General features: G+C 51.9%; 3 protein-coding genes across 3 annotated transcripts; 1 reads left to right on the top strand and 2 right to left on the bottom strand.

Moving 5' to 3' along the window:
• The first annotated feature begins 2,081 nt into the window (after positions 1 to 2,081).
• On the top strand, positions 2,082 to 12,046 carry PPIE (peptidylprolyl isomerase E). Its single transcript, XM_016218866.2, has 10 exons — positions 2,082 to 2,130; positions 3,134 to 3,232; positions 4,520 to 4,563; positions 5,032 to 5,058; positions 6,228 to 6,309; positions 6,816 to 6,913; positions 9,217 to 9,340; positions 10,352 to 10,537; positions 11,326 to 11,468; positions 11,665 to 12,046. The coding sequence occupies exons 1-10, from the start codon at positions 2,100 to 2,102 to the stop codon at positions 11,731 to 11,733; spliced, it is 903 nt and encodes a 300-aa protein (XP_016074352.1). The 5' UTR covers positions 2,082 to 2,099; the 3' UTR covers positions 11,734 to 12,046.
• A 6,000-nt stretch (positions 12,047 to 18,046) lies between these two features.
• LOC107541712 (bone morphogenetic protein 8B) lies at positions 18,047 to 43,523 on the bottom strand. Its single transcript, XM_087820839.1, has 7 exons — positions 43,190 to 43,523; positions 32,085 to 32,274; positions 31,579 to 31,727; positions 22,589 to 22,783; positions 21,698 to 21,777; positions 21,013 to 21,123; positions 18,047 to 18,213 (listed from the first exon to the last, which is right to left on the bottom strand). The coding sequence occupies exons 1-7, from the start codon at positions 43,521 to 43,523 to the stop codon at positions 18,064 to 18,066; spliced, it is 1,209 nt and encodes a 402-aa protein (XP_087676965.1). The 3' UTR covers positions 18,047 to 18,063.
• On the bottom strand, positions 27,375 to 29,312 carry OXCT2 (3-oxoacid CoA-transferase 2). Its single transcript, XM_087820172.1, is given in 9 exon segments — positions 27,375 to 27,433; positions 27,436 to 27,498; positions 27,501 to 27,734; positions 27,737 to 27,874; positions 27,877 to 28,053; positions 28,056 to 28,241; positions 28,244 to 28,362; positions 28,364 to 28,430; positions 28,868 to 29,312. Coding segments are annotated over 9 exon segments (1,488 nt in total).
• Positions 43,524 to 65,757: the final 22,234 nt, after the last annotated feature.

Raw genomic sequence — 65,757 nt, forward strand, 5'->3', positions numbered from 1 at the left:
CCTTCTCTAGTAGGAGAGAGGGGGATTTTTAAAAGTAAATATAGCCCAGCCGGACATGGCTCAGCGGTTGAGCGTCGACCTAGGATCCAGGCGATCAGAGTTCAATTCCCGGTCAGGGCACATGCCCGGGCTGCAGGCTCAATCCCTGGTTGGGGGCGTGCAGGAGGCAGCCGATCAATGACTCATTCATCACTGATGTTTCTCTCTCTCTTCCTCTCCTTTCCTCTCTCTGAAATCAATAAAGGTATTTAAAAAAAATAAAAGTAGATATAAAGTGTGGTCATGATGTCTAACTGCTCCCTTCAGAAGCCCATGTGTCCCACTCCCCCACTCATTTCACTTACCTAACAGTTTCTAAAGATGGGATTTCCAAAATTTAATGGATTTCCAAAAAAGATATGAATCCTTTCTATAGCTGTTAGGGATCTGCTTTTAGGCTTGAGATCATCACTGACCTCAAAGAAAGATCTAAACATTGACATCTAGGAACATCTAATGTTTCTAGAATATTTTCTGAGAGAGGTAGTGTGGTTATAATAATCATAACTGCTTTGATATGCATGCCCGTTGGCCCAATCACTTTGGGAATCCCTCCAAAAGTGGTAATGTAGTCTTTAGAAAAGAGCTGTGCCACTAAAGACAGTTATTGCAGGTTTGTATATTCAATAAACAAACTCAATACTCAGTTACCGTTTGCTAATGTGAGCTCATTGGGTGTGATAGGTCAAACGGGATGGTAAACTGTATCTGAAAAAGTTCATGAGAACTAAACGTCTATGAAATAGCGGCCTAGCACTAGGCCTGACACTGGGCAGTTGTGTTCTATATGTGTTCATTTCATCTCCTCTTTCTAATCATATTGCATTTTATTGTATATATGAATATATACATATGAGAATTTTTATGGCTTTTTATATTCCCACCATTCCCCTCTCAGTGTGGACTGAATTTGCTCACTGTTACCTCTCCTTCCCCTCTCCTGGCATTCTCAATGGTAGCCTTCAGGTATTGAATGGCTGAACTGTCCTAACCTCGACCAGGTTAGGATTGGAGGGAGAAAGCCACAATCAACTCTTCCCTAGTCTACTGCGTTAACCTCCTAGTCTCCACGGTTCCACCCAATCCATTCCAGGCAGTGGTCAGAGAGCACATTTTAGAACATAAATGTGACTGTGAACACTACCTGTTAGAACCTCTAGTAGCTTCTTAATGCTCCCAAATCCTCCGCATGGCTCACAGGGCCCTGCATGGTGTGGCTCCTGCCCACCTTTCCTGCCAGATGTCATGCCCCCCACCTCGGGCCTTTCAGTTCCTTGAGTGTGCAGCAGCTGCCTCCTCTCTGGTCCCCTTCCTTCAGGGTTCAGCTGAACTGTGACCTCAGGGAGGTCCTAACCCACTGCTCTATCTGAAACAGGTGGCCCCATAACTTTCTACCACATATGTCAATCTGTGATTTATGTATTCGCTGGTTTATTCCAAGAGTCCACAGGTTTTTTTTCCTAAAGAGCAAGTGGTAAATATTTTAGGCCCTGTGGGCCATAGGTTTTTGGGGTTTTCGGGTTTTTTTTCAGGAGGGGTATTTTGTAACTCATTTTGTTCAGAGATACAGGAATGAGCGTGACTGTGTTCCCATGAAACTTTATTATGGACACTGAAATTTGAACTTCATACATTTTCACGTGTCACGAGCTATTCTTGTTTTAGTATTTTTCTCAACTATTTAAAAATGTAAAACTCAGTCCTAGCTTGCAGAATATCCAAAGACAGCCGCCAGGGTTGGCCCGCGGGCCCTAGTTTATTATTTGCGGACCCCTACTCATTGGGCCCCGCAGTGTTTCCAGCAGCGCCGGGATCCGGCGCGCCCGCACCCTGCAGCTCCTCCCGCCCGGGCCGCAACTCACCTCCCGCGGCGCCGCACGCTTCCCAGCAGCTGGGGGCCCGCGAGCCGGCGCGTGAGTGGGCGGGGTCTACGGGCGCAGAGACGCGAGGGACGCAGGGCGGGGCGGGCCCGGCGGAGGGGCGGGGCCGTGGGAAGGGGGCGGGGCCGTGGGAAGGGGCGGGCCGGGCGCCGGCTTCCGGAGGGAGAGCGCGGGAGCAAGATGGCCACCACCAAGCGTGTGCTGTACGTGGGTGAGCAGGCGCGGCGCCGGGAGGGGACTGGGCGAACCCGATCGAGGGGGCCCGGGAGTGGGCCCGGAAGCGGAGGGCGGCGAGTAGCTGTCTAGGCGGGCTCCATGCGGTATAGCTTTGCTTCAGATGTTAGCCCGAGACGTAGAGGTCTTTCCGGCTTCCTTCCCAGCCCGCTGACCCCTTCACCTCCTGGGCCCTGGGAACCGGTAGAGAAATGCTGTGCGCCTCCGGATCCTCGCGCCCATTCATTTTACAAACATTCACTTGCAGCGGCGGCTCAGCCCTGGCCCCAGCCCCAAAGGAAGGGGTCCTCAGACCAGCCAGGTAGAAGTGAGAATAACTTCAGCAGCACAGTTTGATGAGCGCTTTGGTGGGGTTCGGGGAGAAAGGATCCCTCCATATGGAGAGGGTGAGAGCAAACTTTAAGGATGCGGTGACGCTGGAGCTGCTGATCCGGGTTTAGCCAGGTAGCCAAAATAGGGGCATGTGTGTTTACTGAAAGGGAGCAGCAAGAGCAAAAGCTCAAAGGTGTGAAGTAGCCTTACACTTGTGAGCAAGTGGGTCATTTTACGGGAACCCAGAGAATTGGGGAGGGCGGGGGACGGCTGAAGAGGTGGGCAGGGCTCCAGTTAGGAAGAGCCTGCTACGGAGTTTGGACTTTATCCTGAGGACAGTAGGAAACCTTTGAAGGAGTATAAGCAGGGAAGAGATGGGTTAAAATCTGCACGTTCTCAGGATCGTTCTAGTTGACACTGGAGAGAAGAGGGAGATCAGTTAAGAAGCTATTGCAGTAATTCTGGGGCTAGATGAGGGTCTGTGAGAAGGGCGAAGAGACCAGTATGTTTCATAAGTATGGGTGAGGGAGCAGATGAGAGGGGTGCTTCTGTACCCAAAGGACTGGATGGAACAACCGCTCCTCTTAGCTCTAGGATGCTAACTGGCTGCAGGGATTTCTCAAGAGAATAAAAGATTGTGGCTCAGAAGGCCCTTGGCTTCTTTGCAGGTGGCCTTGCAGAGGAGGTGGACGACAAAGTTCTTCATGCTGCTTTTATTCCTTTTGGAGACATCACAGATATTCAGATTCCTCTGGATTATGAAACAGGTGAATCCTTTTAGTGTCTCTTATGGTCAGAATCCTACTGGGAAAAGAACTATTAAAAAAATGTTTAAGTCCTATCATAGTGTATTATATGGTTGGGATGGAGGAAAGTTCTGGAGGGTGCTCAGTAGGGCAGCATGACAATGATCTTGATGCAGAAGCAGTGCTCTGGGCTTGTGGTTGTGAACTGTAACATAACTCGGCAGAGGCCCATCTATTGAATTTGAGATCAAACAATTTTCAGTAGTCTAGTAGGAAGATAGATTTTGAGCTACATGGGTCTCAAAATGGACCTGTTGTTTCAAACTATCTACTGGGTACCCCACTATACCTGCTCCCTTCTTGGCAGCTGTGCTATTATTAAACAGGGCAGCAGGAAAGCCTGGCCCTAACAATGGGGACTTGGCCACTGTGCACCTGGGCAAGTTTTCCTTTCATAGATACCACAGTTACAGTTCAGTTTTCTATTTTACCTTTGCTGTCATTTTTAAGATTGGAGTTTTGGGCCCAGCTCTATCATCGACCCTGCATGGATGTTAGCAAGGTCTTTTTTTTTTTTTTTTTAAATATATCTTTATTGATTCCAGAGAGAGGAAAGGAGAGGGAAAGAGAGAGATAGAAACATCAATGATGAGAGAGTCATTGATCGAGCCCACAACCCGGGCATGTGCCCTGACCGGGAATCGAACCCCGATCGCCTGGATCCCAGGTCGACGCTCAACCGCTGAGCCACGCCCGGCCGGGCAGCAAGGTCTTTAAATTCTCTGGGCCTGGGATCTTTACCTGTAAAAAACAAGAAGGCTGTAATTGGTTCTTTAAAGTTAGTTGGGTGATTAAATTAACCCTGTTGTGCTTGGCCTTTCTAGGTAGTTCAGCATTCTCCTGAGGATAAAAAATGAGTATCCTTATCCAGGATTCATCCTTCATGTACAGTTGATGCCCAAAATGTATATTTGGAATGAATAGGTTAAATGACTTCATTTTTCTATTCGTCTTACATGCAAAGGTTAAGGTTTTAATTTGGCTTTGGTAGAATTGAATGCTTATTTTAAAGATTAAAACTATAGTTCATTATTTAGCTATGTTCACTTAAAAATAAAGTTTAATATAGCTTGAAATGTTTAAACTAGGAAGAATTAAAGAATGAGATTTCTTCTTCTGAAATAGGGGTTGGGTAGAATTTCTAATGTCTGGCTATGGCTTGTGACGGGCTTCACTTTCCTTGTGACCATCTGTTTCTTCCCATTGCCCTAAGCGGTAATTACTTGTTTTTGTGTTCCCTTTTTTCAGAAAAGCATCGAGGATTTGCTTTTGTTGAATTTGAGTTGGCAGAGGTGAGAAAATTCTGTTTCCTATGTTTCATCTTTGGCTCATGTTAGTGTTATTACTTATTACAAAGGGAACTGTTCTCCATTTGGTTAGGTTTCTGGGTCTCATGCTGATGCTTCCAGAGGACACGAAGTGCTCTCTGAAGAAAAAGTTCCCTCACTTAATCAAATTGTAGACTATGGTTAACACCCCAGACCTGCCAGGTCCTGCCCCTCTTGCTCCTGCAGCCCTGCTCATGAACGTTTTTGCCTGGCAGCACTGGCAATTATTTCTTATGCCTTCCACTGGGTGGCAAATTGCTGTACCACCAGCTCTAAAGTCAGCCAGAAAGCACTCTTTGTTAGACATACACGCAACCTAGGCAGGAAATACAGAGGTGACTTTTTCCTGTTTTGATTTTTTTGGGGGGAGGGTTCTACCCTATGTTTAGATACCACAAGAAGCTAAATTTGTACGTTGTCTTTTCTTGGCAGGATGCTGCAGCAGCTATCGACAACATGGTATGAACAATAATCTTCCTTCTTGCCGAAGTTGGTTTTGGTGGTACAGAGGGGTCCTTGTTCATATATTGGTTTGCTGAACCTCCAAAGATACAAGGTTGCATGGGGAAGTTAAATTGTCATTGTGTGAATTAATCACTTTAATAAGATTACTCCTTACTCAAACATCCTTCCCCATTTAACAATAGTATAAATACTAATCATCCTCATTGGCCAGTCTGTCACTGACCACCCCACGTCTAGGATAATAAATTGCGAACACTATTCAAATTAATTGCACAGTGAAATTGCATATTTTGCAAAAGAGGGAGGATTTCATGAAGTGTTAGACCAGTTAACAATTGATAAGAGAAATTCAGTAAGGATCGTGATGGTGTGGTACTGATGCAAATGATTTTAATGTCCTGGAGAGGTCCTTGGGGGAAATGATGAAGCTCTTCAGTATTTGTACCCTCTTTGAGATCCCTGTGCTTTTAATATCAGATATAAAGTGCGAAGATGTCATATACTGTTGATAGAATTTTGTTGGAAAAAATACTGCAAATTAATCAGCACCCAGTACATATTTGTTCTACAAATTCGTGCATAGTTAAACCTGTATTTGAACTATAAGAAATTTATTTTCATTATTCTTAGTTTCATCACAGTAAAGTCCCAGTCAAACCTTTCTTCCTTTACTTTTTACCATGAAAATTTTCTTCACTGCTCTAAATTGATTCATGTTAAGTGACCTTTCCTAGTACCAATTGCCTTTGGATAGCAAGGTTCTCCTTTATTCCTGGTCTCTCTTACCCATTCACCGAACATATTCCTCAGCTCTTGGAGAGAGTTCGTTTCTCACCATTTCAGAGCTGATCTTGACTTCCGCAGGTGAACTCGGGTACTTGGAAACTATTTTTACCCTGAATCTCTGACCCCGGAGTTACTATTGGTAGCACAGTTCTTTGCTGGCATTGAAAAACAGGAGGTGTGTGATGGCTCCAGGGAGGCAACTCCCTGCAGCCCACGGGCTGCTTTGTGGTGGGTGCAGAGCTTGCTGTTAGGGGCTCAGGGATTAAGGGAGAACAAATCAGGAGCATGTCTCAGGTATATCAGTAGCAAATGGAAAAACTGCCTGACTCTCTTTTGCCCTAACAGAGTTTAAGCAGCTGAATTTTCAATCTTTTCAGAATGAATCTGAGCTCTTTGGACGGACAATTCGTGTTAATTTGGCCAAACCAATGAGGATTAAGGAAGGCTCTTCCAGACCAGGTGAGAGGGGCCACCACAGATCCCCCATCGTGTCCTCCAGTGTGGCCATAGTTGCGTTTTTATTCCTATTACATGGAAGTAAGTGCTGACTGCCACTCCTGGTGAATAGGAGTAGAGGATGGTTCACGTTGCTGAAGGGCATGCACCACCTTCATGGGGAATAAAAAGAGTCTGAGCTTCTCAGGGTAGTTGTTTCCATTACAGAGAAACTCTGCGTGATCCCTGATCTTTCCCAGTTTTCTCATTCCTGGGGTGTTCCACCAAGGGCTAGAACTGGCAAGACCTCGCCTTGCCCTTTGACATCGCTTTTTCACGTGGCCCTGTTGAGAACTGGCCTTCGGGGCTGCCCTTCCCAGTGGAACTTGCCTTGCCCTTGGGAGTTCCCCAGCGGAACCCTGAGGCCAAGAGGGCTGCAGAGTATGTTCCGCTTTGCTGACCAAAGCAGCCGATGAGCAGTGGGCTGAGAGCGTGAGTCCCTTAACATCCATTTGCTTCTTTCCCTTCAGTTTGGTCAGATGATGACTGGTTGAAGAGGTTCTCTGGGAAGACTCTGGAAGAGAACAAAGAGGAGGGGTCAGAGCCTCCCAGAGCGGAAACGCAGGAGGTGAGATCGAAGGCGCGCTTCTGCAGGGGCGGCTGGCGCTTCCATAGGAGACTTCTTTTAGTTTTATGAAAATTTGAAAATACATGTCTCCAAGCAGAGAGAATGAAAAATGAATTCTTAGTACTTTGGTGAAGGCGGTGTTGAGTGAACTAAAGAGAGAAGCTTTAAGCCTCTCGTCCTTGCGCTCTGCGTAATGAGCTTGCCAGCTTCTCAGCTCGGTTTGGGTACTGACTTGTGACTGGCAGCTGACGGGGAGGGAGCCCGCCAGGAGGAAGGGTGGTGAGTGTGCCTCTTCACCCCTCCTGATAGCCCCCCTCCTTCACTGAAGCCTTTGATGACAGGCTCATGGTATTCCTGGTCTTGCCCAACACAGGAGAGTCAGGACAGGGCAGTGGTACCATCCCTGCGGTCTCTACACAGTTTTGACGCTCTCGCTTCCTCAGAGAACCCTACCTTGGCACTTTCTCCTGGTTCTCAGCATGCCTCTCTCTCTGATCATTGCTTCTCAGGCTTTTTCCCTCCCCATGTGAATGTTGCTTCTTGCTTGGCTCATGGCATCACTCACTTCTTTCAGCCAAAATGGTGGCTGATTTTTCACATCCTCTCCTGTGCTGTTAACTTTCGTGGTCTCTATTTCTAGTGTTGAGGTTTGGACATTGTGTGCAAGCCTCACGGGCAGCTTCAGGCTGCCTGAAATGGGCACTCCCCCTTCTCTAATCCTTTTCTTCCAGTATTCTCAAGCTTGTTAATTTGCCACCATCCATCCACACATTGACCCAAGCCAGAAATTTGGATACAAAGCAGAGCACATGAATGGCCCTCACAGTCAGTGGAATAACCCTAGATCATCTAGACCCCTCTTTAAAACAGAGACACTATATCATCACATTCTGCTGGTTTTTCTCTTAAGTCTTCCTTGAGTCCCTCCTCCCTGATTGTCCCATCATCCTAAATAGCCTCTCGTCTCTAATTACCTCTTTGGGTAATTACAATAGCTCCTTAACTAGTCCTCTGGCTGGAATCTTGCTCTCCTCCAGTCTTTCATAAAGACAGCTACAATAATCTTTTTAAAGCACAGGACCAATCATCTGACCCTGCTGGGAACTTTTCTGTGGCTCCCCATCACCTGTCCCATGGGATAAAGACCAAAGGGACTCTCCAAGTCTTGACCCTGCCCACCTCACCTCTCCACATTGCAGTCCTCACTTTACACTCTGGTAAAACGAGGCCTTTGTATTTCTCTCTTTGCTTTTGTACAGGCTACTCAAGTGCTTATTGCCTTTCCCTTTCTAGGCAGCAAACTCTGTGAGGATAGGGGCCTTGTATCATGCATCTTGTTAATAAGGATGTCAGGTGGGGTAATACAGTTAAGAGCATGGACTGCCAGGGTGGTATGAGTGGTTTAGGTTTGAATGCCAACTTTATCACCATCTCTGTGATTGTGAGCAAGTTACTAAACTTCATTATGCCTCGGTTTCCCCATCTATAAAACGGGATAGCAGTGGTCCTGACCTCCAGGGTGGTTATGAGGATTAAATGAGCTAATATACCTAAAACATTTAGAATAGTATTCTGTACATGGTAAGTGCTATGTGAGTATTTGCTGCTACTACTATGCTACTGCTACTGTTAGTAATAAATGATAGTAATAATATCCCCAGTACATTTGTTAAACTAAACCACAGACAAGTTACCTTTGACTTTTCTTTTTGGAACAAATGTGATGGATGCATTAAATGTCTCTTATCCTCTGCTTAGCTTTGTCCACTTGGGGATAAGGCAAGGCCCCCCTCAACTCCCTTCCTTGTCTTCTGAGCACTTAGGCCCAAGCCAGAGGGCTGCCCTCCTTGATTCCATTGTAGCCAGCCTTTGGATACACAGAGCTAAGCACAGAAGGAAGGGATGGTGTTACATGAAAGGGTCCATTTAACTGGAGTGAGGTGGGTGAGCTTGAGCTGGGTTTGGAGGCGCTGAGAGTTGCATTGGGCCAGAACAGTGTTACTCCGTGACTGCAGGGAGGGTGGAGCAAGCCGAAGGGTCTGAGGGGAGTGTGATAAGAGAACGTGCCTGCAGGGTGGGGCTCACATTAGCGCTGAGGTCTCCTGTTACTGATGTCCAGCTCGGTGCTATGGCCACAGCCTCTGCCTCCCGCAGGCCTGTCGGGGCCAAGACCTCCCCTGTCGGCACTTGCTCCAGCCTGCTCCCTGCATTTGGGTTCTGGGTGTGTATTCAGAAGAACACTCGCTGTCCTATTCGGGGAGCGAGGCTTTTCTCTCTGACATAGCGATTTCTTTTGCACCTAGGGAGAGCCCACTGCCAAAAAGGCCCGGTCAAATCCTCAGGTGTACATGGACATCAAGATTGGGAACAAGCCAGCTGGCCGCATCCAGATACTCCTGCGCTCAGATGTCGTTCCCATGACGGCAGGTGAGCAGGCTCCGGGCAGGACTGCAGGAAGTGCTGGCTGAGCAGTGAGCCTTCCCAGGGTTCTCCGATGCCTTGGTTCTGGTGCCCTTGACATTGTTTCTGAGCTGAGTAGATTCAACCCTGAAATCACCTCCTCACCAACACTTATTTTTTGCTTATCATAGCTATCCCAGTGGATGTGGTGTGTCATTATGGTTTTGATTTATTTCTCTGATGACTAATGTTGAGCATCTTTTCATGTGCTTTATTGGCCATTTGTATATCTTCTTTGGGGAAATGTCTATTCCAGTCTTTTGCCCATTTGTTAACTGGGATGTTTGGTTTTTTGTTGTTGAGATGTAGGAGTTCTTTATATATTCTGGATATTAAACCCTTATCAGATATGATTTGCAAATATTTTCTCCTGTTCTGAGTGGCCTTTTCACTCTAAGAATGTCCTTTGATGCATAAAAGTTTTTAATTTTGATGAAGTCTTATTTATATATTTTTTCTTTTATCAATGCTTTTTGGGGCCATATTTAAGAAACAGTTGCCAAATCCAAAGTCACAAAGATTTGCCCCTGTATTTTCTTCTAAGATCCTGTTTGATTTTTCTTTTAGAAAATTACCACCAGTTTAGTGTGGAGTGGAGCTAGAATGCATATCCTCAAACTCCCCTGTAGCCCTTTAAGATACCAGGATCACAAAAACTTAAAATGAAAAATTTTTTAAATAATAGTTTTCAGAATCTAGTTACAGGGAGGTTTTGTTTGTTTGTTTAATATATTGATTTCAGAGAGAGGAAAGGAGAGAGAAAGAGAGATAAAAGCATCAGTGATGAGAGAGTCATTGATTGGCTGCCTCCTGCACGCCCCCTACTGAGGATCAAGCCTGCAACCCAGGCATGTGCCCTGACTGAGAATCGAACCTTGATCTCCTGGATCATAGGTTGATGCTCAGCCGCTGAGCCATGGCCGGCCGGGCTGTTAGTTTGTATTTTAACCTGAGCGCCTTTTCCTTTCTCCACCCCAGAGAATTTCCGTTGCCTGTGCACCCACGAGAAGGGCTTTGGCTTCAAGGGGAGCAGCTTCCATCGCATCATCCCCCAGTTCATGTGCCAGGGCGGCGACTTCACGAACCACAATGGCACCGGGGGCAAGTCCATCTATGGGAAGAAGTTCGATGACGAGAACTTTATCCTCAAGCACACGGGACCAGGTGGGACCTGATGAGTAGTGTGACAAGTGGGGCCCAGGCCAGGGCAGGACAGCTGTGCAGGATGCAGTGACACTGCGGTTCTGGTCAAGGGGTCGGGTTTGGAGGAGACCCGGCGAGTGAACAGAGGAAAAGGGTCAGCCTGGCTGGAGCAGGCTTTCCCTTCACCACTGTTCTGGAGCAGTGTCCGACACATAGGAAAAACACAATAAATACGGAATATTTAAAACATATTCACAGGCTGGTGTGTTAGGGGCCAGGCGGCGGCTCTGCTCCGGCAGTGAGAGGCGAACGGGACAGTCCGCGTCCCGGGGAGCGCGGTGCAGAGGCCCAGTGAGGAGCACCCGGGCCTCAGACTAAACTCAGATGGCCCCTCCTCCGGAGCGCCTTTCATGACAGTGGCACCAGCATACGTCACACACATACACACACCCTCGCGTGACTGCCTCTGTGCTTCCAGTGTGTGCACAGATGTCTGTCCCTGAGCTTTGCTCTGTCATGGCTGTCACAGCACAGCTCTCTCTTGAGTGACTCTTGTCCTCTAGACTAAGCTCCACCACAGCTGGGACCCCTGTCCTCAGGGCTCAACACGGGTCTGGTTACAGAGTAGACAGTAACTATGTGTTGGGTGAATGAAGGGTTAAATCAGTATAAAATGATTGAAACAACCCTGCTCACCGTTTCACTGTCAATCAAGTGGAAGACAGGCATCCGCACGGTCTGTCCGTCCAGAGTTGGCCTGGTGAGGGAGCCGGGGTGGAGGGAGCTGACCTGCTCCTTCCCTCCCCCAGGCCTGCTCTCCATGGCCAACTCGGGCCCAAACACCAACGGCTCCCAGTTCTTCCTAACGTGTGACAAGACGGATTGGCTGGACGGCAAGCACGTGGTATTCGGGGAGGTCACGGAAGGCCTGGATGTCTTGCGGCAGATTGAGGTGGGTGGCTGCCCAGGCCCTCGGTGCACAGCCCTGTGGGATGGCGGGAGCAGCCCCCTGTGGCCTGGAGAGGGGCCCAGCTGCTCCAGGAGGCGCTGCCTCTGCTCAGGCTGGGCATGGGAGGGTGAGTGTTCCGAGCCCCCTTTAATCTTCACCCTCCCTCCTTGGTTTCTTTTCTTCTGCTCTTCCCACAAAGGCCCAGGGCAGCAAGGACGGGAAGCCAAAGGAGAAGGTGATCATCTCCGACTGTGGGGAGTACGTGTGAGAGGCACTTTCTCTGCACTGCGCCTGTGTATCCAGGAGTCGATGGCCCCGGGGATCCAGCACTTGTTAACGGGGTCTGTGCTGTGGCCCTTCTTGGGGTCAGCTGGGAGCATCTCCTCTGCAGGAGTGGCCTGGGCTTCCTCTGGCTCTTTCCCAAGCATGGCCGTGGGCCCGGGAGCAGGCACAGGTGCCACCCTCCCCATCCTGGACGGCCGTGCGTGGCCTTTCTAGGCCTTTGCTGCCAGGGCCTCTCCTGGGCCCCCCAGTGTGGCTCCTGGACGTTTCTTATGGTAAAATAAATCCTAGTTGCTGTACTGCTGCCTCCAGCTAGTTCCTGGGAGTTGTCAGAGATTGCACTGTGGCTAAGCTGTGATTCTGAGATAGGCTGGTAGAGGTAGGGCATAGTGTCTTCCCCATAGCTTTCCTTTCCTTTCTTGGGACGATTCCCTGAGATGCCAGGTGATGTATCTTCAAGCCAGATATTCTTGTCAGACCATTGTCAGGACAAAGAAAGTCACAGACAGTGGAAAAATTCCCATTTGTTGCCTCTGCTTCTAAACTGAAGCTGGCTAGTCATAGCCAGCAAGTGTACTTACGAGTCTCAGGGATTCAGTTATTTGTTCACTTTTATTCTACAGAATTAAAAAGGTTACATTTATAACTCAGAGTGCCTTTTCCATGCCAGATACTATGCTTATGTGTCAGGACACAGGAGGTCAGCATACTACCTCAGCCTAGTCCAGCCTGCTGCCTGTTTTTATGAATAAAGTTTTATTGGAACACAGCCACATCTTCATTTACTTAGTGTCTCTGGCTACTTTCTCACTACAGCGGCATTGTTGAGTAATTGGTGACACTGAATGGTCCCAATATTAGAGTTCTCCAGAGAAACAGAACCAATAGGATATTGTATATATGTATATGTAGAGAGAGACGTATTTTAAGGAATTGTTCTGTGATCGTGGAGTTGTCAAGTCTGTAGTCTGCAGGGCAGACCAGCATGCTGGAGACCCAGGGAAGAGTTGATGTTGCAGTTCAAGTCCAAAGGCCGTCTGGAAGCAGGATACCTCCTCCCTTGGGTGAGGCCTTTGCTGCTAGGACTTCTCCTGAGCCCACCAGTGTGGTTCCTAGACATTTCTTCTGGTAAAATCTGTTTATTCTACCAAATAAAGTAAATCCCAGAAAAAACTGGTGACCTCAGTCTTTTCTCTCTTGAGGCCTTCCCACATTATGGAGAGTAATCTGCTTTATTTCAGCTGTACCGATTTAAATGTTAATCACATCTGAAATATACCTTCACAGCAACATCTGGACTGGTGTTTGACCAAAAACTGGATACCATGACCTAGCCAAGTTGACACTTAAAATTAAGCAACACAGCCCCCAAAATATTTACTACCTGAACGTTTACAGAAAGTTTGCTGACCCCTGAATGCGATAAATGGTCCTACCCCCATGCTGAGCTCACAGTCTGTTCCTGCTGTGTGCAGCCACTGCCTGGAGCCAAGGTGGGCTGACTTCTTTCCCCTTCCGTATTCTGGTTGGCCAGGTGGTTTTAAAGATCCTGCACCTGCCGAAGGCTCTGAGCAGGGACTGAGTCCTGTAGCCACACCGTTCGGAATCCACTGGGCTGGGTTTTTTAATCTTGGGATGTGCAGGAGGCAGGAGAGGCATGCTGTCCCCTGGCCCTGTGAACCCAGGATAGCTCCTACTTGGGATGATGGCATTCTGGCCCTGCCTCTGGCTCCCATGTACCAAATGGACTCCCAGCCTTCAGCTGAGCTCCCTCTGCTGCAGTTGGCCAGGTTTCTGCCTCCCTGTGGCTAGGATGTGCCACATGGTTACCCCTGAGCTCCCAAAAGAGACCCTGCAAGCAGAGGGCCCCATCAGTGTACGCCACAGCCATGGCAGGTCACTCACAGGTGCGGGCAGGCTTCAGTGAAGTGGGGGTGATGGCAGTGACTTCAGGGCTTTTACAAGAGCCAGGAAAGGATGTGTATGGAAAATTTAGCACAGCCAGCTTCCCGAGAGGACCAACTCCTGTGAAGATGACCCTGCCACTTTCTGCTCTTCCCTGAAGGCATAAGGAGATTGAGACCAATTTTCCTAAGTTTGGAAAGCTCAGCAGGTTTGGAGTCATTAGGTGCCACCTCCCCTCCCAGGGGTCTACCAGAGTGTCCACTGGTGTTACCTCACTGTGTCCACACCTGAACCCTCTACAGAGGTAAACCAAGGCTCAGGGTACATGACTGCAAAGGTCACCCGGGACGTGGCAGGGCTGAAACCAGAAACTTGGCCTGTCCCACATGCGTCATAATGAAGTCCTGGGAGGTTTACTGGGCTCTAGGCTCAGTCTACGGCAGGGAGGCCCAAGGACCTCAGCCTGAGGAGCAGAAAGCTGGCTGCCTACTTCAGCTACTCAGCATAGCACCAGCCCCTGTTGCTCAGGGGGACTCTGGCCTGTGGGAAGTGGACCCCAGCGTGCTGTGGGGCCTTTGCTGCAGCCTGAAGGTCAAAACTGCTTTCCTGGGACTGCCTGGCACCCATCTAAAGTGGCCTCCTAGTCCACGATCCTGTAGCCCCAGTACCAGGGCTGAGGACATGGGGTCAGTTATGCCAATTCATCCCCTCACCAACTCCTTTAGGGTCGGCCCTGTCCTTGTGCTGGTTTCTGACAGCTGCACCAAGAGACGCCGACTGCGGTCCCAGGACCAGTCCTGACTGCTGGAGTGTCCTCCCTGACAGCATATCTGCCTCCAGAAGCTGCTGGCTCAACACATTTGTCAGTCACCCCAGCTGGGGGAGGGATTGCGAGGCCTACTTTTCAAGTGGTGAAAACAGTCTTGTAGAATTCAGGGGACAGAAAACTAGGAAGCCATGTTTTTAAAAAATATTTATTAATGGAAATTTTCACCATATAAGAAAGTGGGAAAAGCATATCTCAAAGTACTTTAATACAGTACTTTGTAAAAATACAAATTTTTAAAAAATACCTATCTATAATATGTAAACATCTATATTTATATGTATATCCAAAGGGGGAGAGAACAAAATAAATTCACAAAATATTAATAGTGTTTATCTGAATCGTAGGACTACGGTGATTTGAATTGTATTTTTTTAATTTAAACTTACCTCCAAAACTGCATTAGCTTTGTAGTAAATGAAAAACACATTTTTAAAAAAGGGTCAAGTGCTTGCACAAGGCCTTTGCATAAGTAGGAAAACCTGGGATGGACCAACCCCTGCCAATTGCTCAGAGGCACTTGGTTGGTACTGAGCGCCCCCTACAGGATAGTGGGATCCCCATTTTCACAGCCCTGGCCGTTGCCAGCAAAACTGGGCACTTGCCTCAGGCCTTCCAAGCAGGTGAGAATTCAAGTCCTGCCCTCAAGGGATGGCAGTATGTAGATACTTTATGGCAAAGCCCATCTCTGAAGTAAATACACCATCACCCATCACCAAACACATTCTGGGAGGAGGTTTAGCAGACAAGCACGGAAAGGGCTCAAAATTAGCAAATTCATTTGTAATAATATCAGCAGGTACCAGTTGTTAAGCATTTATAATCCAGACATTGCCCTAAATGTTTATGTACATATCCCATCCTTATAACAGCCTGGAAGGAAAAAGCCAATATCCTGCTGTACTAAGAATCAGGATTCAAATCTATTTGGCTCCCAAAAGCTGTACTCTTGCTATGCTGCCTCTTTCCTGATTCTTAGGGATTTTTCCAGAACATGTGACTTCCCTACCTTAGTTAGAAGACAGTGAACACTGACATTCTGTCCACTTGGTCTCAAGGCCAGGACTGCACTGCAAATACCACGGCTGCCGTGCACTTCTCCTTAGCCCGTGTTTCCATGGGTCCTCCCTTCCTGCCAACTGTCATTGATTCCTCATTGCTGTCAGTGGGTCTGTACTGACCACCCTTATTTATCCCTCTGGTCTGGCGGGACCAGATAAGCCATGCCCTGAGCAAGAGGAAGGGAAATAGTGACATCTGTGCTCCGCACGTGCCAGCCAGGGCCACCCACTGTAGCTGCCATGCTTGGCTCAGCAAGTAGGTAATTCATGGAATAAAATGCATGGGCTTTGTGTCCACAATTATTTCACTGCTCAGGGCTTTTTCTATTTGATTTCATTTGGTGACTAGATCTCAGAAGTTGCTGGAAGTCTGACAGTCAAGTAGGTAAGCAGTGGCTTACTACTTTTCAATTGTTCTACACAAAAAAGGAGGATTGCTACTCCTAGTCATTCCTGCTGTGCACAGCTTGCTAGGGAAGGTGTACTCCATATCTACAAACCTTTGGGTAATTTGACAGACATTTCTGGTACACCCCAACCCACACCAGACCATTTGGGCACTAAAGATACCAGGGGAAGTAAAAAATTAGTTGTCAAAATAATTGGCAAATTAACAATTTTACAGTTACCTAAAAGACAATCCTTGATGTCGGGAAGAGAGAACTGTCACATAAGTACTAGAGTGGCAAATAGGTTCCATATTATGTGCCAATTCGTGACGGCCACCTGGTTCATGACTTGGATTTGTGATGGCCACCAGAGCTCCAAGTTCAGGTTATGAGGCTGCATCTGGGCTCAGTGCTCAGACACAGATACCCTGACTGAGGCCCTCTGGAGATCAGAAAGTCCCTGCCTTCATGTTAAAGGTGGGAAATGGGGCCCAGAGGAGGAAGCCACCTTATAAGTCAGGTCTCCTAACATCTGGGCCAAAGCTTAGATCCCCACACTGATGGGGAACTCACTACCTTCAAGACAGTCTGGGTCCCTGTACTCGCTCCCAGAGTCCCCCCCAGGTCCAGGTGTGGAGGCTGCTGTCCCGCAGGATGGCCCAGCCTCCACCCCTGCTCCAGACCTGCTCTCCCGGAGCCTGTCCTTAGGGATGCGTCCTTGGGCACATGGGTTATTCTGCCTCTCTGGGCTGTGCCTGTGGGTTGGGGTGGTCCCAGGATCTGCTATTAATGACACAGTATTTCAGGGTTTGGGCAGCTGGACTCTGTCTGCTCCAGCAGGTAAATTACAGGTTTAGCAAGTCAGAAATCAAATAAACACTCCAACTGCCTCAGCTGCTCCAAGAACAGTGGTTTCCGGGAACCTCCCCACCCAGCTCATCCTAATTACTGCCTGTCACTCCCCTGGGACAGGGGCCTTTTCTTTGGCTCACAGGCCCCAAGAAACAGGATGAGGCTCCTGGACACAGAGGGTGATACAGACTTTGGTGACCAGCCTATTTTTGACAACTTATGGACACAGCGGGTGCTGACAAGCCCCTGCCCTGGCCCCATACCTGGCCACAGGCTGCCCAGTGTCACAGACACATTGCTCTGGGTGGAATGGACTGATCCTTAGCAGGAGATGGAAAACAGTTTTCACTTCCATGCTAACTCTAATGTGCTGGCAGTGGCTGCCTGGAGTTCTGTGCTGATCGCATTGGAATTTATCCAGATTTGGAAGGAAAAAAAATATCAAGGTTGATTATTGATGTCTGCCATGCAGAAGGGAAAGGAACGTGATATCATCTGTGCTGGACACTGTCACCCTGGGCCACCCAAAGTATACTTGGCTCAGTAAAAAGATAGCTTTCCCACAGAGCTGAATTCCCAATGGTTCAACACGGTGGCAGACATGGGTCACTAAAGCCCCAAAGATTTTTTGTTTCTCCAAAGGCAAAATTTCAATACACTGCAAAACTTCCCCAGAAATCAGAGACAGATTACCGCCAGGAAGATGGAAGATAAATGCCATTGGCCTTAGCCCTAAACCATGTCGCTCATCCAGCTCTTTCTGGAGTTGCCCCACATGCTTCCCCGTGGCCAGCAGTTTGGTAATTCCGATCCACAAATATAGAACACAAAGGGCAAGTCCATGCTTTTTTAACAGAAATTACTAGTTTTGGGCCTGGGAAAGGCAGGCAACCAGATCCCCAACCCCGCAACCGATAGTGGAGGACCTGAGGTGGCCTTCTTGGGCTCCAGGTGCCTCTCAAGTCATCCCACATCTCCTGCAGCCTGGGCCAGCAGGGAGACAGTCAGCATGAGCCACTGGGGGAGAGGGCTGGGCAGAACCCTGCCTGATGACTCAGGCCACGAGGACTGGACCCCAGAATCTATCACGACCTCAGGCAGGGGAGGGGGCGGAGGGGCCTGAAAGGATCCAGCCCTGGAAGGAAGGAAGAAGGGGCATGGACATGTTGATCTCTGAGGACTCTCCGTGCCAATCCTGTCTGTGGTCTGGCTGGTTTGAGGGTCCCAGCCTCTGGAAAGAGGCTGATCCGGGCTGGAGGCCCTGCAGCGGCCAGGGCGGGGCCTCAGTGGCAGCCACAGGCCTTGACCACCATGTTGCGGTGTTTGCGCAGGATGACGTTGTTGCTGCTGTCATAGTAGAGCACAGAGGTGGCGCTCAGCTTGGTGGGCGCACAGCACGCCTTGGGAACCGCGTCCGGCTTCATCAGGTGCACCTGGCCGGGGAGGGGCGGCAGGCAGAGGCGTGAGCACTGCGGCCTCTCCCAGGACCTGCCCAGCCCCCAGCTCCTGCCTGTCCCCATCTCCAGCCGCTCCCCCCCCCCCCCCCGCAGCCGGGACAGGTGTCCAGTGAAAATCTGCCCTCCTTGACCCCTTCCCTGCCAGAGGCCCTTAGGGCACAGCCGGGCACCTGCCTGCTTCCTGCCACACCCGCTCCCCTCAGACCTGAGGACCATGCTGGTCCCCAGCACACAATGCACCCGATGGCAGGTCCCTCTGCCTGGAGCCCCTGCAGCACCGCCCCCTGGGGGCCCCTCCACTGCTCCCTCTTCTCTGGGCTGCTGTAATGACCCTGATCATGTCCTGTCCACCTTCATTGTTTGTGTCTGTCTCCCCGTCCTGACCGTGATCCCGAGAGTGTTCAGGGATCAACTGGATAAAGCCTCGGATTCCAGGTTCACACTCGCGTGTTCAACACCGTTATTTCTCAAAGCACTTTTCACCCCTCATAACAGCTTCTGAGGCAAGTGTGATTCTGGGAGGTGCAGAAACAGCGCGCACAGGCCGCGGGAGCTGTGGCAGGACTTGGACCAGGTGCGGGGATCCTGCTCCCTCCTCCTAAACGCTTTCCCACCAAGAAAGCCTGATCGAGGAGCTATTTCAGCCTCCATACAAATATTTATCCTGAGACTTGGCAGGATGAGCCGTTTACACTGGACCCTTCGTCAGGGCCCCACACTGACTGGCCCAGAAGGGAGCCCGGAGCTCTGAGGGGCAGGAGAGAAAAGGAAACCTGCTTCCATCCGTGTGCATCGTGGCCAATCCGAGGGCCCAGGACCGCCCAGCCCTCACGAGGCTGCCGAGCTGGACCTGGGCAAAGCCTGGTCCCTGTTCTCCATGCCCAGCCTTGTCCCAGAAGCCCAGCTCAGAGCCAGTCTGCCAGGAGGACTGTCAGCTGGGCACTGGGCTGGCTTGGAGCCAAGAGCCTCTCTGCGGCCCACTGGGGAAGCTGAGGCCTCTGTGGGGATGTCCAGCCAGATGGACATGGGGATATTGCTCCCCAACTTCCCAGTTCCACACGTGGTGCCTGGGCTTGGCATTCATAGGCTCACGTGAAAGCAACCAGGCACCACAGCCCTGGTGTGCCAGCCACGGGCCTCTAAGGGGCTGGAAACCGGGGAGGCCTCTCCTGACTTGGGACGCTGGAGAGAGAAGTCCCGCACCTCAGGGGTGCTGCCTTTCTGCCACTCCCCCTCGACCAGAGCTCTATTGAATCAACAAAGGAAAGAGAAGGGGCCTTTTATTCCATCTGGCCCCAAACAGATTGATTTGCAGGGTCTAATGGGCCATTCCATTTGTTTTTGAGCCATTAGGAGACCAAATCAGAGGTTATTTTGGGTACATTTCGGTCATTTGTGGGCCTCAGTTTTCTATTCTGCTAAATGACCACAATGGTACTTATTTCTCACGCACATGCTTGTGGCTGCCATGCCAGGGCAGGGAGCACAGAAATGTCCCAGACATGGCGCCTGCTCTCATCCTCAAGACCACGTTAGGGGCCCCTGCCCACCCACCGTCACCTCCCTGTGGGCCCTGGGCACTCCCTCCTTCTGCCTGGAAGATTCTTCCTCCTCGTGCAGAGGCCCAGTGTCCCCTTCTCACAGGTCCCACCATCTTGGCTGGCCCCTGGCTCGTGAGTTACTGACAGCCCCCCGAGAGGGCAGCTACTGTCCTGTTTGCACTCATGACAGCCTGAGCCCTCACTCCTGCTGACCAACAGGAGGGACCAAGGGCCTGGACAGAGGCAGGGGAGGGGAGGGACAGCCCTGGAGGTGTGGGCACAGTCATCACCCCACACCCCTCACAGGGCCGGGGAGATGCACATCCATGAAGGTCAGGAGGCCCAGGTGGCGTCATACATGGCCAGTCACCCTGAGTCACCAGGGAAGGCAGCCCCCAGGTCCAGCGATTCCCATCTGACGCTGAGAAAGGAGGTGTCACAGGCTCAAAGCAGCTTCCCCTACAGTCATTAACTCTCACCCTAAGGCGTCAGCTTGACAACCTCTCACTAGGCAAACACCAGGCTCAGGCATAGTAGGAACTGGAGTCTAGGTAAACATTCTAGAAAGAAGTCTCAACACACACGCACACCATTTAAAACACTGAGCAATAAGCAGCAGCGACAGTCCTCCCAGAAACTGTTTCGGCATTTAAGTTTCCCCAAACACTAGCCATCAAAAGCCACGCCACCTGCGGAAACATAGAAGCTGAGGCGACCAGGAGAGAGAGCCAACGGGGAGAAACTGGAGGGGGCGCCCAAGCCCAGGGGAGCCCTGTGCACGAGGGCACACAGGTGACCCCCCGACTCCCCGGGAAGGGGGTGGGTGAACACAGACGCCTGGCTCTCGCCCCGTGTGCATGTGTTGCAGGAGGTCCAGCAATCCTGTGTGCTCAGCGCACACAGGTGCCCGGGGGATGCGTGTCTGTCCTGTGTGTGTGCATGTGGCCACAGCAGGCTGCCTTTATGGGTCTGAGTCCCCCACGCGCACCTGCCTGTCCTCACGTGCATTTGTGTGCACGTGCGTGGGCACCGGCAGCGATCTACATACACAGCACGGCCAAGCGGCCCGGCGCCCGCACAGGTGCGGGGGCTTAACGACACGTGCGCGCAGCCAGGGCTCCACGCGGGGAACCCCCGAGACCCGGCAGGTGCCCCGTTCACCTCGGGCTGCCTGAGCCGCTCCTCGCCCCCCCCCCCAGATCAGGGGTCCCGGCGGGACAGGCTGGGTACTGACCAGGGACTGCACGATGGCATGGTTGGTGGCGTTCATGCAGGAGTCCAGCGGGAAGGAGCACTCCCCCTCACAGTAATAGGCTGAGTAGCCCTGGGGGGCGATGACCCAGTCCTGAGGGGGGAATGGAAGAAGGTGAGTCCCACCCATGTGGCCCCTCCCAGCCCCACCTCCCAGCACCCATCACAGGAGGACTCAGGGCTGCCCCTCACCCTCCTTCACGCAGCCTCAGGGACCTGTCAACCCACCCTCGGGCCCCTTCTGGGGCAGGACCCCAGAAGGCTGACATCCACCCCCAGGCCCTCAGCAGACGTGGCTGGAAATAAGCTCTGTCCCGACAGCTGCCATCAGCACTCAGCACAGTCCTCCCGCCTGGTCCCCGCGCCCACGTCTCCTGTAGCTGCTGTTGCTGCAGAAGCACAGAGGCACTGCCACCCTGGTCTCGTTTCCCTGTTGTAGCTCTGACATTTCATGGCTCAGGATTCAGATTTCGCCATTTTCATAGTTTTTGCCAAAAAGCACTTTTCCACTATAAAAGTAACACATTTTCCCTTTAGAAAACTTGGAAAACACAGAAGAAAATAATACAGGAGAAAATAAAGTTCCCCGATTCTGCCTCCTCCTGGAGATACACTTACAATCCTCAGGTGGGGATCGTCATTAAGAAAGAAGGGAGAGTAGAAATTACCAGCCAGCCGAGGTCCTGGAAGCTGACATAGAGCTCATGCCGACTGCACACCTGCCGACTGTGGGAGCCATGGACATCATCTGCAGGGGACAGACGTGCAAGGACATTTCTAGGACTCTGTGCAGCTACCGTGGGGGCTCCCAGGACAGGGGATGCCCTGATGGGCACATTTGTGGAATAAATGAATGATGGAAAACTAAACCATTTGGTCTCATAAAGCCCATCCCTGCAGCACTGCTGGTACCATGACTCAAGAAACTTCTATGGCTCCCAATGTCTCCAGGATAAGTCCATGCTCAGCCCAGCCTCTCCTGACTTCAGCCTGTGGGCCTCCTGATGCTCCAATAAACAGCCCCAAAGGACCTTTCTGCCATCAGACTGTGGCACCTCCTCCTTTCTTCCCAAGGCACCTCCTGGCCTCACCCCACCTGTTTTGCAGTACCCATTCCACAGGTGAAGTGGCTCATACTGAGGCCGATTCCCATGAAGGAAAGGAAGGCACATCGTGGGGTCAGGCCTGTGCCTGATCCTGAGGGTCTTGCCTGGTGGGGAGACCTTCGCCTAAACAGCTATGCATCCTGCAGGGAGCCTGGGAGAGAGCAGAGGCCCATGGGCGGTGCTGCCCTGAGGAAGGGCACCTGATTCTGACAGACTTTGGGGAAGGCCTGGTGAGCCAGGGGAGGGCAGAGAAGGGGCTTCCGGGTGGCAGGGAGGCCTGAGAGACAGTGCAGTGGCAGGTCCACAGGGTCATGGGGCACAGGAGGGTGTCAGGAAAGGTGGCTGGAGGGTGACCACTGGTTTGGCCCCTTCTGAGGGCCAGAAGATTCTGTCACTACCACTGGTTCTCAGCCAAAGCCTGTGGGCCTCAACCTGGGCCACCCCGGACCTCACCGAAGATCCCCGGGAGCTTGTTGGGCTGCGGCAGCTCGTTGGTTTTTTTCGGCAGCCGCCTCCTCAGGGGCCTCACTGCCCGAGGGGCCCGGATGGGGCTGGGGCTCGCCCTGAAAAAGGTGACCATGAAAGGCTGTTTGGAGCGTGGTGCCCGTCGCCCCAGCAGACCGGCCAGGCCAGGATCCACACTGCGCCCTGAGACAGAGAGAGGAAAGAGGGCGGTCACTTGAGGGCAGTGGCTCTGCACGTGGACAGAGCAGGCGACTCTGCCAGGGCCAGGGCGGGCCCAGGAGCATGGAGGCTGAGGATCTGAGGGGACCCACTGTACCTTGGTTTCCTTATCTGAAGGCCAGAGTCCCAAGTCCAGCCCCCTGCCCCCAGCAGGCAGGTCTGAAGGAGATCGTGGGAGGGCCTCGTGGCCCCAGGGTCAGTATTAGTGACAGTCGTGGACACTGCCATTCGTGGAGCATTTTACAGGTTTCAATGTTATTTCACTGATGATCTCACTCGTCTTCACAGTAATCCTGGACCTCCTATGTTACTGAGACCCTTCAGAGTCACTCCGTGATGTCCCGGAGCCACATAGCTGGGACCCACCTCGGTCTGGGGACTCCTAGGCCTGGGGTCTGCCTTCCCCCTCCTCTGGGGGTGTTCATGTAGGATTGATGACACCCAGCTGATTGGAGCAGCTGCCAGGGCTTGGCCAGGGCTTGGTCTGCCAAGCGGGGCCCAAGAGCAGGGCACTCACTGTTTCCTGACACCACAGACAGACCCCAGGCTCAGTGGGCAGAGACACTGGACCAAAGTCGCAGAGCCTGGGTTTAACCCACGTCGGTCTAATTTCAGAGCCCAAGTTCTTATCCACAAGGCCAGTTAGCGGTTAAAAAAGAAAGAGAGGACTGCGGGCAGAGACATGATTGGGCCCCCAGCCCTGGGAGTAGTGAGGTCTACAAAAATGGAATTTTACCCACAGCCGCTTAAAGTCTGAGGCCGCCGTGAAAAACACTCATTAGCCCTGCAAATGTCGACTCCACCAAGGAGACTATCGTCCTGGACCTCTTTGTATTCCCAGATGACCTCTTGATGTTTTAATTGTCAAAGCAATATAATAACAACTGTAAAGAGACTCGAGAAAAAATACCCCTCACACACCCTAATTTACTTAGAGATTCGCTTATCATGAGAGATTCAGGTTCCTTCCCGGCTTTCATTACAAAGAGAATGACATGGAACCTCTTCATTTCCTTTCCCTGTGGAATTTTAACAACAGGAGTGAGGTTACTGACTTTTCTATTCCTCAAACACACTGTCAACTGTTCCACTTCCCTGTACATTTCCCTCCGTGTTGCAACAGTTACACACACATGCGCACGTATGTCTGCACACAAACACACATGTATTTCTATAGACAGTGTGCACATGTACACATAGGCAGGTATATATATTTGTTCCATTAGCAGGCTTAATATGATTCTCCATTACACACTACAGGTCAAGGACATTGCCTGCCCCACCCACAGTCCTGCTCAAAGGTCTGCTCTTAAACAGTTGTGCTTCAGACCTGTGCCCATGGCCCTTAGTGAACTGAACACCTAATGAATCCTGAGACTAACCTTTGACCTATGACATCACCTGCCACCAAACAACCTGCCGGGCCCATCAGAGGCTCCACGCAGGACTGAACCTGCTAAGACAGGAGGCTGTAGAGACAGGAACTGTTGCTGGAAGGAGCCCAGACAGAAGCCATTTGGGAGAGTCTGGGTCATGGCAAGTTACAGTCAAGAGGAAGAAGCAGGACCACGGGGACACAGGCCCCAGGACACATGGGAGCTCTGCGAGCAGAAGGGAAAGGCCAGTGAGGCCAGGACAGGAGCAATGAGAGCAGATGGGGACTTGTGTCATCACGGTGGCGCTGGAGCGGAGCTCCATGGCCCGGCTGACAGACACATGGGGACAGCCTTGGCCCAGGCAGCCCTCCAGGCCTGCGCATCCCGCTGCCCTGTCCCTGTCCCTGGAGAGCCCTGTCCACCAGGGGCCAGAAGGACTGATTGGTCCCCTGAGGCTATGCTCACTGTTGGCTTTTCTTTGTGCAACTGTCTGTTCAAGGATCTTATTGGGGTCTCCTGGGCTCAGAGGGAATGACACAGTAGATCAACTAGGTAAGGCCACTGAGACAGCGCGTCACTGAGACAGGCCTGTGTGGGGCACTGGGGCGCATGACTGAGGATCCTGAAGAAGCTGATCCTAGGTTCCCACTTTACAGAAGCAGAGACTAAGCCCAGTGAGAGCAGCATCTGTTCAAGGTCCCAAGCAAGCTGCAACCCAGCCAAGACAGCCCTACCCTTCCCAGCACACCTTGCAGGAGCCTGGCCTGGGGGCGGTGGGGGACTAGGGGACTCACCCCTGATCTTTCAGAGGGGCCGAAGCAGGAGGCCTGGGAAAGGATCCCCAGGGCCTCCTTCCAGAGCCCAGAGCTCCCTCCCAACGGGCTCTGCTTTTTGCCCATCTGCCTTGAGCAGGGCGCCCTGCCTTCCCCTGGCTGTCTTCTTGGTGGGCCCCTAGGCTGCCCAGCTCTGCCCGGTCCCTTTCCAGAAAGGACCTGATGGGAGCTTAGGAGCCTCTGGGGCCCAGGGGCCCCCCTCTAGACCTGACCTTGTGAGGGTGCTGGCAGGCATGCTGTCCCCTTTGCAGTTGACAGGGTATGTGTGGCCCTGCCTGGAGCTGTAGGCCATGCAGGCCTTCCCCCTTAGGCCCAGATGGAAGATGCTGCTCCTCTGAGCCAGGTGGGCCCCATGAGACTAGTCTCATCCCATTTCCCAGTCTGCCCCATCAGGGCCCAGATGTCTTGGCAGCTCACCTGCCCTATCCTGTCCCAGGGCAGGTGTCACCCCTAATTCATACGCCCAACTGTGCCAGGCCAAGATGGCTGTCATTTCTCCCCCAGGCTTCCTTCTGCTCTGGGCGCCACCTGACCCTTCCCTGCAGCCAATGCTTCACCTCAGCCAAGTCATGGATGTAGCCCCGGTGCCACCCTGAAGGAACACTCAGGATGCCTGGTGACACCTGGGAGAGATCCCAGCTGTGGACCTGGTCTGCTTTTGTCCCATGGGGATGGGAAACAGTCCTTTTCCTTCCTTCTGCTTAATAGCCCTGTAACTTGTCTGCCCCTGGAAACCTCTGCCTGTTCCACATGCCGCTGGGAAGTTCTCCTGACACCCAGGGCACATCTGTCCAGAAGCCCCCAAAGATGTCCCCTGTCCACTCAATGACATTCCATCCCACCCACCCCCATCTGGTCCATGGTCTCTGGCCACTTCCCCCCACACCCCCAGGCTGCCCTCAGAGCTCTGTCCCCTACCTCTCCATTCCAGGCTCTGTCCCCTTCTTGGGGGTGAGGCCCCAGTGAGGCCTCTCTGAAAGGCCTTCCTTGACCAGATGGAATTAATTTCCTTCTCTTACCCAGGGGCTCACGTGGGGAGTGCGGCCCCTAGAGCTAAGCTTAGGAAGCGGGAGCTCCAAGTCAGGCTTTAATATCCCTCCTAACCTCTCCCGCATATAAACTCAGTTGTTTCTTTTAAATCTTTGAGACTAAGGAATCAGGATGAAATATGTCACAGCCTCTCTTGGATTGTAAAAGAATATTAGCAAGAGGCCGGTTCGGGATCCACAACAGAGAGGAAGGATCTAAGTGTCTGTTCAGGATGACACAGGAACACTATGAGTTAAAATGAGAAAACCCATCTGAATCCCTCGGTTAGGTTTCTAGAACTCCTCCTAACATAAGCCACAGCCTTTGGCAACACACAGGTGGACTATTTATGGAGGAAACTTCCTGGTGGCATGTCAGCACCAACAGTCTCTCCCCTTCAGTAGCTCCCATTACCAGGTCACTGTCCCACCAAGGTGGTCTTCCTTTCCTTTTGGAGACATCTATTTAGCTATGAGGAGGAGACAGGTGTGGGGAAGAGAGAGTGAGGCTACAGGGAAACAAAATTTAGCAACAAAATGAAAGGTCCCAGCAGAAAAGTCAGAAGGGCCAAAGGAAAGTATTTCATGCAGAAAGCATGTCCTCCAGTCACAAACTGACTTTATGTGTGTTTTTATTATTTGTTGTTTTTTAGTTCTCCCCTGAGGATGTGTTTTTACTGATTTTAGAGAGGAAGGGAAAGGGAGAGAGACACACAGAGAGACACTGATGTGGGAGAGACACATCAATCAGTTGCCTCCCATATGCGCCCCGCCTGAGGATCAAACCCGAAACCTGGGTATATGCCCTGACCAGGAATCGAACCAGCAACCTTTGGTGCACGGGGCAGTGCTCAGCCAACTGAGCCTCACCGGCCAGGGCTGACACTTATGTTTGTATATTTTTCATAGTACCAGTAAGTGGGGCCTTAGCTCTGTTCTGGGAGGAGTGTTCCCTCCTTCATCATTTCCCCCTGCGTTCGTGAGGGAAGAAATCCTTCCCAAGGAGTCATCTGAAGCTGCACAGATTTACGTAAACATCACAGTGAAGAGGGCTTCCAGTGTCCTCAACGACTGTAGCAGAGCCTTCTGAGTACTCACAGAACACACAAGATAAACTTCTCTGTTTTCCTGTGGTTTTATTTAAAGTCATTTTCCTCTTGAGAGAACAAAGTCTTCCGAGCGATAGAAAGCCTGAGATCCCAGTTGAAAACTAGTCAGGCTGTTTGTGAAATGGATAAATGTGATCTCCAACTTCCTTTGGATGAAATCCTGAGGTTAAAATGAAAAACAGTCTCTGTGAGCAAGGTCTCCTTCCCAGTTAGGCTGTCACCTGCTGCATGGGTGTGACATTGGGTGAGATGACAAAGGCACTCCCGTGATGTCCTCCATGGTCAGGCCTTCCCAGAGCTCAGTCAGCGCCAGTCCTTCCTTCTTTCTGTGGTGATTCGGTCCACGAACCTCTTCCCAGTCAGGGGCATCGTGCATTTCTCCAAGATCGTGGGTTCCCTGGCCTTGGTGCAGTGCTCCATGGTGACCGCTACTCTGGTCTTGATCCTGGACACCAAATCCGTCGCACCCCCCATTCCCTTCGCCTTCCTTCCAGGGATCATCCACTTAGCCAGGTCACCGTATTTGGAAACCTGCATGGCTCCTGGCAGGGTTAGCTGGATGTGTCCCCTCGGATCACAGGAAATGAGTCATCGCTGGAGACAAAACTGCCCCCGGGAAGAGTGGTGACTGTTTGCTCGCCTGCACTGGTGAGATCTGTGGCCACCTCCCCTTTTGATGGAAAAGGACCCAAGCCCAGGATCCCAGTTCATGTGAAGATGAGCGGTTATATGGGGCGGTGTAGCCGGTGGTCAGAAGAGGGATTCCTGTGCCCAAGGGGGCATCCGCGCCACCCTCAGATTCAAGAGCTGCCCTTTGAGGATCCGCGCCCTTGTCATCTGCAGGCTCGGCTTGTCCATCTCCCTCCATCCGGATTGTTAACCGCTCAGTTCATATCTCGGACTTTCCCCCTGTATCACGCGATCCACATAAATTGTAGGAACATGAATGTCTTCTGGGGCAAACGACCCCACAGCCACAATTTCTTCACCCTCCACCGCGGAGGTCTGGGCAGCTTTGCACACGGGCATGGTGAAGCTCCTGGCGCTGCCCCTGAGCATGGCGACCCCGCGGGCGGCCTCCACCCTTCCACCAAAGCGAACTCCCCGGAGGGCAGCTCCAAGCGCCGGGCTGCCGGGTCCTCCCTCGGCTCTCTGGGCTCACTCATGATGGCGGCGCGGCCTCGGGGTCGGACCTCATGGGGCGCCTCCTTCCTGAACCAGGGTCCCGGAGCCGTGGGCACATAGAGGGCGCGCACCCAGCCCGCCTGCACCGGTGCGCTCGGCCAAAGTGCCCTGGGCGTCGGCTGCGGCTCCAGCTCCCGCTCCAGCTCCGGCTCCGGCTCCCGCTGCGGCTGCGGCTCCCGCTCCGGCTCCCGCTCCGGCTCCCGCTCCCGCTCCGGCTCCCGCTCCCGCTCCGGCTCCGGCTCCCGCTCCGGCTCCCGCTCCGGCTCCGGCTCCCGCTCCGGCTCCCGCTCCCGCTCCGGCTCCCGCTCCGGCTCCGGCTCCCGCTCCGGCTCCCGCTCCGGCTCCCGCTCCCGCTCCGGCTCCCGCTCCGGCTCCGGCTCCGGCTCCGGCTCCGGCTCCGGCTCCGGCTCCGGCTCCGGCTCCCGCTCCGGCTCCCGCTCCGGCTCCGGCTCCCGCTCCCGCTCCGGCTCCCGCTCCCCGCCGAGAGCCGGCGCTGGCCGAGCGCGCTCTCACCCACGTAGGCGCGGAGGACGCGGGTGGTCTGCTCGCCGCCAGGAGGCCCCGCCCGGAGCTGTCCCGCCCACGTTGCTGCTGAGCACGGTCACGTCCCTCACTCGGGTCTTGAGCGGCGCCCTAACAGGTTCTCGGGGTCCCCCAGAGCCCGAGGCCGCCGACCGCGATTCCCGCCCCATGGGAGATGCCCTGCGCCGCCTCCCCGGGATCCCTGCAGCACTTGGCGCGGGCACGAGCGCCCGTGGGGAAGCCGCACACGCCGCCCTTGGCCCTCGCGGGCCCTGAGCGCCCAGCGGGAGGTGGCCAGAGGCCGCAGGGCTGCCGCGGCCCACTGCTGCTCGGGCCGGCAGGGCCGGGCCACATGCGCCCCTGGCTGCGCCGCAGAGCAGGGAGGGCTCCGGGCAGGCGGCCAGCAGCCCGCTGGCGCCCCCACTACGCCCAGCCTCCATCTCTGACCCGAGGGGCGCCTGAGGACCCACGAAGGTCCCCAGTGGGAGCCGCTCAGGGGAAGACGCAGTCGCAGGTCCCTGTCGGGCTCCATCGCTGAGCTCCTTCCCCAGGTTCAAGGCAATAAATCCACTTTTCTATTTCAGTGGTTCCCACACCTGTGTCTCTAGCACACACCTGCCCTGGATGACCTTTTAGGGACCTCAGCCAGGGCCATCAATGATATCAGGGCCCAGAGAGAACTTCTCATTTCCTACCTCAAACCTATTTTCCCCAACTTAGGCAATGAGAAAAATATATATTAAAAAATATCCACTGGCACACACAGAACATACTGATGGTTTCCAGAGGGGAGGGGAATTGGGAGACGGGGTGGAAAAGGTGAAGGGATTAACAAGTACAAACTGGTAGTTACAGGCCCCGGCTGGGTAGCTCAGTTGGCTAGAGCCTTGTCCCCACAGGCAAGGTTCCCTCCCACTGGTCAGGGCACATACAAGGGCAACCAATTAATGAATAAATAAGTGAAACAACAAATTGATGTTTCTATCTCCCTCTCTCTAAATCAATCAAAAAATTCAAATTGGTAGTTACAAAGTAGTCACAGGATGTAAAGTACAGCCCAGGAAATAGAGTCAATAATATTGTAATAAGTATGTATGGTCAGGTGGGTACTGGAAATATCTGGGAAACACTGTGAAGTATATGATTGTCTAACTACTATGCAGCCCACCTGAAACCAATATTGAATGTAAACTGCAATTTTTATTTTATTCATTTTATTTTTTAATTAATTATTTTTATCTTCACCTGAGTACACTTTTCCCACAGCTTTTTCAGAGAGAGTGGGGGAGAGAGAGAAACATCGACGTGAAAGAGACACATCAATTGGCTGCCTCCCCCACTCACCCCGACCTGGGCTGTGGATTGAGCCTGCAGCCAAGGTACATGCCCTTGACCGGAACTGAACCCAGGACCCTTCAGTCCGAGGGCTGATGCACTAACCACTGAGAAAAACTGGCTAGGGCATAAAGTGTAATTTTTTAAAAAATTCACTGGTTCAGTGCACTTTATTCCCAATTCCACTACCTACTTTTCTCCATTTCTGCAGCTACTAACCCCCCCCCCCCCCCCCCAGCTCTCACCTGGACACTGTGGCTGGAGGAGCCTCTCTGGTGTCACTTCACTCTTGCCCCACAGTTTACACATCCCACTGAAGTTTCTGCTTTACAATAGTTGAGATGTATGAAAATTGCAAAGATAGTATAGAGAATTCCCATATACCCAGACCCAGTGTGCCCTGGGAAATGTTAACATTTCAATTACTGTGGTACATTTGTCACAGCTAATGAGCCAATATTGGTATCTTCTTATTTTATTAACTAAACAGCACGATTTACTCAGATTTCATTAGTTTTCCCTAAAGTCCTTTTTCTCTCCTCAGATCCCATCCAGGATCCCACAGGGCATTGAGTCATTACAACTCCTCAGGCACCTCTGGGCTGTGCCAATTTCTCAGGCTTTCCTTGATTTTGAAGACCTTGACAGTTTTGAGAAGTACTTGTCAGACATTCTGTAGGCTGTCCTTCAATTTGGGTTTGTCTGATGTTTTTCTCATGGTTTCCCTGGGGTTCTGGGAGAAGACCCCCAAGGAGAAGTGCCCTCTCATCCCCTCATATCCAGGGTACACAGAAGCCAAATGAGTTATTCATAGGAACCTTGATCACCTGGCTGAGGCGGTGCTGGTCAGCTTTCCCCACCGTCCAGTGACCTCCCTTGCCCTACACGCTGTCCTCTGGGAAGCCAGTCACTAAGGGTACCCACACTGAAGGGATGGGAGTGATGCCACACCTCCTTGGGGGAGCTTCTATAAAAAGCTGAATCAGGTCCTGCCATCCTCCACTGCTATAAAATGCAAGAAGCTCCCTAAAAACTCCAACCCCTTACCCTGCTTTACCCTAACTCAAGAATGCCCCCCGCCTGCCTCTCAGTCCGCTCTCCTTCCAACCTCTCCCTGACCCAATCTGCTCAAATCTGGGGCCCACCTTCAGGCTTTCCATCCCCACTGCCTGGGGCAAGGGAGGCTCTGCCCCCAAACGCCTGGTGAATGAATGAATGAGCGGGTCCCCCTTCTACGGAGGGGAACATGAAGGCTTGGAAGAGTAAGTAACCTGCCACGGCTCCAGTTAGGAAGCTGCAGAGCTGGGCTTCAACCCAGATCTCTCTGATCGGAGCCCAGGGAAGGTCCGCTGCCTGACCCCCACGTCTTACCGTCCTCTGTTTCCACATAGAGGCGGAGTCCCAGGTCCTTGTTACGGTTCAACAACCAGCGGTCACTGGCTGCTGTCGCGTCCAGCACCAGCCAGCCCTCGTCCTCAGCTCGGAGCGTCTGAAGATCCAAAAAGAACAAGTCAGACTCCCTGTGGATACGAAAGAACAATTAACCGAAGCCGGCACCGCTGCCTTCGTGTTTCCAGTGCCCGCCTGGGAGCCGCTCGTGGGGTATCGACTGTATCTACCACAGAAAGGTGCTGCTGCCCCCGTGGACAGATGGGGAAACCGAGGCTTGGGAGCTCAGGGGCCCATCCAAGGTCCCACAGCCAGGACAGCAGGGAGGGGACTTGAAGCCAGGGTGCCAGGGCCTTGGGCCAAGCATCCTTCATCTCTGAGGGTGAGCTCCCAGGGGCTCCCCTTCTGTCCTCTGGGAAAGGCTCCCCCCAGAGCTGGGCCGGACACGCTGACAGGCTTGACCGGGAGGCAGGGCGTGGGCCAGGCACCTGTTGGCCCGCTCTCTGACCACCTCGAACATGCTGACGTGGAGGGTCCTGTTGAGAGGGTGGGTGCTGGGCAGCTTGTAGATCCGGAGCTCAGCAGCTGTGACCGCCTCCCCCGCCGGGATCTGAGTCAGGTCAAAGCGGAACTCCTTCCAGTGGGGCTCCTGGTGGCCCAGGGCGTGGTCGAGCTCCACTGCAAGACAAAGCAGGCTGGTGGTCATGCTGGTCCTGGGCTCAGGCTCCAGGGTGGCAGGGCCTGGTGAGAGCCAGGGCCTGGGCAGCCTGGGAGACGCATTTCCTCCCGGGGGAATGGGCTTGCCCACAGGCTCTGCCGGGTGCCTACAGGGCCCCAGGAGCCCTGTAGTGAGGTGCCCAGCACAGCACCTGATACACAGCGGGGGTCAACAAGGGCAGCTTCCATTTCTGGCCCCCAGATCTCAAACCCGGCAGGTCCCAGCCCAGCCCCCTGCTGGCTATGAGACCCACAGATGAGGCAGAGAGGACAGGTCCCTCCTCTGGGGAGAGGAACTTCAGACTCAAGACAGAAGAGGCCACGTGGTGGGAGAGACATGACTGAGTACTCTTCAGGGTCTATCCATGTGTGTGGATGGGGCATGGGGGACAGTGAGCGCTCACAGCTGACATTGGGGTGACAGTGAACTTGCCACAAGGTCATAGGACAAGAGCATTGCAGAGAAAGGGACCAGTGTGAGTAAAGACCTAGAGCTGAGGGACTGACAGCACAGGCAGGAAAACAACCATAAAACACAGCAAAGGGCAAAAGGATGGCAGGTTCCGCTTGTAACAAGATGAAGGAGGAGGGAGGGCAGGAGGGAGAGATGGGAAGGAAAGAAGCAAGGAAGGAGTGACAGCTCCTGGAGAGGCCCAGTCAAGTGCTGGGGAAGTCGGAGGTCCCATGGCGTGGTGGGATCTGAGTGGGCTTCCTGGAGGAGGTGACGTCTGAACTTGCCTTAAATGATGGGATGGAGTCTTGGCAGGTGGAGAGGCAGCAGGGAGGACATTCAAGGCGGAGGGGACATCAAGTGCACAGGTTGAGTGGTTCAGGGCCCCCCACAGATCAGCGGGGTGGGGCATGGGGGATGAGTCTGGCTGTGGCCTGACTGTGAAGGGTTAGAGCTCCCACCTAGGAGCACGGACTGTGGCTCTGGCCAGTGGGGGGCCAGGGTTCCGGGCAGCAGGGGAGCTGGTGGTTGGTGTGGTGTGGAAGCTGTGCGTGGGGGTGGGGGTAAAGCACAGGCTGGAGGAAGACCCGAGGTGGCCCCGTTGCGGGGGCAGGTCCAATACTTTGGGCAAGAGGCCACTTGTGCAGAATAAATCCCACATTGCCCAGCTGCCGGAAATGCCCAGGACAGTATATTTAGGGCCATCTCCCTTTAGCCTTCTGTCACTTTCAAACACTAAAAATCTGTGTTTCCGGAAAGCAGGGGCGGGAGCCACCCAGCACCTTCCCCAAAACCCGACACTGAGATTTTAATTACATGTCTGTGAGTCTTTTTAAAAATTCTCTCTCTGGCTACTGGGCTCTGTGACCACAAGTCACCCTGCTGGTGGCAGAGGCGGATGTGGGGAGCACTTCCTGTCCTCGTGGTGGGAACCTGGTCCGGCGATGGACGGGCAAACAGCTGTGCTGGGTGGGGCCAGCAGACACATGTTTGGGCAGGAGGAGATGAGTGTTTCGTCCCCAGACCAGGGAGAAGAAATAGAATGTCCATCATCAGGCCGCTGGACACGCAGCAAATGCCCACGGGGAGCCAGGCTGCTTCAGAGACACAGGGTGGCATCAGGGTCCTCCTGCACAAGCAGACAACCTAGAGGGCAGGGTTCTGCACAGGCAGGCAGGCAGACACACACACACACACACACACACACACACACACACACACACAACTTTGGTGACAATTCCCGTGGATTCAGGAACCACAGAGATCACCTCCACTACGTGGCTGCGTAAGATTCCCCGATCCGCAGGAGGGAATAAGTCCAGGCTGTTGGCTGTCACAGGGTGTGGCACAGAGAGTGAAGGCGAGTGATTCCCCCACACCCTTCATCAGACCCTCTCAAAGCATCGCTGTGTATCTATCCCCAGCATAGCAGGAGCTGACAGGTGGGTCATGGGGGCTCACTGGGAATCTTCTGTCTGCAGGCCTGACACTGATTTTCATGTTGGATCCGGGACTGAGGGAACAACCCACAAACCTGCCAGCTCCACCCAGCACCAAACCATGCGGCCTCCCTCCCTTGCTGGGTCAAGAGCACTGTGTTCACCTGAACTGACTCTAGTACCAAACTTTCCATCCTGTGAGTTTTGATAAACCACCTGGTAGCTCCAGCACAGGAAACTGCCCACCCTGGCTGTTCCAGGCAAGCACCAGAACATGGGACATTTTTACAAAAATAATTTTAATCAAAAGTGGGTAAAATTTCCTGAAGTCTGGAACTGGGTAAAGAAAGCAACTCGTTTATCTGACCGTCAGTGGGAGGGTGGGAAAAGGAGACCTGTGGATGTGCAGCTCTTTCAGTGACTGTTGCTTTGTGTTAGGAGAGAGATCTCCCCAAATGGTGTCCCAGGAAAGCGTTTTCTGGCCCCTCTGTTTCCCCTTGGGTAAGTGTGCGGATCAAGCCCGCTTTCGCCAGCGGGGCAGCTTCGGCAGCACGGCGTGCTCCGGCCGGTGGTCATTGCAGGCCTGCCCCCGCACCAACCAGGCATGGACTTCCTCTCTTGCCTTCGTCTCCTCCTCTGTGAACTGGGAATAAAAATACTGCCCTGTTTTCCTCGCCGGCCGTGAAAGGGCTACGTAAACAAGCAATGGACTGGGAGGGGTGGCCATTCACAGAGTTTAGGATGAGCCTGACTTGCAATCTCCCAGCTTTGTGCCTAGATGTGAACCGTCAGGAGCCATGTCAGAAATTCCAAGGCCATGGGGTGGAGAGAAAGGGAGACTGATAGCATCTTTCTGTACTCATTTGCTCATTTATTTATTCATTAACTTATCAAGTTCAACTTATCAACAAATGTATCAAATGTATCAAATCTTATTGTATGGCCATGGCCGGTGTGGCTCAGTTGGTTGGAGCGTCACCCCATGCACCAAAAGGTGGTGGGTTCGATTCCTGTTTGGGGCACATGTGGGAAGCAACCAATGTTTATCTCTCACATTGATGTTTCTCTCTTTCTCTCTCTCCCTGCCTCTCTCCTTCCCTTCCACTCTCTCTAAAAATCAGTGGGAAAAATATCCTTCGGTGAGGATTCACCAAATTTCATTAACTAATTAAATCAATAAACATATTCTCAGGTAAGGATTTAAAAAAATTCTTACTGTATTTAACAGTTTGTTCTGGACATGAGGAATACAGCAGTAAACAAGACAGAGAAGCCAGGTCTCACCCTGGCTGATTTGGCTCAGTGGTTAGAGACTCGGTCCAAGGACCAAAGGGTCACGGGTTCAATTCCCGGTCAAGGGCACGTACCTTGGTTACAGGTTCTATCCCCAGGCCCTGGTCAGGGTGAGCACAGGAGGCAACCAATCGTTGTGTCTCTCTCACATCGATGTTACTCTCTCTCTCTCCTCCCTCCCTTCCATTCTCTCAAAAAAATCAATAGACAAAGATGTCCTCAAGTGAGGATTTAAAGAAAAAAGTCAGGTCTCTGCAACTAATGGGGGCAGGAATAAAAACAAAAAGAACAAGTCAAATAGGGGACGTCATATATATCGTAAGTGAAATATAGAGGGTTGTGGGCCCAAGAGAAATGGGAAAGGGGTGGGGGTGCTTTGCGTAGGGTGGTCAGTGTGGCATTCCTCTGAGAAACAGGTAAGAGCGGGCGTGAACGTTCTCACACGGTGCTGGCAGGAATGCTGTGGGGAGGAATCTGGCAATACCCTCTTGCCATACCCTAGCAGAATTACATATGAATTTACCCTCTGACACAACAATCCCAAGGACACAGTGGCAAAAGAATGAGAAGCCATGTGCACAAAGCTATGCACTGGGCACGGGAAACAGACAAAGCTACACCTTGCTCAATAGGGACTTCTAGATGTTTATTTTCCACAAAATTACAAAAGCTGCCAAAAATATTCAAACACTGAACCAGCTTCTGTCTGGGGAAGCAGCAAACAAATTGAGTCTCTGAATTGCCTTAATGTGGCTTCCAGAGCAATGAACAATCGTGAATCACCGTGCGCTAATGGGACTCTGCCTTCTCCGGCCCCTGGTTAAACAACCGCCGGGTCCCACATTTGCAGGAAGGGCCTCTGTGGGCAGGAGGCGGCCTCCGCCACCGCGACCGCTGTCAACATTCTGCCTTTCCATGCCTGAGGCCCTGCACCCCCCACTACAGGCTACACCTCCAGATGCCACACCCTGCGTCCTACAGCCCAACACCAGCAAAGGCTTTGGCTATTTTTGTGCTCTGGACAAAATTTGGAGTCACCCTGATGACCTAAATCTATCTGGTTTCTGTCCAAAAAGTAAAACTGCAAAAGACCCCCTCTGCCTCCAGCCCAGAGAGGCTGTTAAGAGAACAGAATCTCCTGCCCTGCCCGTCCTTCCTGCCCTCAAACCCTTCCCCAGCCCTGTAGGGCCTCAGGGGGGGCCTAACTCAGCTCCGAGTTCCAGGACCTTCCTGAGCTGGCTTTCTGGCTGCCAACACCCTCCCTTGAGTCCCTCCTGGAAGCCACTCTCTTCTGGGCGGCCCCCATCCTATGTCTGAAGACTGCTTTCCTCTCAGTCTTCCTCTGACCCCACATAGATCATCCTCCTGATCTCACCCTTTCCTTCATCCCAGGGGTCCCTGTCCCTGTTGCATCTGCCCCTATAGAAGGTGGGCAATTTGAGGGCAGGGACCAAACAATGTGAAGTATAAGAGGGAGGCTCTGTCCCCTTCTTCCCAAGGGCTCCTGGTCACCAGGACAGTGGCCCAGTGTCCAGCACCCCCACCCCTTGGCTGGTCTGGGAGTGGCTTCCATGTCACAGCTTGTCTCCATCAGAAGCCACTCATGTTTTTCCTTTCCTGTGGGACTTGCCGGCCCTGGGGTGGAGGGCAGGCTCCCCAGGGCCCTGCAGGCAGACGGGCTGGGCCAGTCTGGCTGGTCCTGCCGGTAACGGAGGCCGAGGGGCCCACATCAGACCTAAAACAAGACCTGGGTCCCCACGGCCTGTGCAGGCCAACGGGGGAGCCACGGAATTGATCACCTATCGATTCTGCATCCTGAAGGGCTTCCTCCCACCAGAAATCTCAGCGCCACCGAGAGGAGGCCCAGGGTTTCAATGCTGAGGTATTTTTAGTCAGTTCTCATTACCGACTTTTTTCAGAGCTCTTTCCATAAACGGCTCTGCACTCATAATTACCGGTCCGGCCTCAGACGGCTTCAGACCCCAAATTAAAGGGGACACCCGCACACTCCACCACATCAAGCCTGCCAAGGCCAAAAATAGATCCAAGGAGATGTGAGCAAGGAGGGTGCGACTCCAGTCCAGTTCAGACCCGGGAAAGAACCGAACTGTGGGCGTTTTCCAGAAAGATGTGGTCTCGGGAACACAGCCTCTCTACCATGGGTAAGGGGTTCCCATGAGGAGGTGGCCATAGGTGCCTCCACTCTGTGCCTCACCTCTGGAGGGGCCCCCATCAGGAGGCAGGGGGAGGTCACATTCTTTGGTCATAGCTGCAAAGGCGATCAGGGTAACCCTGCATAGATGGGGAAACTGAGGCCCAGAAGGGGCAGAGACTTGCCAGGGGTCACATGTCAGGTTAAGGGTCCTTTAGACTCGAGCCAACATATAATGAGTGACCCTAGAGTTCCTCTGGGTGGCAATACTGGGATGGGGGTCACCTGTCTTCAAGGCTCTCCTGTCAACAGGTGCCCTAAGAATGCCTGCTGAAGCCACCCACCTTCCTCCAAGCAGGACCCTGCAGGGACTCAGGACCCCAGGGGAGGACCCAGGGACATGCTGCACCCATCGTCAGCTTCTGAAAAGACAGAGGGCTGGCCCTGCCTCGCCCCACGGGCCAGGCCAGGCTCCTCCACCTGGTCCCGGCCCTGCCTCCTGCTGAAACCCCTTTCCTTCACCCACAGGCCCGAGCCTGCCCCCCAGAGACCAGGGTGCGCGGCAGGGGGAGGCGCCTGAAGAGTCAGATTTGGCCGCTGTTCTCAGGAGGTTCAAGGCCTCCTGGGGAGGAAGGAGAAAGAGGGTGGACACCCCCTGAATCGACAGGCAGAAAGCGGCTAACACACAATGAAGCCCGGGGGCGCTAGCCACGGAAGGAGCCGTCTCTGGGAGGAGTGGGGGGACAGATGTGCAGAAACCCCTGCTCCCCCCTTTTAAAAACAGAAATGGAGGCGAGTGGTCTCCGCAGAGGGTGTAACGGAGCGAAGGCGCCGAAGCGGACGCCACGTGCCATCAGCTCCCACCTGCGAAGCTCCTGCCGCGCGGGCGCCCAGCTGCCCACTGCACGTGTCCCTTAGTCCCACGCGACCCTGGAGGGGGGCCTCGTGCACCTTATGGTGTCTTAAAAGTGAGGACACAGGGTCGGAGGCTTTCAAAGGAACCTGCGTGACCTCTCGGAGCCCCGGGGCAGAGTGGGGAACACCCAGGGTTGATGCAGCCCCGGGGCGAGTGCAGGACGCTCGGGGCAGCTTCATTCACACCCACGACTGAGACAGGCCAGACGCCATGACCCAGAGGGGCCAAGGGGGAGCGGGTGCAGGCCAGGACGATTCATTCATAAAAACAGCGAGAGATACAACCTCGTGGATGAACCTCAAAATACCATGTGGAGTGACAAACCAGACACAAGAGCAAGTACTGTGTGATTCCACTCACACGAAGGTCAAAGGACAGGCCAAATGAAGGTGTGGTGACAGAGATCTGACAGTGGCTGCCTGAGGGGATTGGCTGGTAGGGCTCCTGGGGCACTCATGTCATATGTTCCCTTGTGGTCTGAATGGTGTATAACGAGCACGTGTTCTTTCTGTAAACCCCCAAACAAAAGACACTTTAAGAACAGGATTCTCAGTTCATAACACACCTTCGGTACAGTCCGATTCAGAGGCACTGACTGGCCTAAGGATGGCCAGGCCTCGGGGTGGGTGGAGAGGCAGCTTCTATGTAGGAGGAGTAGAAGATGTACAGGCAAGAAGACCACCTGCTGTGTGGCCTTGGGAAACTCCACGAACTTCTCTGAGCCTCATTCTTCTCTTTAAACAAAGATGTGACAGTAACTATGAGATGGAAATGAAGGAACAGATGTGGAGGCCTAGCCGTGGGGTCATCCCTGGGTGTCATATGGTGGGTACCGTGAGTGTCTCTATTTTACAGAAGAGGAAACTGAGGCTCTGAGAGGTGGACTGGAAAGTCCAGATCACACTGAGAGTGGGTGGTGGAGTCAAGATGCAAATTCTGTCAACCTGAATCACAGGTCTGAACCCCTGATCTGTCCTGTCTACTCTCCCACTGTCCATCCCCTCCTGGTGACCAGATAGGGAGTGTCACTGTCTAGACCACTTGATAATTACCTTTGTGGCTCCTATGTTTGTTATTTGTCTTTCCCACTACAAGGTCAGCTCCATGAGGGCAGGGACTTGGTTTTGTTCACTGTCATATCTCAGTAACTAGAACTGTGCCTGGCACAGAGCAGGTACCATATGACTATCTGTTGAGTGAGTTGGTGAAAAAAGCAAAGAAAAGAATTCCCTAGTAAAGAGCCATAGAAAGTGACCCAGGGGCTCACGGAGGTAAAGAGCCCTTCAAGGTCACTGGGCTGAGCAGGACCTGGGCCACATCCCTCATTCCCACCAAGCTCCGCTTCTCCAATACAACAGCCTCAGTTTGTGAACACCTCTGCCCTCAGTGGCTCAAGACCAAGGAAGAAATTAGTCTGGCACCAGGAAGGGTCAGGACAATAGTGAAGATGGCTCCATTCATTTCTGGCTGGACTTCTGCCTGCAGTGCTGTTCAAACTGCCTCAGTTTCTCAGTCTGGAAGATAAGCACCTGTCACCACGCTGACATGAGGTGGAAAAGGATTCTGGGGGAACAAGCAGAATTGGTCCTTCCTGGCTCTTTGCTCCCTCAGGAGGGGCTGGGCCGGCCTGCAGTGCCCAAGGTACAGCCAGTCACACTGTGCTTGGAGAAGATGAGGTCGTGTTGTGAGAAGGTACCACTGACAGAGCCACAGGGTCAGAGCTGGGGGGCCTGTTGTCTTTCTTACACCATCACTATAGACTGGACGGGAAACCAGAGGCCCAGAGAAGAGGAGCCTGACTTCGGACGTGGAAAACAAGAACCTGGGTACTGCTCCAGCTCAAAGCTGTCCCCTCCCTGAGCCCAAGCAACACCAGGGGCAGGCTCTGTCTGCTCCACATGGGTATCTGCCCCCATTACTGTGTTCTGGCCATAGGAAGCCAAGATTCTACAAGGATCAGATTGACAGGCCAGGCAGGGCCATCAGGTATGGCCACAGAGGCCTAGGAGAGGTCTATGGCCACTGGGTCCCACAAGCTGCCATTGATGGTCAGAGATCTGGCCGACACCAGGCCTCACTTCTCAGGAGCCAGACGAGGGTGATAGGAGAGCTGGAGCAGGAGGCAGCAGGTGTGGGAGCCTAGGCGTGGGCACTGATAGCACAGCGACTCTGCTATTAGACTGCATGTGGTTCAGGGGCCTGGGGCCTGGGCCTCCAAATGAGAAAGGAGTCCTGCTAGGTGTCTAATCCCCCAATCAGTCTAGGTAATTACCAGTTGAAACTACTCTCGCTGAGAGTTCTACTAGCGCAATTAGTATGTCAGAATAAAGAAGTTCCTTCTGACAACTGGTTGGGCCCGCCCACGACTGGGCTTCCACTGAACAAGGACCAGCTTGTTGATTCCACAGGCCTTAGATCTTAATGAAATACTCAGAGATGGTGGAGGAAGAAGCTGGGGTTTGGAGTCCACAGCCTGGATGATGCCATGGATGTGCTGTGTGGCCCTGGGTTGGCCATGCAACCTCTCTGAGCCCATGAAAATGAGGCTGGTAAATCAGTTTCACATGGTGCTGCATGGATGAAATGAGGACGTTTTTTATTCTGAAAATAGGTAGAAACACCTTTGGTTGACTTTTAAATTCTGCTTCTGGGTTTCACATGTGTATAAGACACATGGGGACATTCATGTCACATCTGAACCAGGGCTGGGCAATAGCTGGGAGGGACTGGAGTCAGCAGTGATGAGGCCCAGGTTCACCCTAAAAGAGGGGGCTGACTTTCTGCTCCTCCCATGTATCAACCAATCACACAACAACTCTGAGGATGCAGTGATCACTAGGAGCCCCATTTTACAAGGAGGGACCTGAGGCTCAGAGAGGGGAGGGGCTTGCCTAAGATCACACAGCAGATCTTCCTGAGCTCAGGGCACTGCTTGATTTACAGCAGCAGCTCCCATTAGGGCTGTGCACGCCTTGACCCAGGGGATGCTGGTTGAAGCCAGACATGGGCTGGGCAGTGACTCACTCTAATAGATGGCTCCCTTGGGGGCATTTTCTGGGTGACTCCATCCACAGCTCTTCTTGGTCCTGAGCCCTGGGTCAGCTTGTCCCAAGTACAGAGCTTCAGCCTCAGTTCCACACACTCTCTGTCCCTATCCCCACCCTGCCCTCCAACCAGGAAGGCAGCATCCAGAGACCAGTGACCCAAGTGCTGTCTGCAGAAGTTAACAGCTGCCTCCTACTGCTCATTCCCCCACCTCAGCCCATCAGTTTGGGATTGGGAGGGACAGAGGCCTCCTTGGCTGTCCTCACTTATTGCCCTCATGTAGGAAGCAAATGGCTGAGGGCCCCACAATTCCCCACAATTCCTCCAATCCCCTGGGTTCCTCTGCCTAAACCACTCTGAAAGCTCCCTCCACCCTGAAAGCCTGAAGCCCTGACAGCAGATATGTCCTTGAGAACCACATGTAGGGCCATATACCCTGGGCCTGTCCTGGCTTGGCCACAGAGAGGCCATGCTATCCTGGGCGGAACATTGCCTCTCTGAGCCTCACTGTTCTCATCTGGGAGATGCAGGTGCATATCATGGTGTTAACTGGGTGTTGGGAGGATTGGGTGATGCTGTAGGTGAAGGGAGGCTGGCGGACTTGGCAAAAGTCCTTTCCCGGCTCTCAGCCCTTCTGCTCTCCCCACCTCGAGCTGAGCTGTAGTCCTTGGGTCCAGTCTGGTATCTTTCTGAGCCCAGAGCCCTGCCCATCACTGGCCACAGAAAGAAGGCAGAGTGGATGGGGGACAAATATTCATGACTGTAGATTAAAGAGAGTTTAGTAATGGAAAAAGATACCTTTGAGAAGTTTAAGGGTAAATGGCTCCGAGATTTGGCTGCAGAGAGGAAAAGCTGGGCTTTGCATGGGAGAACACGAAGGTCCAAGCTGCCCGCTGGGCTATTCCACAGGCCTGGACACACAGGCATGTCAAGCCATGGCCCAGGTTCTAGGTGTGGGTGACAAGACCACAGACTGCCCCACTGAGCTGAGTCTACTCCTTCCCCACCTCATCCCCTGACAGCCACACGCCCACCTACAGGACATCTGGGTTTCCCCTGCGCTCTGGTCATTTTGGTGCTGGGACAGGGGTGTCCTACAATGGACTTTGCCCCTCTCCTCAGGACTGCTCTTATCACAGTGACAGCATCCAGCCTGTTTACTCATCTGTCTCCCAGGACTAGACTGTCTTCCTGGCACTGCCCAGCTCCACCTGACATTACATGATTCCTACTCTTGGGTGTGTTTGGGGGCGGGGCGACTGTACACGCCCCTGGGACTCGCATTCCTGCGTCAGCCGCCCGGCCCACAGCTCACTGACCCCGCACACCTCAGACCTGGCCCCCTGGCCTGCGCAGTCCCACCCCCCTGTGGGGCCCTGTCCACCAGGCGGCGACTCCTGGCTCACGGCAGGGGCACCCACTGTCCGAGGTTGTGCACACTCCCCTGCAGCTCCTGTTGCTCCCCAAGGGCCCACCGTGGGGGCGCCCGGACGCTCGGCTCGCTGTCCCACAAACGCATTCTGCGGAGGCCGCACGGTCCCCACCGCGTCTCCCACGCCCACCCTGCAGCCCGCACTCACCCATGTTGACGAAGCTCATGACCAGGTCGGCGCGGCCCAGGCGCCGCTCGCGAGGGCCGCCGTCCTGGTCGTCGTCGCCGGCCATGGCGTGGTAGAGGTCCAGCATGAAGAGCGGCGCGGACGCGGGCATCCGGGCGGCGGCGGGCGGCGCGCGGGGCCGGGGTCGCCCGGGCAGCCCGAGCACCGCCAGGATCTCCCGCTGCAGGTCGCGGCGCTCGCGCGGGCCCAGGCGGCGCTGCGGCCAGTCGGGCGGGGGGCGCGGGCCGGGGCCGCCGCCGCTCAGCGCGCACAGCGCCAGCCCCAGGAGCCACAGCGGCCCGGGGCGCGTGGCCATAGCTGGCGGGACCGGGACGGCGCTCACCCAACGCGCATCCGCTTAGCCGCAGGCCCGGGACCCCCGACGGCGAGTGACAGGCCGGGCTTCGGGACGGCGGGACTGGGCGGGAGTTGCCCGCGGCCGCGGCGCCGTCCCTAGAGAGCCCCGCTGGCCGCACCTGTCGCGGCTCCGGGTCCGGTGGCCGCCAACACCTGCGGCAGAGTCTACTCCAGGGGCTGCGGACCGTTGGCTAATTTGCCTGTCGCCGCCGTGGCGTGCAGTCGGGCTGCTGCCGGGCCCGCGCTCCAGGCGCTCGGGGAGGTGCGGACCCGCGAGCTCCCGCTCAGCCCAACGCGGTCCCCGCCGCGCGCTCCGCTAGAGGTGCCCGGGCTCCCGCCCCCTCCAGGCCTGACCAATGGGGGCGCGGGGGCGGGGCCAAGGCCCAGAACCCACCTTCCCGGGAAGAGCTCTGAGTTGTAATTGACGTGGTGGGTGGCGGCGCCCAGGAGATTTGTCTGCTGGTGGGTGGTGGGTGGTGGGTGGTGGGTGGTGGGTGGTGGGTGGTGGGTGGTGGGTGGTGGGCGGGCCCGCCCGCCCAGGGGTCCACAGACCAGCCCTCAGGGGCGTCAGGGGCGTCCGGGGCTCCCCTCGCAGCCCTGTCCACGCCCTCGGGCGGTGCCGGCTCTGTCCGAGGGCTCCAGGGTAGCGGCCGGGTCCGGAGAAAGCGAGAACCTGCGCTCCCGGGGCGCGTCCTCGAGCGCCCTCGCGCGGGCGGCAATCCCGAGTGTCCGTCTGGCCTGCGAGTGACCCCGCAGCTCCGCCTAGGTTCTCTGTGTCGCCCCAGGACCCGCTACAAGGCCTCAGTCCCGTCTGGAAGGGCTCCGTGGGTGCCAGCCAGGCCCGGAGAGTGGGCGCCTCCTTATGCCAGCACAGCCGGGCCCCCTACCCTGGCACCGCAGCTCCTGGGCGGGCTCCCGGCGACTTTCCCGCTGTCCCCTTGCATATATCGCTGAGGGCTTGTCCCTGCCTGAGGCCAGCTCAGTCGCTGCTCCCAGGGCGCCCACCCACCTGGCTCCCGCGTGCCCCAGCCAGCGCCCCAGAAGCGCCGCCTCCTCAGTTCCAGCAGCTGCGCCCCCTGCGGACCCCGCGCTGATCCAACCGTCCGCGGGAGACCGCACCGCGCTCCAGCCCTGCGGACCCGCGACGGGGCCCTTCCTCAGCGCCAGGCAACAGCCTTTGCGCATTTTTTGGTTTTGTTTGTGTTTGTTTTGTATATTCTCACCGGAGGATGTTTTTTCCATTGATTCTAGAGAGAGTGTAAGGGAGGGAAAGGGAGAGACCTGCCACACAGGTGCCTGCCCGGGACCCTTCTGTGCGGGGCCAAGGATCTAACCACTGAACACGCGGGCCAGAGAGTCTTTGCGCCTCTTAATTGTGAAGGCCCTCAGCGTCTTCCACCCTTGTCAACACTAGGTATTATTGTTAAACATATAAATAAATCTCTGCCAACACGACAGGTAAAAACAGCTCTGCTGCTGAAATGTGCACGTGGGGGGATCACTAACTGCTCCCCTCCCTTGGCTCCCAGGACCCCGCTCTCACTTCTTCCTTCCCCTCCCCCCCCTTCCTCCACACCGCGCCCCTGGGGTTCTGTCTGCAGCCCTGTTCTTCCTCTTAGACTTTCATCCGGCCATGAGCGCGTCCTCTAGAGACTTCAGTGCCATGACAGGTCATGTCTGACCCCCAAACACATCCAGCGCAGACTCTACTCCAGGAGGTTATTAGTTATATCCAGTCGCTGACTAGACATGATCAAAGCCAGAGACCTGGAGCGGGTGAGGTCCCTCCCTCCCTCGTGATGGCAGTTGGTCTACTGACTGCACCTCTAAGGCTTCGTAAATCCCACGCCTTCCCACGCCCCCTGCACTGCGTGGTTCACACAGCATCTCCTCCCCGACGGCCGTGACAGGCTTCCAACTGCCTCCTTGGCTCTCACCTTATTTCCCGCCCCTCCCTCACTCCTCATTCCCCCGACTGTATTTCTCAATAAAAATCTGATATCCGTGGCCTTTCACTGCTAACAGCAGAATTTCCCAGACTGAGGTTTTTAAGGGGTTTCCTACAAAAAGGAGTTTGGTAACCGTTGTTTTTGCTTGTTTGCCCCAGGACAGCCGTAATGCAATCAGCATTTTTGTAAGCTCTGAGAAGCCCTGCAGTAAAGAAACCAGCTTAGCTTTAATTCACCGTCTTCCTAATGCGTTTGACTATGACTCTTGGGGTTTTTTTGAAGATCACATCTTGGGGACTGGGGGGGGACACTATGTGATCATGTATCTAGTACTCAGTGGTCTTGCGTCCACCACCTGGTCCCTGCTGCTGACCCCTACTCACAGTATTGTCTGGCCACTAAAGATGTACACTGTGCTTCAGTCACATGGGATTACCTGGGGCCCTCACCTGTCCTGCTGTTGACATTTCTGTTCATTAGCGCACATGGTTTCCTTTGCCGAGAACAGCCAGATCCCCTTTGCCTGCCCCATCCAGTATTACCTCTCTATAAGATACAGCTGAAGCAACAACTTGTCTTTCCGATACATCTCTGCCTTCATGGGTAATTAAATCTCTCCCCCTCCCAACTCACTCATTTTATCAAATTGAAGGGCATTTATTTGTTCACATGTTTGCTCCCTCCACTTTCTCTCTCTACTGTGAACTTCTTGAGGCAGAGACTGACCTTTGGATCCCAGTGTCAGACTCATGTTTAGAGTCTCAAAAAATATTTGCTGAATTTACTAGACTCTGAGAAAGGAGTAGCCTCCAACCTTCATGAATCCTTCCACTGAGAAATGTTCATTATTGCGTGGGGGGCAATGAACTGAAGCACAAAGCTGTGTTGGATTGTGAGGGCTGGTGACCAGCCAGGCTCAGACTCTACTTATGTGACTGGTTTTCTTGCACACCAGCCACAAATGAAAATCCATGAATTTTCACTAATGAAACCACAAGGTTAAATTCATAATCCCCAAGACTTTATCTATATAGAATATAAAAATGTAACAGCAATTTAAAAGAGTAGAGAGAACAGTTTTCCATAAGAAAGGTACCACAGGAATGGAGATGATCCAGTATTATCCCTGACACCTTTATCCTTTGCATTTTGTGATCTGAGGGCCTGTTTAATCCTATCACAGGATCCCGCCCAGAGCTCCTGTCTTGACCCTGTCAGACCCAGGCCACGGTGAGGTAGATACACAATAATGTCTCATAAAATGACTGCCAAGGGACCTAAAAGGTGACTCACTCGCTTGCCTGGCTGGCTGTACCTAGGATGTTGGGGAAATACAGCTCATGATGTTCCCAAGGTGTGCTTACATGGTAAGAAGGAACAAATAAATATAATGAGATGGTTCTGTCTTCATGGGTAATCTACAGCCAATGGTCAGGTCACCTCCTATTAAAGAACTAAGTGCTCCAATTAAAAGTCAGAGATTGCCAGATGAGTTAGAGAGGAAAAAAGCAAGAATAAATGACCAGCTTTCTATAAGAGATGCACTATAAATATAAAAACTCAGGTTGAAAGTAAATGGACGGAAGAAAGATATATCATGAAAATAAAAGACTATATTAATATCAGGTAAATTAGTCTTCAAGATAAAGGATGTCATAACAGAGTAAAAAGGCAACTCACAGAAGGGGAGAAGATATTTGCCAATCATATATCCGAGAATATCCAGAATATATAAAGAACTCCTACAACTCAACAACAATAAAACAACCAATTTAGATATAAGCAAAGGACTTAAGTAGACATTTCTTCAAAGAAATATGTATGGATAGCCAATAAGCACATGAAAAGATGCTCAGCATTACTTATCATTAGGGAAATGCGAATCAAAACCATAATGAGACACCACTTTACATCCATTAGTATGATTGTTATTTTTTTTAAAAAAAGAAAATAGGAAGTGTTGATGAAGATGTGGAGAAATTGGAACCCTTCTTCATTGCTGGTGGGAATGTAAAATGGTGCAGCTGATGTGGAAAACAGTATGGTGGCTCCTCAAAAAGTTAAATATAGAATTACCATATAATCCAACAGTTCCACTACTGGATATGTATCCAAAATAATTGAAAGCAGGGAGTTTGATAGGTATTTTTTGTTTTGCTTTGCTTTTAAATATGTTTTTATTGATTTCCGAGAGAGGAAAGGAGAGGGTGAGAGAGGGAACATCAATCAGCTGCCCCCTGCAACCTGGGCATGTGCTCAGACCAGCAACCTCCCGGTGCATCGGACAGCGCTCAGCCAGCTGAGCCACACCGGCTGGGCCGAGCAGGCCCTTGTACACCAATGTTCACAGCAGCACATTCACAACAGCCAAAAGGTGAAAACAATCCGAATACCCATCACAGATGAATGAATAAGCGAAATGTGGGATATACATACAATGGAATATTATTCAGCCCTGAAAAGGAAGAAAATTCTGACACACGCTACAACCTTGATGAACCTTGAAGATGTGCTAAGTTAAAGGAGACAGACACAAAAGGACAAATACTGCATGGTTTTGCTTTCATGAGATACCGAGAGTAGTTGAATTCAGAGACAGAAAGTCGAGCAGTGGCTGCCAGGGGCTGGAGGGGTGGGTAATGGAGAGTTAGTGTTTGATGGGTACAGAGGTTCTGCCTGGGGTGTGAAGAGCTATGGAGACGGATGGTAATGCTCGTTGCACAACAAGCATGAATATACTTAATGCTTCTGAACTGCACATCTAAAAACAGTTAAAAGGGTCATTTTTGTTATGTATATTTCACCACAATAGAAGGGACCCAGAGGAATGTCCAGACGTTTTTACTCAAACCGCACTCTAGAATGGAATCAGCAGAGTGCAGGGGACAGGTACGGAGTCCCTCTAGTGTCTCATAGCCAGTGATTCTGCACAGACACACCCCAGCCACAGAGAGTCTGCGTGATAACTTTACACCCGCCCGCAGGCGAGGGCCAGATACCAGTGGAAGCGCAGGCTCTGGACGCAGACAGACGGGATTCCTATCAAAGCTCCAGCCAGCCCTGTGACATTTGCCTTCTGTCAGCCTCGGACTTCTCACGCGTAAGACAGGATCATAACTGTGCCCGCCTAGAGGGCTGTGCTAATGCCGCGACAGCGGCCCCTCATTCACCGCAGGGCCAGGGCCTGGAGTCCAGGTGCCAGCTCGGCCCCCCGGCCGTGGGACTCTCTGGGCCCCACTTCCTCTTCCTTAACAGCGTAAATGACACACCCCTCTGCTGGTTTCGGGGCACCTTGCTATTCATAATAAAATAGCAACAACAACAATAGTATAGCCAAGTTCACTTCTTGAGAACTTCCTCCACTTTGCATGAATCCTCAGAATAGTCCTATGAGGGAGGCGCTGTCCCCGCTTGACAAGAACTCAGCTGTGACTTAGGGATGATCAGCCTCGCTCAGGAAGTGGCAGCTGTGTCATTTCTGTGCGCAGGGCAGTGTGACCTGTGAAGCCACCGGTGTGTGTGGAGTTCACAGGTGGGGTCAGAGCCTGGTCACAATCCAGGATTCATGGCCACCGTTTCGCCATATGTGCTGAGGGTCACCTGAGTCTAGGGCCGGGATCCAAGCTCCTAGGAAGTTGGAGTCTTGGACTCTGGTCCCACTTTTGCACCGGGGTGGGTTACTCTTCTCCCCCGGCCTCAGTTTATCTCTGACCACAAAGAAAGGTTAAGGAGACATCCAGGAAAACAAGGAGCCTGTTTCTAAACTACCAGCTTCTCTCTGCCCCCTGGTGGACACCAGCGGCCAGGCACCCAGGGGAAAATAGCCTGCGGCCAGTGACTCCCAGGCCTTGAGGACTAACTTTGGACTTAGGCCAAGGTTCCCACTCCTCCGAGCCCCAACCCCCACCTTTACATGTGGATAATAATAGTACCCACCTCTTTGGGCTGTTGTGAGGATGCAAAGAGATCATACATGAGAAGCGCTTGGACAGGGGCGAGTACAGCCTGGCCGGTCAACAGCACCCAGATCCTACCATTGAGATGGCAGTCCTGTCATCACTGAAGAATGCAATGACTACAAGCTTATAAAACATGTTTGTTATTGGAAACCAAAGCTGTTTGCTTAAGCTGTAAATGATTTCACGGTCCCTGCGATAATTAACCCACCTCCGGATAAATAAACTCAGCAGCCTCATTTTATTAATTATGTTTAAAATACTTTTCCTTCTCTTATTTGTTCTCTTTCCTTGGTTTCTGACTTTTTCTTGTTTCCTTCCTTCCTGTTTTTAGGGGTTTGCTTAATTGCTTTTTTTCACCATCTTAAATTGAACGCTTGCCTTGTTTATTTTTAACTCTTTCTTGAGGTATAACTTACACAACATAAAATTCCCGTTTTAAATGTACAATTGAATGGTTTTTAGTATAGCTACAGAGTTGTGCAACCGTCACACAATGTAGTTTTATAATATTTCCATTACCACCAAAAGGAAGAAACACCATACTCATTTGTAGTTTATCTCCAATCCCACTCCCAGCCCTAGGCAACCACTAATCTACTTTCTTTATAGATTTGCCTTTTCTGGACATTTCACAAAAATGGAATCATGCAATATATGACATTTTGTGTCTGGCTTCTTTCACTTAATATAATGTTTTTGAAGTTCATCTATGTTGTAGCATTAGCACCTTTGTTCATTTTTATGGTTGAATAATATTCTATTGTATGGACATACCACATTTTGTTTACCCATTCACCAGTTAATGGACATTTGTACTGTTTTCATTTGGGAGCTATTTAAAGATCTTTGTCTATAACTCCAATATCTGAAGCCTCTCAAGGTCTGTTTTTCTTGTCTATTGGCTCTACTAGTTTTGTTCATGTTAACTCTTTATGTGCTGTTCTATGTGTATGTGTATGTGCATGCTGGGCACTGTATTTGCAAAATTCCTCATAGAAACTGGTCTAGGGTAGTGTACTTTCCTCCAGAGAGTAAGTCCACAGAGGGCTTACTTTTGCTTCTACCCAGCACCTGGAGGGACTTGCAATCTAGGATCACCTTAATGCGATTTCAGGGATTGTGATGGTGTGGAGCTGAGGGGCATTCTTTGTGAGGACTTATCTACTTCCCATTCATCCATACATAGTCCTAGAGTCTAGCCTTTCAGGATCCTAGCTCAAAGTGAGGGGGTTTTCTTTAAGGAACTTTCCTTGATGAACCTTGACTCCAAAGCCTGTTCCACTTCCCCTGCAAATTTCTGGAAAATTGCAGGTCCTTGAATAACATCGTTTCATTCAGTGTTGTTTCTTTATAGTGTTGATGAGATGCTGTAGGAACTTAACTCTTGCTTATATCAATCAGCCTATGGTAAAAATTGGTTTCATTATATGTTGTTTTGCTTAAAGTTCCAGAGCCTATCGACAATGCTAAACAAGGATTTACTGTACTACTCGGGCTCTCAGGGAAAAGCAGTGCCAACACAAGCCTCACCTCCCTGAGCCTCCACACTTCCAAGAGGCTTGCCCCACTTGGTAACTCTTTATTAATTTGTTAACACCTCACGGCCTTTACGTTAGCTATCTTTTTTTTTTAAAATCCTCACGCTAGAGAGAGGGAGAGAGAGAGAGAAACATCGATGTGAGAGAGAAACATCAATCAGTTACCTTCTGCACATGCCCCTACTTGGGATCAAACCCGAAACCCAGGTATGTGCCCCGAGTGGGGATTGAACAGGCAACCCTTCGATGCACAGGACGATGCTCACCCAACTGAGCCACTCCGGCAGGGCATGTCACTTATCAATTGCTGAATAACAAATTACTACTAAATTTAGCAGCTTCAAATATTAAATGAAAATGTATTACTTTATACAGTTTCTGAGAATCAGGATCCAGTCATGGCTTAGCTGGGTGGTCCTGGCTCAGGGACACTCCTGAGGCTGCAGTAAGGCTGTCAGCTGGGGCTGCAGACATCTGAAAGCTTGACTGGGGTGGGAGGACCCGCTTCCAAGACAGCGCACTCACGCCTGAAAGATCAGGGCCGGCTGTTGGCAGGAGGCCTCAGTTCCTTCACTTTGTAGACCTCTCACTGAAATGCTTAAGTACCCTCGTGATACGGCAGTTGGCTTCTCCCAGAGTGAGGGATCCAGGAGGAAACCTCAGTCTCTAATGATCTGGACTCTCTCTGTCGCTTCCACTTTATCCTGGTCATTAGACGTGAGCTGTGAAGTCTGAGCCACACTCCAGCGAGGAAAATTCGGCTCTATATCTTGAAAAGAGGAGTGCCATAAATTTATGGACCTACTTTAAGCCTGTCACAGCTGTTAAGCAGAATGATTTTTCCCAGCTTGTCTAGTTGTTCTCAGACATAATATTGATCAGAATTCCCCAGCCTATCATAACCTGGAGTCTATAAATTTGTCTTTTATTCCAGAAATACAAGTTAGTTGTTTTATTTTGTACTGATTCTTGCCTGCTAATAAATATTTTAGGCTCTTCGGATTTTGTATAGTCATAAAAGATATTCCAGGCTGTGATTGATTATTGTCATTATTTCTTCTTTCTTCTTCCTCTCAAGAACATAAGATTCATACTTAAGATAGTAAAAAGAAAAAAATTAAGAAAGATCCAGAATTTCTTGTCTCTTCATTTTGGTGTTTGTTTTTGATGTCTTATTACAAATCTTAAATTTGCAAATATCAAAGCACTACATTCATCCAAATTAACAAGACTAAAATGCACCAATAAAAGTTCAGTAAAAACGAAAATATTTACAAGCTGCAGCACCCAGATAATTAGACGGTAATGATAACCTGGAGAGTCTTCTGAAATGCGGAGCGCTCTGTGAGCAGGCTCTGCACGGTCCTACGGCCACACTGCTCGCTGGCCTGGGCTGAAGTCAGCCAGCCCTGCTGTTTCTGGTAGTACCGAGGCCTGCAGGGCAGGAGGCCCATGGGATAGTCCTGACGCCCTGCAACCATAGCTTGAAGTTCATCACAGAATTTATATCATTAATTAAGTTTATGGATTGTTACAGTTGCCATCGTGCTATTTGCCAAGCACTACGAAAGTATTTCAGTATTTTAACAACTGGTACAGCCATGCCTTTGACACTCTTGCCTGCCCATCAGCCCTGATACATAAGCGTATTCATTGCAGAATTGTTTGTGATGGCAAAAGTCGGGAAACAAACCAAGCGTCCGTTAATGAGGAGGGAACTGGCTAACTAAACGATGGGACAGCCCCACGATGGAATACTCGAGCACTGAATGAAAAACAAGCCTGGTTAAGCTACAGGATACACTGTCTAGTGACAAAAGAAACATGCAAAACATAGTATGTCCTCTTTTATGTAAAAAGGGGGTGGAATAAGGCTGTATATTCAGGCCCTGGCCGGGCAGCTCAGTTGGCTGGAGGGTCATCTCAATACACCAAGATTGGGGGGTGATCCCTGGTCAGGGCACATACAAGAAGCAAGCGATGAAGGCATAAATAAGTGGGACAATGACTCGATGTTTCTCTCTCTCTCTAAAACCAATCAATAAGCATGGCCGGCGTGGCTCAGCTGTTGAGCATCAACCTATGATCCTGGAGATCCCGGTTCGATCCCCAGTGAGGGGCGTGCGGGGGGCAGCCAATCAATGACTCTCTCATTATTGATGTTTCTATCTCTCTCTTTCCTTCTCCCTTCCTCTCTCTGAAATCAATAAAGACATATTAAAAAATAATAAAATAAAATAAATCGAGACATTTTTTAAAGAATATTCATATTTGCTTGTATTTATTTATAAGAAAAGGATCCATGAGAAAATAATAAAGTTGATTATTTATAGGGGATGAAGGAGGTAGAGTGACAATTGAGGTAGCATATCATATAAGGTTTCTTTTATTTTAATCCTCACTTGAAAATATTTTTTTCCATTGCTTTTCAGAGAGAGTGGAAGGGAGACAGAGAGAGAGAGAGAGAAACATTGATGTGAGAGAAATACATCGATTGGTTGCCTCCTCCCGCGTGCGCCCTGACCAGGGCCGGGGATCAAGCCTGCAACCGAGGGTGCCCTTGGCTGGAATCGAACCTGGGACCCTTCAGTTCAAGGGCCGGCACTTTAACCATCGAGTGAAACTGGCTAGGGCATATATATGGTTTCTTGAATGTTGTAGCTATATTACTTAGCTGAAACATTAAATAGAATTTTAAAAGGATTGAATGGCCAGTGTGGCTCAGTTGGTAGGAGTGCTGTCCCATGCTCAGAAAGGTTGTAGGTTCAGTGCCCAGTCGAGGCACATACGGGAAGCAATCTATCGATGTTTCTCTTTCACATCGATGTTTCTCTCTCTTTCTCTCTCCCTCTCTCTCTCTCTCCCCCTTTCCCTCTCTCTAAAATCAGTAAGCATGTCCTCAGGTGAGGATTTTTTTAAAAAGGGTTGAATTAATGAATGCTCTATATAACCCTAAGGAAATTATTTTCCCTAATAATCTTGACCTCAGTTTCCCCAAGTGGCCTGGAGGGCTGCTGAGGGCCTCCCCTTGCTGGCTGGCTGCCTTACTTTCTGGGCTTGTGCAGGACTCTAGTCCACTGCTCTGGCCTCAGCTCTGCCAGAGGGTTGGAAGGGTCTCCCTCCTCTTAAATCACTTGTGGCCTGTCAGCCACTGAGCCAGAAGGCTTGTCCTCCACCTGGTCCTGCAGTGGGTCGGGGAGGGGGAGATCACACTGAGGAACCAAACCAGCGAAACCAGCGCGGCACTCCACCCAGGGGCTCCACCTGCACTCCCTGATCAGTGTGCTTCAGGGCTCTCAGCACACCCCATGCCTCCTCCCACCCCAAGCCGGAGGCAGATGTGACCTCCCCCTGCACTGATGACAGATCCCTCCTTCCATCCCAATTGTAGGCACCTGCCTTCTGTCGGGGGGCTAGTGTGAGCCAAATACTTCAGTATATACTCTCTTTCATCCCCACAACTGTCCAATTTGGCAGATAAAGAAACTGAGACCTAGAGAGGTTTGGGGGCAGAGGTGGGGGAGGGGAGAAAAGACTCTTAAAGTAACCTTTCAATGAGGCAGGCAGGGATGGGCCTGACTGGAGGGATGCCAGGAGCTGCGTGTAGTCAGAAAAAAAAAGGGTAGAAAGGTGCAGGTGCAGAGGTAGGCAGGGTCCCTAAGGGCCACTTGAGGGATTTGGACCGCAGTGGGAGATGCGGCATTTGCAGGTCTGGCCTTGCAGTGTGGGCAGATGAGGTCACTGGGGGGAGGTGCAGAAGTGCTGGAGGGGTGTGTGGGGGGGAGTGAAGCTATTTTAAAAGAATCCAGCAGAGAGACGGCGAGGCCTTGTCTATAGGATGGAGAGGACACGAGAGGGGTGAGAACCAGCAGGCTTGGTCACTGATTGCATGTGGAGAGGGAGGAAGAGGGGTGATGACAATGATGACCAAGCCCGGCCGGGCGTGGCTCAGCAGCTGAGCATCAATTTAGGATCCAGGAGATCGCGGTTGGATTCCCCGTCAGGGCACATGCCCGGGTTGCGGGCTCAATCCCCAGTCAAGGGCGTGCAGGGGGCAGCCGATCAATGACGACTCTCTCATCATTGATGTTTTTTTCTCTCTCTCCCTCTCCGTTCCCTTCTCTGAAATCAATAAATATATTTTTATTTTTTAAAAAGAAAATGATTAACATTTATTGGGCACATTCTACATGCGTGGCTCCAGGGTTTCATGCTCATTATTACACTTAATCCTCACAACATCCTGATGATGTTAGTACTGTTATAATCTCCTTTTAATAGGTGGGAACTGGGCTCTGAGCAGTGGGAACCTTGGCAGAAGTCACAAAGCCAGCTAATCCCCAAGTCCCGGGAGTCACTGGATGCAGCCCGGTTTCCCCTGGGTGCTAGGCTGCTGGTGTCCACCAGGGGGCAGCGAGAAGCCAGGAATTCAGCAACAGGCTCCCTGTTTTCCTGAACTTTCCCTTAGCCTTTGTGGTCAGAGGTCTTGGTGATCAAGGGATCTGACCCCTATTTCTCACTTTCCAATAGGGTAAACTGAGACCAGGAAGGGACAGTGATCAACTCAGGTGGCAGTGCCTAGTAGAAGCGGGAGTCGAACCAGAGCCCAAGACTCCAGCCTCCCAACAGCTTCCCCGCCCTGGACTCAGGTGACCCCCAGCACCTATGGGGAAACAGTGGCCTTGAATTCTGGATTGTGACCAGGCTCTGACCCCAGCTGTGAACTCCATACTCACCGGTGGCTTCACACAGGCCACACTGCCCTGCACATAGAAAGGATATAGCTGCATTTCCTGAGCAAGGCTTAAGTCACAGTTGAGTTCTGGTCAAGTGGGGACAGTGCCTCCCTCATAGGACTGTTACGAGGATTCGTGCTAAGCACCCAAAACAGAGGAAGTTCTCAAGAAGCGGTGGCTATATTATTGTTGTTGCTATTTTATTATGAATAGCAAGTTGCCCAACAGCCAGCAGAGGCGTGTGTCATTTACGCCCATTTTAAGGAAGAAGAAATGAGGCTCAGAGAATCCCAGAGCCAGCGGGTGGTGGAGCTGGGACTCTGGGACCCCAGGCCCTGCTGCCCATACCTGCCTCAAAAGCGCCTCTTCCTTTGGACAACTCTAACTCATTCACCTGCCAAGGATGTGTGCAGGATGCAGTCTGAGCCTGGCCCTGTCTTGGGCATGGGGTGCCGTGCCCTGGGCCCTGAGTAAGTGACAGGGAGTGGAAAAGCAGAAACTATGGTTGGCCAGGCCCAGAGCTCGCGGGGTCTGGGTCTGGGCACTGAGCAGTGAACCTGGGCTGCAGAGAGCCAGACTTGAGGGTGCAGTCTCAGGGCCACCTCTGCCTGACCAGGTCTTGTTACCTTCCCGTGTGTTATCACACACTGGAGGTCAGATGGCCCTGATGGCAGGGGTCACCAAAGCTCAGGGTTGGGGTAGACGTGATGCTGGCCTGGGGCTGGGTGTTGGGCTGGGGGCTTGGGGCCAGTCCCTCATTGAGTGAAAGAGCTGCAGTACGGTGGCCTCTTGGCCAGATCCATGCCCCTGAGGTCTGGCTCATGAGACAATGGGAAGGAAGGAGAAGAAACTGCTCGTAGTCTCCCCAAGGAGCTTCCAGTGCTTTGTTCAAGATGTGTCCAACAAGCTCTGGCCTGTCAGCTCAGTAGTTAGAGTGTCTGCCCTTGAACTGAAGGGTCCTGGGTTCGATTCCAGCCAAGAGCACATACCTCAGTTACAGACTCAGTTACCAGCCCCAGCAGGGTGCCTGTGGAAGGCAACCAATCGATGTGTCTCCCTCACATCGATGTTTCTCCCCACCCCCCTCTTTCCCTCTCCCACTCTCTCTGAAAAGCAATGGAAAAAACATCCTCAGGTGAGGATTTAAAAAAAAAGATGTGTCCAACAAGAACCACCCCAGCACCCTCAGGGGCCCCGAGTCTTCTGACTTCTCATTCTCCCAGGCCCTGGGCCACATTCACTCCCTCAAATGCCTGCTGTTGCTTACACCCGAATCCGTTTGCAGGGCCATTAGTTATTCACCGCAGACATGCGGCCTGCGCCTCTGACAAGCCACTGCTACAAGCTGGCCTCCTGGCTGGGGACTCCAGAGCCTGGAGCTGTGAAACCGCCTGCTCCAGACAACACGACACGGGAGGGCGGCGGAGCAGGAAGCGCAGGCGCCCAGCAGAGCCCGGGGGGAAGGGGGGGAATGGGCCTGGAACCCAGGCAGGGTGAGGAGAGGTGAGGGCCTCCCTCTGGGATGCCCACCACCCGGGGCAGCCAAGGAAGTGTGTTCGAGGCTGGGCATGGAGGCCTCTCCGCAGCCTCCCGAGGCCATGTAAGGACCCGACCTGGCCTGGCCGGGAGGTCAGATTTGTCAGCTGAGGAGCCCCAGGCACAAGGAGAGGCGGCCAGTCCTGGCGGGAGGACTCCTTTGTTCCAGGTATTTTCTCAACAGTGGGGCTGGGCTGCCTGCCAGGTGCCAGGGCGCGGCTCTGGCCTCCCGCCGAACAAGCAGCTTTGCCGCCAAGCCCTGTACCTGGCTCCGCAGCTCCTTCCCGCGCTTCCTCTGCCAGGCCGGGCACAGTGAGAGGCAGGACCCGTGGGGCAGCCGGGCCGGGCTCCCAGCCACCCGGCCTCACTGCAGGAGAAGGGACTCACTCAGAGCTCCTCATGGTGTCTGGCACCTAGAACTACTACATTCTTCCAGGCAACTGGGTGAAAAATATAAAACTACAAACTTTTGCTCAACAAAATATGATAAAACTACAATGTTGGACATGGCTCTGTCCAGAGATGAATCCCAGCTCCACCGCTGACTAGCTGTATGACCACGACAAGTCACTTCACCTCTCTGTGCCTCAGTTTCTTCATCTGAAAACTAGAGTGTAGTTGTATCCACCTCATGGGAGTGTTATGAAGATTTAACAAGTTATTGCATGTAAAGCTCTCAGAACAAAGCCTGAGACATTGTAACAGCTCTGGAAGTTTTTGCAGCAATCACAATGGTGACATCAATGAGGGTGTTAGCCAGGACTCCCAGTTACACAGAACAGAAGCCACTCGGACAAGCTTCAGCAAAGGAAAGGAGTTTAATATAAGTGGTCAGAGGTGTCCCATGGAACCAGAGGGTAGGGGGCAGCCAGGCCTCAAGAGGAATGAGAATTAAGATCTTAGAAGCCGTCAAGCAGTCAGGAAGCTCCTCTCCGTGTCTCAGCAACCTCCGTGTCTCTGAACACATGGCCAAGTATGAGCAGCTTTTGCTTCTCAGGCCAGGTGGCCAGCAGAGATGGGCTGGCATCTCCATACCCACAGCAAAGTCATGTGGGGAGAACCTGTTGCCAATCTGTGTCATGCACTAAAAGTCCAACAGCTATGGCTGAGGGGTCTGTCAGGGATCCAGTCTACCCGGAGAGAGCAGCGTGGGCTGGGCAGACACTCCCAAGAGCACTGGTCCACTCCAGTGGAGTGGGGTCAAGACTTGTGCACTAGTCCTGGTGTTGCCTCAGGAAATCCCGTGTCTGGTGCCTTTTCCTCTTCTGTTCACTCCGTGCTTTCTAGTCTTTAACACAGCACTTAGGTTGTGTTATAATTATTTGTTCATGTATCTGCCTTCCTCACTAGACTCTGATTTTCATTCATTCTTTCAATATAATAATTATTTACCAAGCACCAGCCACGTGTTAGGGATACAGAGATGAATCCAATCAACTGCCCTCCCAGAGGCTCTGGGAAACAGGTCAGCATCCCTGCCCCGTTCTGCCCAAGTTCAGGTGCTGGGACTTCCTTTCCCACACCCGTGATACTCGGTGTCAATATCCCACCCTTTGTGTTATGAGGCTTATAACGTTCCTGAGCTGTTAGGAAAAGTGGGTGTTCACAAAGACGAGTCAGATGGGCCATGGCATGGGTGAGCACCACTCCTGTGGGGCGAATCGAGGGCAACAGCAGGCAGCTCACAAGAGAAGGACTTCACCAGCAAGTGAGGAGCGGGACAGTGACCATGGCTGCTCAGCACAGGTGACGCAGTGCTGACGACACAGGGGCCATGGGTGGGTACCCGAGTTGGCTTGGCTGCCATAACACAACCGGGCTCTCTGCGGGCAGTCTCCTGACGCCGACTCAGCTCCTCTTCACATGAACTTTACACTCAGCTTCTATAGGGCCACTCATGTGGGCTCTCAAAATCACCGCTCTCCATAAAGCCCACCACGTAGCTTTCAGTACTACTCATGGAGGTGTCCACACTGAAGCCTGGTCTGAAAGTTGAAAAACATAAACATCATTTTCCTCTTCTCTCTGCATTCTTGCTATAATAGGACTAATTCTTGAAGGCAATGTGAATGTCCCTGACTAGGAGAGGGTCACATACAACGAAATGGGGGAGGGGGGAGTACAGATATTAGTATTTCAAGATGTTTTCCTCCTACACCCATCACCTAATAATTGTAAAGACAGTGTGATAGGGTCTGTAGTTTGAGGCTGAAGAGTTCCCAGAACTCTGGCATGTGGGGGGAGGAGAGAGCAGGAAGGCCTGTGCAGTGTAGGCAATGCTGAGATGAGCCTTGGAGGGATGGGTCAGAATTCCCAGGGAAGCAGTGGTCTAGGAGAGCATTCCAGGAATGATAGAGAAAAGCCGTGTGCTACACACTGTTTTAATAAGTACTGAAAAAAATAATTTAATCTTCACAACAACCCTTGAGGACCAAATCTTTAAAAAGATGAGAGGCACAGAGTGGTGACGTTATTGGCCCAGGAGCTCGTATTTGGCAAGTGGTAGAGCTGGGATTCAAGCCTGAGAAGTTTGGCTTCAGAAGCTCTATAACCCACACTGTTCTGTCTTGTAGATTTGAAAGTGGCTTTGTAATGAATGGCTGGTGGGAGTTTCCGCTGAAGGAGTGAGCAGAAAGACCAAGAAGACCTTGTGCACCAACCATCTCAGGAGCTCAGAATTTATCCTGAAAGTAAAGGCAAGTCAGTAAAAACTTAACCAAGAGAGAAGCAAGAGGATGCAATTAGAAGGATAACAGATTGGAGGGGCAGGACCAGAAGCAGAGACCAATTAGGGGGTTGTTTTAACAGCCTACGTGAGACACAATGTGGCTGTTCAGAGCAGTGACAGTGGAACAGAAGGGTTCCAGGAATGCTAAGTGGGTAGGATGGTGTGAAAGATATCCACATCCTAAAGACTGGAATCTGTGAATGTCACCTTAGCTGGCAGGAGGGACTTGTAGATGGGATTAAGGATCTGGAGTTGGAGAGATTATTTTGGGTTATCTGGGAGGGCCCAATGTAAATCACAGGGGTCGTTATAAGAGGATGATAGGAGATCAGAGTAATAGAAAAAAGGCAACGTGATGATGGAAGCCGAGGGAAGTGATGCAGCTGTAAACCAGGGAATGTAGGCAGCCCTTAGAAGCTGAGACAACGAATGGATTTCCCCTAGTCTCCTGACACCTTGATTTTAGCCCCTTAAAATTCATTTCAGACCTCTGATCTCCACAACTGTAAGGTAATAAACTTGTTTTAAGCCACTAAGTTTGTAGTTACTATATCAGCATAGGAAACAAGTACAAGGTGGGGCTTTTCTAGTGCCTACTCTGTGATGTGGGCTCCAAAGTCTCCCTTAGGTGGCAGCTATCGAGCACTTCATTCCCAGCCCTACCATCCTCCTCAGACCCCTCTTTGGACTGGGTGGCAGACTTGTTCCAGATGGCAGAATCCAAATTGACTCTTCCAAGGGGGTGCCTAGTATGTCACCTCCAATGGCATGGGGAGCCTCGCACCTGCCAGGGCCTTAAACTGCAGCCCACGGGCCAAGGGCCAAGTAGACCCGCTCTTGCGGGTGAGCTCCATCAGCTCTTGAAGGGCCACCCTGTCCCACTGGTCCACTTGAAAATGCAGCTTAGTGTATAAGCCAGTTTAACTCCAGCTATACCTATGGGCAGCACCAAGGTGTGACAGGGACAGAAATATCTCAGTGGAACTTCCATGGGCCAAACCAAACATTCAAACACAGAATACAAAGTGTATGGGGTAAAAGTCACATGTCATTAAAAAAACAAATTGCGCTCATCCTGCAGAACAGGTGGGAGCGAAGGCTGGAGAGCAGATGAGATCATTCAAGGAGACTGGCCAAGGGGAGGAGACCAGGGAAAGGAACTTCCGAGGGTGGGCCAAAGAAGGGAAGGGGGAGCCCAGGGCTGACATACAGGGGGAAGTCAATGGATTCTGGATGAATAGGTCCTTTTGTATTTTATCTTCTGTAGACTGTAAAAAGGAAAGAGACTGGAAAAACGTGTGTACCAACAACGAGAAAAGGATGTTTATTATCCAAATAACTGAATTAAGTATGTAAGTTATGTAAGTGTGAAACGATTCTACTCAGAAAGGGCTTTTCAACAATGAAGATAAATTTTTAAAAAAGGGGGGGTGCTTAAAATGTAAACAGTATAAATATAAAGTTACCTCAGGAAAATTATATCTTACTGGTAAATAAATGCAAATTCAGTCACCTTAAGATAATGTTATCCAGGCCCTGGCCGGGTAGCTCAGTTGGTTAGAGCGTCGTCCCAATATGCCAAGGTTGCGGGTTCGATCCCCAGTCAGGGCACGTACAGGAATCAACCCATGAATGCATAAATGAGTGGAGCAACAAATCAATGTTTCTCTCCCCATTGCCCACTCTCTCTCTCTCTTTTAAATCAATAAATAAAAAGAATAAAATTAAAAGGGACTTTTTTTAAAATAAATAAATAGCATTATAGGTGAGAGCACTTTGAGATCTTGCATCCTGGCATATATCATCAGTTTAGCTCAAACAAACTCTTATAAAAATTCTAAAAAAAAAAAGCTAACATTATAGGCCCATGAAACTAGAAAAAACAAAAACAGGCAGCAAAGCCCTGAGTTGGCGAGGCCATGGGAAACAAGGGCACCCCAGCCTCAGATGACAGCAACGTGGCCACGAAGAACAGGAGCTAGAATAATGTGCTCACCCCGCAACAGGGGTCCTTGGGGTCGCACATAAAAGAATCCCACTTAAGCAGAAATGGGGATTTTGATCAGGAAACGGAGGTGTCTCAGGAGCCCACAGAAGCACCTTAGGCCTCAGGAGGGTCAGAACCAGGAACCGGAGAGCCCACAGGAACCTCTTTCTCTCTCTCCTCCTGTCTGGGCATACCTCACACATCGGCTTCTTTTCTCCTTCCTTCTCTGCAGATCTTTCTGCCATGCACCCACATGCACACAACAAATATTTATTTTTTGTATGTGCTCAAACACGGCTGTTCCACTTCTGTGTTCAAGTGCACCGAGCTGAGCTGCAATTTGAAAATCTCATCCTGGTCTAATCTGCAAAGACCCAGAAAGGCAAGGTAGCTCTGACCTCTAAGAGGGCTGGAATCTCTGATTCTTTTTCCCACCGGAGGGTCCTTCATCTCTATGTAAATGACTGAATGTGATTAGATAAACAGGAGGAAATGCCCCAGGGTGGAGATCAGAGATCATTAACCTACCCAAAACTTCTGAGCTCCAGGCCCTGCGACCAGCCAGAACATCCGGTTAACTTTTTCCTGCTTCCACATTCCACATCCTCATTATGCCTCACAGTCCATTCTCCAACTAGCAGCCAGACTTATCTCTTAACGTAAATCAGATTATATTCTACTCAGTCAGGGCACATGCCCAGGTTGTGGGCTCAATCTCCAATAGGGGGCATGCAGGAAGCAGCTGATTGATGTTTCTATCTCTCTATCCCTCTCCCTTCTAAAAAAAAAAATCAATTAAGAAAAACATATTTAATAAAAATAAAAAATAAAAAACAAAATCCTAACCATGGCCTATCAGCCCTACCTGGCCCAGCCCAAGGCTGCTTCTTTGACTTTATTTTTTACAAGTCTCCCTCTCTTTCGCTCTGCTGTAGCCACACTGGTCTTCTTGCTTAGTCCTCAAATATGCCAAATTCATTCCCACCTCAGGACCTTTGCACTTGCTACTTTCTCTGCCCCATATTTTTTCACTGCTGACTCCACATCATTCCAGACTCAGGTGATGTCATCACTTAGAAGGTCTTCCCTATCATCCTATCTAAAGCAACACCCACCTCAACACACATACTCTAGTCATTCTCTACCCTGTTATTCAGGGGTGTTTGGGGTTTTTTTTAAAAAATACATCTTTATTGATTTCAGAGAGAGGAAGGGAGAGGAAGAGAGATAGAAACATCAGTGATGAGAGAGTCATTGATCGGCTGCCTCCTGCATGCCCCCAGCTGGGGCTCAAACCCACAACCCGGGCATGTGCCCTGACCAGGAATCAAACCACGATCTCCTGGATCCAAGGTCGATGCTCAACCGCTGAGCCACACCCAGCCCGGCTGTTTTTCAGTTTTAACTGCATAGGACTTGATACTTGTTGAAACAGTCTTATTTGTTTACTAGTATAGTTTCTTTCTCTCCATATTAGGATGTAAGCTCCACACTGGAACAGGGACCTAGTCTGTCTCACTCTTTGATATTTTCCCAGCAGCAGAACTGAGTCTAGCACTTAGGAAGCACCAAAAACATTCGAACCAAAGCCTGAGTCATTTGGTTTCAGTATTACACGGCACGGCACCTCGGAGCAAAGGTTTTGCAGCTGGGCCCCTGGGCTCACCCCCCTCGCTTCCTATCTGTGTAAACTTGCACAAGTCGTTTAAATGATGTGTTGCAGTCTCCCCGTATGCAAAACAGGGAGAGGAGCACCCACGGTCTCGTTTGAGGGCTGAGTTCACACATGTAAAGGTCTTACGAAATGCTTGGCACAGAGTCAGCACCCAACATGTTTTCAGTCGTCATTAATTTTTAATCGTTAGTCCATTCGCTTGAATCCTTAAACTCCGTCTTCCACTCTTCTGCCCTCCGTGCCTCTCTTCTATTTCCATGTGTTTCCTCTGTGTCCTGAGGGTCCATGTGAAGTTCGTTCTCTGTTACGCTGACCCACTGCGCTCGCCTGGCAGTTGTTGCTTCCGTGCAGTTTTTAACTCAGCACCGCGCTTTACCCTCCTGCACGTTTCCTTCTCAGTTCCTCCGCTGGCAGGCTGGCTGGCTGGCAGTTAACCGGGCACCACCTTTTGGAAGCCTGTGTAGCCACGTCAATCAGGTGTTGCCTACACTTTCTCCGTTCCTCGCCATAGGTCTTCTTCTGAGGCGGGCAGCTCCTCTCAATCTTCAGGGAAATGACAGATGGCCTTCTGCGACTAGACTAGTTCTTCCCCCCCATGGAGGAAGTCTACAACCCAGGACACAGACCAACTGTCCCGGTCTGCCCGGACCTTGAGGCTGCCCAGGGCAGGGACCTCTGAAGGCTGGGACCAGGCAAGTCCCAAACAGAACTGGACGAGCTGGTCACCCTCCCTCCAGCTCCAGGCGACATCGAGGAGGAGCTCTGCCATACTAGCACAGACGTTCCTCCAAATCTGTCACAGAAGGAGGAGACCCTTTTCTAGTATTTAGCACTACCGGCCCTCCCAAGTGGCATTTAAACATGTGAAAGTCTCTCAGAAATAAAACAAGTTCCTTCAGCCCCACGCTTCCCTTTGGCAGCCACCCTCTCGCCTTCGTTTGGTAACTTAAAGAGCAGGCCACACGCATTGCGAGTGCCCTTCCTCCCACCCCCCTCAAACCACCGAGATGTGGCTTCCTTTTGCTAACCATCAGCTGAGCCTTCCTTTACCAAGGTTACCACGATGCCCTCGTCACTCAAATCCACGGATGTGTCTCCTTCCCTAGGGACGCTGCTCTCTGCGCATCCTTCCCTGCTGCTTCCTAAGCTCTGCCCACTCGGCTTCTGCGATCCCCGGCTCCTGGCTGCCCCCCTCACCTCTCATGCCTTAGTTTCTGAGGCAAGCTCCTCCTCCACAATTGTGGGATGTCCCTCAAGTTCTGCTCTAGACCTTCTCTCTTCTCTACACCCCCTGCTTGAGTGACCTCAGCCTCCATCAGCACTGATGACTCAGAGATCCCTGTCTCTAGCCCGGCCCTCTCTGGGCTCAGCCTCAACACCCAGTTCCTCACTGCACTTCCCATTAGGATTCTCGGCAGACATCCCAAGCTCAACCACTCCCAAGCTGAACTCCTCCTCTGCCCTCAGCCCACTTCTGCTCTTCCTCCAGTGTTCCCCATCTTGGCCAAAGAAACCATCACCAATCAGTTGGTTGGGTGAGAAACCTGTGTCTTTTTCTTGACCCTTTCCTCTCCCTCACCACCAATATCTAACCAATCATCAAGTCCAGTAAATTCTACCTGCCAGACACTTCCACCACCATCCCCCTGCCTCTAGGCTGTTCCAGCCGATTCATTCTCCACGTTGTACTGGTGCTCTCTCCAGTAAACACACGTGATGTTGTTATCTTGGGGTTAATGGTTTACAGGGCCCTCTGTGACCCGGTCCCTGCACACCCCTCCAGCCTTTCTCCTAACACTCCCCTACTTCACTCCTGTTTTTGTCTAGTGTTTTCTTACATGCCATTTCCTCAGAAAGCCTTCCCGGATGTCCCTGAAAGGGGTCAGGTACCACTGTGCATGTTCCCTGAACATCTCTATTGTAGTATTATCGCATCCACTGACACAGCATGGAAGACCTGGGACTCTTTGAAGACGGGAATCGTCTTGTTCACTGACGAGTATCTCCAGCACCCAGCATGGTAAATGGTAAGCACTCATTAAGTCTGCTGAATAAATTAACAGACATTCCTAATTACAAAGCTCT

Source organism: Miniopterus natalensis, chromosome 9 (assembly GCF_054644295.1).
Source record: "Miniopterus natalensis isolate mMinNat1 chromosome 9, mMinNat1.hap1, whole genome shotgun sequence".
Lineage (NCBI taxonomy): Eukaryota > Metazoa > Chordata > Mammalia > Chiroptera > Miniopteridae > Miniopterus > Miniopterus natalensis.

Bases quoted from the DNA above. Each gene is read 5' to 3' on its own strand.
- PPIE (XM_016218866.2), top strand. From the start codon at position 2,100: ATGGCCACCACCAAGCGTGTGCTGTACGTGG. The intron at 6,310-6,815 runs GTGAGAGGGGCC...CTTTCCCTTCAG, and splicing joins GGAAGGCTCTTCCAGACCAG to TTTGGTCAGATGATGACTGG. The intron at 6,914-9,216 runs GTGAGATCGAAG...TTTTGCACCTAG, and splicing joins CCAGAGCGGAAACGCAGGAG to GGAGAGCCCACTGCCAAAAA.
- LOC107541712 (XM_087820839.1), bottom strand. From the start codon at position 43,523: ATGGCCACGCGCCCCGGGCCGCTGTGGCTCCTGGGGCTGGCGCTGTGC. The intron at 22,784-31,578 runs GTAAGACGTGGG...TCTCTGTCTCAG, and splicing joins CTATGTGGAAACAGAGGACG to GGCGCAGTGTGGATCCTGGC. The intron at 18,214-21,012 runs GTCAGTACCCAG...CTCCCCGGCCAG, and splicing joins ATGCCATCGTGCAGTCCCTG to GTGCACCTGATGAAGCCGGA.